This window comes from Gymnogyps californianus, chromosome 1 (genome assembly GCF_018139145.2).
Source record: "Gymnogyps californianus isolate 813 chromosome 1, ASM1813914v2, whole genome shotgun sequence".
Classification (NCBI taxonomy): domain Eukaryota; kingdom Metazoa; phylum Chordata; class Aves; order Accipitriformes; family Cathartidae; genus Gymnogyps; species Gymnogyps californianus.
Window position 1 is genome coordinate 203,724,924 of NC_059471.1, and position 72,089 is coordinate 203,797,012.

General features: G+C 43.3%; 1 protein-coding gene across 1 annotated transcript; it reads right to left on the reverse strand.

Moving 5' to 3' along the window:
- Positions 1-14,156: 14,156 nt before the first annotated feature.
- CDHR3 (cadherin related family member 3) lies at positions 14,157-53,255 on the reverse strand. The gene is made up of 19 exons (XM_050914853.1): positions 53,186-53,255; positions 49,471-49,673; positions 45,150-45,318; positions 42,576-42,661; positions 40,535-40,629; positions 40,325-40,429; positions 36,554-36,702; positions 35,025-35,214; positions 33,213-33,381; positions 31,619-31,718; positions 31,375-31,473; positions 27,652-27,878; positions 25,769-25,940; positions 23,908-24,152; positions 21,128-21,309; positions 19,727-19,740; positions 18,194-18,225; positions 17,223-17,271; positions 14,157-14,401 (listed from the first exon to the last, which is right to left on the reverse strand). Exons 1-19 carry the CDS (start codon positions 53,253-53,255, stop codon positions 14,157-14,159), a joined length of 2,601 nt encoding a protein of 866 aa, XP_050770810.1.
- Positions 53,256-72,089: the final 18,834 nt, after the last annotated feature.

Consider the following 72,089-nt stretch of genomic DNA (forward strand, 5'->3'; position numbering starts at 1 on the left):
GGAAGAGAGGGACAGAGAAGAGTTGGGGAAAGAAAATTACTTTGTTGCTGCACATAGGAGTGGGGGTTTTTTGGCAATTCAAAACTATTGGACCTTCTCTGTTGCTCTCTTCCTAACAGAATTATAGACACCTGAGATAAAAAGCTCTGTGCTATTTCATCATGGTAAGCTATGATAGGATCACTGGTACAAGGTTACGAACATCAATAGTTAGATGTTTTGTTAATTCTATTACTATATTTTATATTTCAAAGCTAGAGCTGAAACAAATTATTACTTGTCATCTGATCAAAGTTAGCACTGCTTTGAGCAAGAGGTTGAACCAAGTTTTTTTCAGAGGTCCCTTCTTTGTAATGTTCTTTTTTCCTAACACCTGATGGGCCATTGTTTGTCTTTGCCCCCCATTTTTTTGTCTTTTAGCCAGAGGCTCCCTGTTCGCATCATTGTGCATGCTTATTTAAAATACGTATTTCATCCTAAAATTTAGAACTTCTATGAATTTTCATATTGCCTAAGAGAAAAAACCCTGCTAATTATAGATTAATCAAGTTTTTCAATCTCATAATTCTTTGGGATTTAAGGTTACACATGATGTGGCTAAAACACTTTTTTTATTAACTTATATTTTTATCAAAACTACGTTACTGTCTATTTAGTGTGTGCTTGTCTACCAACTGAAGCTCCAGTTCTACGACAAACAGACTTTGTCACAAACAGCCCTGTTAGAGTCACTGGGATGGCTTAGTTATAAAATGGTAATTGTGTGTATTTTTGGACACATGGGAGCAGGAATGGATTAGATCAGTATATGCCTCATTGATGGCTAAGGTCTAGCCAACAACTGAAACAGAGTTGGAAAGCTTAGCATGCTATGATTGATTGTTTCAACAAAAACTTAAATTTCGTATGCACTCAGAGACATTCCTGTTTTCCATAGGGCTGAAACTTTCCCTTACACTTTTTGTAGATGAAACAAGTGCATCCCATCCCAAGAGTGCTTTCCTTCAGAAGACAGGGAGACCAAAAATGGCAGGCAGGACTATAGCTGGTAAAATACAGATCAACAGATACTTGGTTATATTTTGTAGAAATTCAAGCTGCATATGTGTGTGTTCTACACAGCTAAATGTTAACAGCATCCTGGCTCTGCAGGCTCAGGTGAGTGTGATGTGTAGTCCACAGCAAGCAAGATTTTAAAAAGGAAAAATAACCACGTCCCCTTCTGGTTCATTAGGATAAGACTTGTTTTCCTTTGCAAGGAGGAGACTGATGCAGAATACTGCTGGCTTTGATGTCTGCTAGAGTCCTGCAGCTGAGATGAAATGGAAAGCATTGTGCAGCAGGAGCAAGCAGCTGCTCTCATTTACCCTGGTCACCCACAAAGGGCTGAGCAGCCTTTGCCTTTGAATTGACATCACATTCATGCTGGCAGCACTGAAATACTCAGTGTCTTATTTACTCATGAGAGCAGGGAAAGAAAGGAAAAAAAAAAAAGACTCTGACTGATTTACCAGCTTTATCTTGACTGCACAAGAACCACCATTGCTATCAGGAGATGCAGTGCACTTGATCCCTCTGTATTGAGGGAACAAAGGGCCTGGAAATCTGCCAGGTCTCTGTAGGTAAGGTATCTTCAGCTGGCAGCAATCTCTCTTGCAGCTGTCAGCAGAGCAAGCTCATGAAAATCCTCTCACACTGCATGAATTCTTCTGGTAGCAGGTTGTAGTTATGCAGCTCTAGCAAGTGAAATGAAGTATGATGCATGGTGTGATACTAGAGAGAGGAATTGTGATCAGAAACCCACGGCAGGAAGAAAGACTGGATGGTGGCAGTGAAGGAAAATGAAGCTGAGGGGTCAGTATGGGATAGCAATAGGGAACTCCATGGTGGAGAATAGAATCCCATCAGCACTAAGGGGTGTTTAAGGAACCAGGTAATTTGTGGTTTAAGGTGCTGTGACCAGTGATCTGAGGGTCAGGCCTGTGTGACAATGCTGAGAAATGTACATACTGTGTGTGCTAACTCCCAGAAGAGTCCCTGCCATGGGAGCTAGCATGGTGTCAGTGGTGGCTGAGAGCTTTGCCACCAACCTGGAGGAAAAGCCATAGGAACTCAAGCCCAAGAGAGATCTGACAATGTCAGATCTCCAGAGGCCAGTGCAGACAGTGCTGAATGGAGTCATTCCAGGATCTGTATTGCTATGGCCATTATCACCCCAGCGAGCAAACCCATCTCAAACATGGGCTGGAGCCAGGACACTGAAATGCCAGCTGACAGGCCAGCAGTATTAGCAGCTTATATTGTACTAGATCTGAGCAGTGTTGTGATGTGCAGTGAATTCATCAGGGCTCTGTCTGCTTGCACACCTTTTATTGCTAGCAGCAGAAGATATAGGTGTGTAGCTCTCACTGAAGGCAAGAAAGAGGATGGGTGCCTTCTTGATGTGAAGAGCTGTAAGACTGTGGGCTCATCACCTGCTTGAGGACACAGGGAAGCTGCAGCCTTTTTATCTTTCCCCATCCCCTAGAACTGAGCAGCCCGTAAAGCTGGGGAACTTGGCCATGCTGTGCTGTACCATGCTGGTTTGGCTGCCTGCAAACTCCTGGGGAGCTGGTAGGGTATCTCACTCTTGGAAGTTGTCTTAAGATAGTCCCTGATGCTTCCACAAATGCCTGACTCTCGAGCAAGTCATGACTGCACATCAGACATTCTGGATCATCCTGGATCATCTACTTTTATTCTTGTGGCAGTATCTAGGATGTCTTCGTTCCTAGCAGGCTTGCTGTATAGCCTAAAGCAAAGTTGTTACAAAGTCAAGAGGCCAGTTTTTGCTGCTTAGTCACCTTTAAATATTAACCTGAATAATGAAATTATTCAAAAGAATGCTACAGAGTAGGAGTGCATCCCCACTCTTAAGTACTAGCGAATGAGGCAGTTTCTTTCAAGGTTAAGATCAAGTCCATGTATGATAGCGACAGCTATTCAGAGTTGTATTTTAGAGCCTGACTCAAATGTGGAATTCCCTTTTCTTCTGGCATGTCAAGTGAATCCAGGTGTGCCATTAATAACACTGCCCTCCTGCAGACACTCAGTATTTAGAGCAGGGAAAAAGAAATGAACACTTCTGACTTGTGTTTTTAGAAGCTTTCCTTATACTTTTCAGTTGCAACTTCCAAAAACTTGTCTGTGCTCAGTAGCACTCTTCTTGTCTGGATATTTCATTCTTCATCTTGAGACAGGAAGACAGTGATGTAGAGCTGGGTTGTGCCATCCTTAAAATTTGTGCTCTTACGGATACAGTCAAAGGTTTTGCCCTTCATTTCAGGGTAAGCACTCTAGGGGCTAGAGAAATCTGTGCTAACCCTGACCGTATTTTTCTTGCATTCTTGCCTTAAGAAAATCTGCCTCAGCCAGATCCTATTCTCCTCTATCCATGTCTTCAATTAAAGTTTCACTGTGGACCCTGCTTGGCTGACACTGGAACTGTCCCCCTTTTTTTTCCTCCTGGACCAAACCCAGAATACTCAGTAAGATTTCAAAGTATCTTTCTAGATATCTAGGTACGTTCACTCTCATTCTGCTACATCAGCGCTCACTGCAAATAGTGGGGGTGTATTTGGGCAGTCGGTTCTCATAATCCATCCCCTGTTCAAAGAACCTGATTGATTGTTGGTGCTGCCAGGAGAGCTGCAGGTACCTGTGCCCTATCAGCAATGGGTGGTTTGTACTTGCTATTACATCCTGCCAATATTTGAGCAGTTCCTCATTTATTCATAAAACACCCTCTGTGTTTTCTTGGCTTGTGGCTTAATGTTAGAGCTGCCAGCTGCATTTTCTTCTTACCTGTCCGTGCAGCAATTTGACTTAATGCAGTCATCGAGGAGGCTATATACTGATCCTTTACTCACAATCTGAGTAAAACCTGGTGTTAGCACAGGCTCTAATCAATTTACCTATTTCATTTCAATTTAATTCAAAGTCTGAAGTAGTTTCTGAAAGGACCACACTCCAGTCCGCAGTTGTGCTTGCTTTCTGTGGCCCAAGATTAGCAGCTATCTGTCCCAAATCCCCTGGGTTATTTCTTGTCTTGTAAAGCAGCAGCAGCAATTTTACCTGCTGCACTCCCCTGCCTTGGGATGGTAATCTATTCACTATTATACATGCAGCTGTTCCCAGCTCCTTTTTCTTTTCCCATTTATACATATCATCCCCTAAATCATCTTCCTCTGGTGACTTCAAATCTAATTCTCCACCACTTTCTGCAGATACAGCAGCTATTTTTAATTTTTGCATCCTGATCTGCTTTTGCAAGCATCTAATTTTAGCTTTACATTTAATATGATCAGGTTCCCTTGGAGCCCTCCTTTGCTCTAAGGCAAATGGCTGCACTGTGCATGTTAATCCTTCTGCTGGATTCTGCCGCTTTCTGCTTCTGTGGCTTTTCCCTTTTTCCGAATTGAAAATATTGTGTTTCGCTATTACCTTTTTGAGCCACTAGACTGTACTCTTTTTCAAGTTTCTTAGTATTTTCTTTTAAAACAGTTTTCAGATCAAAGCAGTTATTTTCTGCTTTTACTCTGGCTTTATCAGCACAAAATGTTTTAGCTGCTCCCTCAACAGTCACAGTAATGCAGGAATTGTATCCTCAAGTTTCACTTCGTAAGCTCTACAATAACTACAGAACATTTATTCTATATCATCCCTGGTCCTATGAGCTGAAATGACACACATCTTCTTCCATGTGAAGGTGCCTGTAGCCTGGAAGTTCTTGGGGTTTTTTTGTTGATTCTCTTGTATTGCTCAGATTTTCAGCTGGTTCAATTGGTATCATTTGGGTGGCATTAGTGGCTTGTTGAGGACACTGCCTGCAGTGATATAAAGCTTGTTGTCCAGCAAAGAAACAAAAGACTGGGCAAACTATAAAGGACAGATGCTAGCTATCTAATGAAAAAACATTTTTTCTGGTACCATGCAACATCCTAGTCTGAACACAGCAAAAGGAGGCTGTGATGCCTTCAGACTACAATTGAACTATTCTTACACAAGGGGTTCATGGAGTATTGCATCTCAGGAGCCTTCCCTCTCTTCAAAGGGGCCAGCATTGTCTTTGGGCTCTTCACTGACATGGTGCGCTTCTAGCGCTCCTGGAACAAGTCATGTTTACACCATGGAAACAGCCTGCAGTTCAGCTGAACATTTCACTTTGAGCTGGCCAGCAAAAAAAAGATCCCTGATCAGAAGCAGAAGAGGAGAGAAAAGGACACAATATGCTAATAACGGGTGCAAAGCAGAAAAACAAAGATACAGTCCTTCAAGCTGCGACAGCTCAGAGCTGAACTCAGGGTTATCAGAGGTTCCCAGTAGTGACTGTGGCACACAAGGCATCTTCACGATGGTGTACAAGCAATGACCCCAGGCACAGCACCAGTAGTACCACTGGAGAGGACTCATGCAGAAATGGGCATGGTACTGGTAGGGTCTCTTCCCAGGAGATCATGAATGCAGGTAGATCAAGCAGTTACAGTTAGAGAAGAAAACAGTATGTGCCAGCAGAGGAGATAAGGGTGATTATTTTTAGCTTTAGTTTCCACAGAGACTGTGCATCAAAAGTAATGAGAAAGGACTGGCAGGCACAGGAGGCTGTGAGGTTTGCACTCAGCTCCACGAAGAGCATCTCGAGGATGAAGCTAGACCAAGAAATGAATTTGAGAAATGCGTTGCTAAAGCAAAAAAGCTAAAGGGCCCGTATTCCAATCTTGTCCTGAGGCCCTGAAAGCCTTAGTCAAGGAAGTAATTTAATTTTGAACTTTACTGATTGTCTGGCTTTACATGTGGCCAATGTGGGCACTTCAGAGCTTTCAACCTTGCTGGAAATAGAGCAGGACTGCTGGAAACTTGGAAGATCTCTGCTTGCTTCTTCAAGAGACCATGAACCTATTCTCCCATGTGCTGGGCAGTTGCTTGTATGGATCTACAGCAAGTGCAATAGGCCTTCAGTCTGGAGTGACAGAGTTTTACCTGCCGTGCATCAGTGCTGGTGCCCCAAAATGGGCAGGACTGTGAAGGATCAGTCCCTTCAGGATTAATCCCTTGGGGTACCATTCAGTTGCAACTGCATGTCGTGACCTACAGCTAGCAAAGCCAAAAGGACAACAAATCTTCCACGCAAGAAGAGCCAGCAGAGTGATTACAGCCAAGTTCTGGCTGGAGGCACCCTGGGGCTGGCTGCTGCTTTATTTTGCTAAGTGGGTAAGTTCACGCTCTTTTAACTCGGGGAAAAAGCTTCTGGTTCAGTGATGGGGCAGGATCTCTTCAGGAGCATGTAAGAACATGGTATTGATTCAGTGCTGGCTGCGCATGAGGAAATCCCTGAGAGCATCCACCTTTGTCCTGACTTACCTGTCACAACAGCACTGAAATATTGGCCTGAAATGTCTGTTACTTTAGTTCTTCGTTGATCATCTGAGCTGGTTCCCTCACGCCAAGCACAACAGTGATGGGGAGAGGGGACAAAAGGGTATAAGGTACTAGCTGCAGCTTTTCTGGTCCTGGAGGGTACACTAAAGCAGGTTAGCTGTCAGCTGTCCCATGGAGACTATCCACCCAGTGCAGACAGCCAGGGAGAGTTACACCAATGCTCTGCTCACTTCCCCCTTCCCTCTCGTCCCCTCCAGCGCCAGTGGGGTAGGTAGGACCTCAAAACACATCCTGGCATCAGGCAAAGCAGTTGGGGAAATTCCTCACTGAGGTTGATACATCACTGAGCTTGATGTGTTGCTGTTGGACATTGTCAGGACTCTGATCTCTCTGGGAAGGCTCAGAATTGCATGCTCAGGCACCTGGGGAGGCTTTTGGGGCGGACCAAGGTGTCCAACTTGTTCAGACACTTTCAGAGCTGGGTAGCAGCTGAATAGGTGAGGCTGCATATCTGGATTTTAGTCCTTGCCTTTTAATCTTTGATAGCAGGTAAATACTGCTGTCTCTCAGTGTAGGGAATAGGAAATACCTTCTGACAGAAGGTCACTGGAAGAAACTGGTATCCACTTTGATCTCATTGAATGCTGTCGCTTTTCTGAGCTTCTGAACTGCTTTTTTTCCCCGGGAATGGTAGGGGTGTCTGATCTTGTAGACACTTCTGCCGCAGGCTGCATACTCTCACGTCTGTAAGGCTGTTCCACAGCAAGTACATTAGTTAGCCCTGGTTGCTGGCAGTTAATGGGGAAAGCTCAGCCTCCTCTATAGATGTTAGTGTGCTTATACTGCTTCCATAAAGTGGGAAGATGTGGTCAGGCTGGATATTGCAGGGCGGAGCATTCAAGAAATTCACTGTGAAAATGGATTGAATATGATTCGTTATTGCTTCGCTGTCCCTGGCCATGCAGAGAAATGTGGAGCATCCTTCCCCACCTGCTAGTTGCCCCTAGTCTGCACGGATATAGAAGAGTAGCTGAGGAAGTACAGGAGCATCCATCCTGTGGCTTACATGAACAGTAAGGAATGGGTTCAATTCAGTGTGGCGAAGGGAAAAGCTCAAAGAAAACAGCAAACAGGGCACTTGATCGTTCCAGAAGTGACCCCGTGTGCTCCACAAAAAAATTAATCCTGTGACGGGATCATCACTCTGTGGATATGTCTGCACTGTTATGGTGCCTTACGACCTGGCTTTCTTTCCTCGTTTTTCTCAAATATACTTGTGCTTTCTGCCTTTTTCCTCTTTCCCGGGCCCCAGCACACGCCGCCGCCTTCCCCCCTCCTCCTGCCCCTGGGCTGGCGGCCCCCGGGGGCCGCGCCGCGCCGCACACCCCGCCGGGTGGGTACGGGTAAGCGTGCCATTTCGCACCCGGGAGAAAAAAAACAACTCTCTCGGCCCGGTTGCCCGCCTCTCCCGCCGGCCGAGCCACTGGGGGTCAGTGTTGGTCCGCTAAAGCTGCGGCAGCGGCGGGGCCCGGCTCCCTGGGACTGCCCTGGGGTAGCGGCCGCGGGGAGGCGGTGGGAGCCCGGAGCTCCGGCTGCTCGCTGGCGAGGGCTGGGGGAGGTGGTCCTGTGCCACCACGGCTCTGCTAGCAGCAATGCGAGCTGGCAGGAGCAAGGCTCAGCCTGGGACACTTAGGCATGCCGCAGTCGTGCTTCCGTAGAGAAACCCCGTGCCTCGGTTTCCCTGTCTAAAATGCAGTGCATCACCTGCCTCCCTCTTGTCAGCTGTGCCCAGAGGCCCTGGTGAGAGTCTTCAGCTGACTAGTCACTGACCAGATGGCAGAGACCCCTTCTTTGCTATTGCTTTTAGTAATTACAGGAGAGGAGAGATGGCTAGAGCAACCTGGGGTCAGGCCAGCAAAGGGGATGCTGATGCTTCTCCTTTCCCCAGGGCCTGTGTGGCCAGACATGCATGTGTTGTCCTGGCAGCCTGCCTGGCCCTTGTCAGATGCCATGCCCGGAGCTCTGCCAAGTGTGTGGATCTGGCAGCTTGCGGGCCCGCCAGCTCCACTGCCTACATGGACGGCCACCAGTCTGCAAACGCTCCTGAGGTTCATTTGCACTGGGATATGCACAGCCCCTCTGGAAACAGTTGGCTGTCACGGCCCACGAGCAGGCAGAGTGCTGTGGGGTGAGCCCGGTGCAGACACCCAGGCAGGGCAGGCTGTGCTGGGCCCAGCGGGGCTAATCCAGGCAGGTCCTGCGCAAACACGGCACTGCTGCTCCTGTCTGCATGGCCCCAGCTAGTATCTGCAGGAAGGAACTGAAAATCAGACACAACTGCATGGCTGGACCAAGCCTTGCCTTGCCCATGTCATTCACCAACTGCTTTTTTCAAGCCCTGAAAGTTAAGCGAGGACCTTGCCTCAAAATCAAATCCCAGGGGGTCTGTTGACCTGCAGCAGCTGGAGTTTGGTACTAGAGAACCGCAGAGAGGTAGCATTGTTGAAGAACATTCAGAGTAAGATCTATTAATCTATTTTGTTTTCAAGTGTGTCTCTCACCCGATAACATGGAGCTTGCTGCAGAAACTCACTGAAGCTTGTATTTGTCGTCTTCAATCTCCTGGCCAGGCTCATGCTTCTCTACTTGGCTGCTTTGAAGCACATCTCATAACATGCTTCCAGATACAGAATGACCGCAAAGGCCCGTCCCAGAAAGCAGCTGCAGACCTTAGAGCGCTAACAAAGCATGGGTGGTGCCCCATCTCCTCCTGGGATCTGAGCAGGCAGCAGCAGAGCTGGGCTGACCTCTGTGCTCAGCTGCCTGCTCATTTTCAGCTTCCTCAGGCACTGGTGCAGCAGCACAGACCTGCCCTCGCCTGAACAACCTGGGCTGAGACTCAGCTGATCTACTTCTGCATGTGTGGTGCGTAGGCATTGATATCTGATCTAGTCAGCCAGGAAGAGCTGCTTTTAGGGTACAGTTCATCTCATCTATTCTAGACAGATGTCTGCTTTGCAATAAGTCACCCCCAAAGTGCCTCTTTCTCCCCAGTGACTACCCAGGGAGCTTGCAGCAACTAGCTCAGACAAGGCATGTGTGGATGAAGCCCAGTGGGCGCCAAGCCTGTGTTCAGCCTTTCAGCTGGAGCCTTGCAAAGGGCCTGTTGTGGCTGGGGATCTCAGACAACTGATCAACTGGGGCATGTGCAATATGCAGTTGTGACTGCTTGCTGTTAAAATGTTATTTCCATTATGGTGTTGCAATCTGGGTGTCGTAAAATAACCTAGCAGCTAGATTCTTTGCTCGGGAGAAGGAGGATTGTTCCCCTTGTCTGACCTGCCTTGTCTGAGGGAGTCCAAGCCCCGTGTCCTGCTCCTAGTGAGCAGTCACGAAGTGGCAGCTTCCTGGGCAGACATTCTCCATCTCTGCAGCTGAAACTATTCTCCTGTGTAGGTCTCTTGGAGACCATGAACAAATACAGTATCAGCACTTCTACATTCCTTGATATAAAGGAAGTTATACGGCCAGAAGCTGAGGCTTCTGATGTTTATTGCAAGTGATATTTATAACACCAACATGAAAGCAGAGCTTTCATGCATTCGAAGTACATTCACTTTGGAGAAAAGCACCAAAAAACTAGTAATATGATTACACATAAATTAGTGGGGGAACTAGATCCAGTCAGGAAAAGTGACCTGTGCTCTTTCGTAATCACTCTTGAAACTGAGAGAGCAATGTTAATCCAAAGGTCTCAAAGCACTTCGGAGATGTGTAATAGGTGAAGACACAGCAATCAAAAGCTGTGGCAGAACTCACACTGATTTTTGTAGACTTTGGATAAAATTAATGCGTGACATGTAACAGGCAGCTGGAGGTCAGGAACTGTTGACCCTAGCCACTCTGCTTGAACCACCAGGCGCCCTTCTTCCTCTTCTAGTCTCAGCTTATTGGTGTCATCACTCTAAAATAAATGGCACCAAAGTTCACACCTTGTAACTATATGCATAGAGACTAACAGAGCTGTTGAAGACCAGAGAGGCTGTTCCCATCATCTAGTCTGACCCTCTACGGTGCACAGCAGCTGTTCTTGACTTCTGAAGTCTTCAATGATGGAAAGACCTCGCTGTCTTAGCTAATTGTTCCAATAATTAAATGCTTTTATTGTCTAGAGCCTGCACTCAATCCTTGCTCTCAGTCCATCTAGTGGCAGTTTTCAACACTGAATCTGTGTTCTCAAAGACACTTCTGAATGAAAAAAGCACAAAAGCTGGTTTAGCAATTAGATGAGGTTTTTAACATTTAAAGCTGTACTGCACAGCGTATTATAATCTGTATTTTATGAAACAATATACATTTCTTTTACATATATTCAAAGTATCTTTTCATATATTGTTCCATACAATATGCAATAAGTGTACATCTAGGTAAGTCTTCTCTGCTTTTGCTCTACCAAAGACAGGCCAAAGAAATGAATGGCTGTGCTTCGGCCCAGTGAGACCTGAATTCATTCTTGATTCCTTCACAGGAAGGAAAGTCAATAGCAGTAGGGGCAGCTGATACGAAAATTGTGCTGCTTTTGCATAAAGCTGGTGATCCAATAAAGCCTTGTTATTCCTTGATTTTGTAAATCCCGAGCAAGGAAAGTAGCTTTGTGCATGGCCAAAATAAGGTCTTATAGTGAAGATCAGGATGAAGAATTAGGTGGATCTGGAGATCAGCACTGCACATATTGAAGCAAGTGTGAGTAAGGAAGGATGTCGCTGTGCTTTATGGTCAGTATACTTGTTTCCCTATGCAGCAAGTTGCATCTGTTAAGAAATATTAGTTGTTCAGCTTTAAATAGAATGAATCACTTACTTAGACTTGTAATGTTGTGTGATTTAGTATGCTGTTCACTTACTTAGCATGAGTAGCTACATTTGCTGAAGCCTTAGGCCGCAAGCTGTTAACTTTCACCTAGATTTGCTGAACTTCTACTGAACTTGTATCTATTCAAGCAAGACAAGGCCTTCAGAGCCAGCACAAACCAGAAGGTAAGGAGGGTACAACTATCAACAGCAGCTGCAACTAGACAAGATAACGGCTTGCCTGGGGACAGTGAAGGAATCCAATAAGGAGTCAGAAGGTGTCAGAAGATCTCAGGCCAGAATCACTATGGGACTACAGGGCGCGTGGAGATCGCATAAAGGGTGGATGCATAGTCTGTAAGGGTATAATTGCCCAGGGATTTCTTTGCTCGGGGTCCCTCCCTGGAGGCACCCAGCTCGAGCTGATCCTGCTGCTGTACCACTCTATTAAATTATTTATTTTTATGAGATTTGATGCCTGAGACTCTGCTTCAGGAAACCTAGGGTTCGAACTGCGGAGCGACTAACACCAGACACCCAGACTGAACTGCGCTTTGTAGCCGTGCTTTATGGTCAGCACACGTGTTTCCCCATGCAGCAAGTTGCATGGGAGTCACAAGATGCCTGATCTTGCCTGAACCTGCCCCCCAAAAGGCTGAGTACACCAGCTAAACTCACCTCAACTGGACGGAGGCATCCTGGGTAGTGTTAGCTCTTAGATCCATGGTGCCTCTTTGTAGAGCTGTCAGTGGTTCAGAGGTTAGAGTATGTGAGCATCACTACGAGGGTAGTTGCTTTTCACCCAGCTGTTGGCCAGCTGTGGGAGACTACGGCACCAGCAGTGTTGGCCATGACAATGTGTTTGCATACATGGATGTTCAGAGCATGCTGTGATACCGTGTTACACTGCTGTTGGGGATTTTTTTCCTGAGAAGGAAGGAAAGAAGTTTGTGCAGTTCAGCAGCAGGAACGGTAGTAAAGAAAGATGAGTTTTCATCCGTCTCTTTCCAGGTCTCCTGGCTGAAAAGATGGCCTGTCTTTGCCTCCCCTTAAAAAAAAGTAATTAGCTCTTAACCACAAAAGTAGAATGAGAGGAATCAAGGAAGCAGAGCGGCTGCCCTAGAGAAATGCCCAGGAAAATAAATACAAAAGCCCGTGCGTCTTCCTGTCGTGAAAACAATGCAGTTAACTTCTTCAAGTAACAAAGATTTAACGTTTGTAGGTGCCAAGCGTGCCTGTGGGTAACTTGGTGTCAGAGCGATAGAAAGATCAGAGTTACAGCAGTACTACCAGATACCGCAGAATTTCTGTGTCACTGGAAAACCACCTGCATATAAATCGAATATATCATATTTAGAGCAAACGAATGCAAACAATGGTGGGTTGGAGCTCTGAACATGTGGCTAGCCCTGTTGGTGCTGAAGGGTCAAACACTACCATAACAACTGCCGCAAACACAGTAAACTGATGACATGCTCAGGGAGTATAAATCACTCTTTCCTATCTCTATCATTGTGGTGTTCATGAGACGCTGGGTTTCTAATTGTGCAATGAAATGGCATTTGACTGAAGACATTTGGTGTTTGTAAGGGAAGTTGTTCCTGAGCCAAACCGCTCCTTTGGAGCACAGCAAAGAGTCGCAGCACCATGACAGGTGGTTTTGAAAGCATAGGATCCTCGGTGAAATTACCCTGAGCCTCTCCATCCGGGTCCTCTGTTGTACGACAAAAACCAATGTATGTGACAGATTGGATAAAATCTTCATTGACTGTCCCTGCTCAACTTAAACTGAGTATTTTCTTTTGCCACCTGGTATCAGTCCCTTGCCACCAAAAAAACTTTTTGTAATCAGGAAAGAAAAGAAGCCAAGACATGGAGTATTAACTCATCATTTATAATTAATTTTCTTCAGATTAAAATAATTTTCTGAAATCTTGTAGGGTTTGCTAGTTTTATATCAGGTTCTCAGACAGCACTTACGTTATACATGCCCATACTCAGAAAAGATTATTTCACCCCATGTGTTTACTGTCATTATTCTTTTGAGTGTGTTCCACTTGATTCTGTAAAACATTAAATACGCCAGAGGAAATACCAAAGGTGAAGATATTGAATGCTGCTAGCGTTACAAAAGATAAATAAGCTGAAAGCATTGACGTGACAGCCTGAGATACCATAACAAGCTGTGGGTTTTCTCCACTCCAAAACTGCTTTCAAGCCATGGTCTTTTCTACAGTAAGATGGGAGGGCGAGGAAAGGCTGAAATAAAATGCTGAATGAAAAGAAAATATTTTTAGCTTTTACCAGCAAACTTTTCAACCCTGATGTGCTTTTCACCCATTCAGCTGCTCAGCAGGGACAGGAGACCCCATTCACTGGTGCGAAAGCACGTCCATGTGTATGCTGCCCTCCCCAAAGGCAGTCAGAGGACGTGGCCATGGCAGTCTAGGGGCGCAGAGCTCTTCCAGAAGGAAACTGCCGGTGGCTGTAGCCCGGGGGTAGTGGGCAGCAGATGCTTCTGTCCGTGACTCTGCTTTTGTTTTCTCTTCTCCCCCTTTCACATCCTCCCCTTCTCTCCCACTCTTACCTGCGCCTGCCAAAAGTAAGTCCGGCTTCATCCTGCCTTTGGGTCCAGTTTACGCAGCAATGGCCACCTTACATTTTGCAGCTGAGATATACAGAGAGAAAATCACATCTGATTTTTTGGCTGTTCAGGGCAGGGGTTGTTTGGGAGGCGCCTTGGAGTTTCATGCACTCTGCTTTAAGGCTGGCTTAAATGGCCATGCAGTGTTCATTTTGGGAGAGGAGGTCAGTATCTGCCTTGGGGGCTGGTGAGGATAACCCAGTGTTCTCAGACTCCTCTTTCTGCTTTTGTAATCTCAGCTCATCCTAGCCTGGTATTTCTGATTGCCTTGCCGAGGGCTTGGCAGCTGGTTTTTTCTCTGCAGTCAGCTCTTTCCTCTTCTCTGAAGGCTCTTTTTTGCTTGGTGCCTCTGCTCTGTCTGTCCCTTGGCCACTATCCTCTGTGGCACTAGATGTTACCTGCACAGCTGGTGCCAGCTGCAGGGGCTCACTGCTCTTCTTCCACCTCCGGGCCCCCGACCATGTATTGAATTCGTACATTTTGCCAGTAACTTGCAAGGGAGAAAAGACAACCAATTAAAATCATTCCTGCTCTAGCAGATTAAGACAAGACAGTTCTCCTCAGGATGGGGTTGAAATGAGAAACATGAAGCACCTGGAAAATCAGCTGAGTTGGGGAGGTAGCCCCGAGAGGGAAAGCCTCATTTCCGCAAGCGAGTGTGGGGATCTTGCTAGGCATCATGGTGGCCGCTCAGGGGAGATGCTATTCTACCAGTATAAAAACTGGCTCTGCAGTTCGGGGAATAGGAATATTCAAAACATTCCTATTCCAAAAAAAAGGGCCTTCTTATCATCCTACACCTCTGTCCAAGTTACAGCTACTGTGGGTTAACATGGGCAGCGTAACAAACACATCCATAGTCCTTAGCTGTTAGGACTAACTCTCCCAAACCTTTTGCCTTTGGCCATGCTCAGCAAGGCCATTGTATATGTCTGTGCCTATTTTTTCAAGTAGAGTTGCCTACCTGAGGTAGCAAAACCTGCTAGGAGCACAATATGCTCATGTCAGGTTGTCTAGGGTGACCCAAGATTTGGAGATCTGGGATCCCCAACAAGTTTTGGCTGTATGCATTGCTTCTCCATTTGCCCAAAATGCCTTCCTCCAGGCTTGCTGTGCACATTGTCATTAATAGAGTGAAATACTCTGTATTTTCTGTTTGTGCAAGTACATGCTTCCCTCATATATATAAAATATTGTTACATTTGGGTTGTTTAGCACACATGGCTACCTTTCCTTGTTAGAAAGATTTTTGTCCCTCTTCAGATTTTATGGGTAATTTCTACTTGTACATTAAAAGCAAGTATCTTCTCCTTCAGTTCATTTACTACCTAGAGATAGGTGGAAAAAGTGCCGTGCGTCCACTGCGATTGCCTCACAGTCTGAATCACTGTCTCTTGCTAAACAGAGAATCAGGAGCTATAGTGGCACTTCTTGTAATTAAACATTATTAATATGAGACAAACAAAGACCATTAAGGCCTGGAAAGAAATGGTGGTTACATGTTACTACGTATTACAGTTTGTATCAGAATTCATGGTTTCTGACACATTAACACATTTTGAGCAACTAAAGATGAAACTGGATCTCTTTACACGTTATTTTTTCTGACTGCTTACAAGGCGGGCATGTTAAAGCAGCTCAGATCAGGAAGCAGCTCCTGACCATCCCTCCTAATCATATTCAACAGATGATGTCCTGGGAATTATTAAATCTCATTTCCAAACTGCCAACACTTGATCTTCTACAGTTTGGGATGAGCCATGGAGGGGAGAGGGGAAGGGGGAGGAGTGGGGAGCACACATTTCTCTGCTGACACCACAAAGCTGTGTTATAGCTTAATGTTTGTGTCAGGCATGACACAAACACTATGGCTCTGGAGGGCAGTTTGGATGGGCTCAGATATCCTTAAGTGTGGTGTGGTCAGGTTTGCTGAGGAAGGGAGCTATCAGCTGTCCTGCAAAAACACCAGGAAGCAGCTCTTGCAGTGGCCTAGAGAACATCCATGTTTAATATATTACAAATGCAGTTACACAGGGAAAAAGCAGGGACTTCGGAGCCCATCCCTCCAGATCTCTTTATAAATAGCAGGTGGGCTTGGACCTGGACCAAACTAGCCTTGAGCAGCCTTGTGGATGGGCTTAATTGCACAGTAGGGTCCCATTTGTTTGCCCAAATTCTACTGATGTCCCCATGCCTAGTGTTTCCCATTAGCTCACGGCATCCGACAGCTCTGAGCCAGCTAATAAGAAACACAAGGTACAGGCACTTGGGTGGAAATTTGGCCAGATGAATCCAAGCCTTGAAACAAGCCTGCCTTCTTCTGGATAATTTTTAGACCTATTGTTTCAGACCTATTTTTGGATCTATTTGTTAAAGACCTATTTTGACTGGCTGTCACATTTTACCAGCCCCCTCTCTCCATGCTGGGGCCCTCAGCCATGAGATACAGGGTTGGGCAACCTAATGCCAGGCCAAGCATCATGGTGTGGGGCTCAGGCAGGGGTTGTGGTTCAGGGGAATGAGGTAAGGTGGATCAACCCTCAGGAAAAAAAACATTTTTCTGTAATGAACCCTGCTGCAGAGCACAGTGGCCGTCACTTGAGGAAGGGGATAAGCACTACACCTCCCAGGTCATCCTGGTTTTCCCAGCTTTCACCTTAATTTCACTTTTCCCAGCTGGTTAATCAGATATGCTCAGAGTTAGCACAGCTGGAGCCTGGTGACACACTCAGTAGCTGATGCCACCACAACTGTATCTAAAAGCAAATGGTCTTACCTTTCCTCCCCAACAAGCAATGCTCGAGCCTTAGATAAATGGCAGCAATGCACTGTTGCTGCAAGGGAGGAGGCTTGTGCAGGAGCGAGTAACTCACCCACCCGCCCTGCATCCAGGGAGAGGTTTAAAAGACTAAGTCAGTACATCTGCAGCTACGTTAATCTGCTGGCCGTTTCCCAGACATGGGAAGGGTGAAACCACGTAGCCATGACAGCACCAGAGCAGGAGGCTTGCAGCAAATTCCTCCTCCCCTCCCACCTTCCTATACCAGGTTCATACATTCAGGTTTCGCAGAGGAGTAGTGAATAATCTGGCCATCGGATGTGTGCTTTCAAGGGCCCTAAGTATATTCTACCATTAGAAATGTTACTAGGGCACTGTCTTGATTTTCACTATCTGTGAAATATAGCTCCCATTCTCCTTGGAAACAGCAAACCTGAAATATGAAAAGCAAATGTCGAACCATATTTAAATCAACTAATCCAGTTTGTTTCCAGCCAAATATTCATATCCACTGTTAATTGCTTTTTATTACCTGGGTCTCTGGCTTCTCCATCAAAGACAGTGTTTAGCTTTGTCATTGTCTGTGAAGAGAGACAAAATGTGAAATGAATCCTGTGAATTAGTTAAGTAAGAAGGAGGAGCAGTGACTGGGAAATGGTGACCTACATGGATGGAGGTGGATTTGTATGACCTGCATATTGCATTCCTGTAGGCTGGATTTAATCAAAACTGCCAACAAAAGCCATTTGTGGTGTAGGGTGTTGCCACTAGATGTTCAAAGGAGAATTAATAAGGTCTGACATGCTAAATGCCTCCATGTGTGTAACCACAAAAAGGTCACCTCCACCCAGAGGAGGCTTGGGAATCCCCTCTCTGAAGAACTTGGGGAGGGACAGTACACTAATGAAAGTGTCTTACAGCCTTTATGCTATTGTGGCTATGAAAAAGGAAGGAGCCCCAAGATCTAGGAGCAAAGAAACATCTATTACAGTGGAAATAACTACGGCATTTTGCTGCAAACAGCTTCTCAAGACCAGACTCTTCACAGCTTGGGTACACTTGTGTACCTTACTGGCACTCAGGCAGGTCAGGGTTAGCTGCACAGGTCAGTGGTGTCTCAGCAGCACAACATTGCCGTCAGTGAAGCTGGAGCACTTGTCATCCTGCCTCTGCAGCTGCAGCGAGTCTCCTTGTCACTCCTCCAGGCACAGCCTCCCTGGCCTCCCACATACAGGGCTGCCACAGAGGCTGGAGAATTTGGCACTTGGAAGCAAAGGGGCCACAGCGCAGGTGAGCACCCCTCACACCGAGTGTTGCCTCCAAATACAGAGGCCAGTCGGGGCACTGAAGTGTTTTGCATTTGAGGGCAATCCTTTTTATCTCGCCTATCATTTTTATATTCTCTTTGGAAAACTGACACCTTTCATAGAAGGGGTCCTAAGATCATATTGCATGATGGGGCTGGGCATAACTGGGTTTTGTTTTGAGGCCGGCAGTACTTACCACAATCACTTCTTTCTTAGGTTTCTTCTTTTCTACAGAAAGGAAAATGCACATTGTAAAGAATCAGATTTTTCTGACAGTGACTATAGACATTAAAGCCAAGATTTCCTCAAACAGACATTCTTGGTCCTCAACTTCTGAGACATCTCAAATGAGCCTTATTTCTTTTCAAAGGCTGATCCCTCATACTATTTGAAAAGCGAACTCCTTCATAGTATTTTGGAGTGAGAATCCACAGTTGCCAATGACTAATCAAAAGTTTAGCCTTGAAAAGTCTTATTCCTTCAGTAATGAATAAATAACAATGGTTTCTTTAACAAATTTCCCTTTCTAAATAATACCAACAGATATAGAAATTCACCTTTGGGGATATTTGAACTACAAATGTAGGTTATTTTTTTTTCCATGAATGTTTGTAGTTGCAAAGCTTGTGCACTCAAACATGCGCTTGGAGACAAAACAGGGAAGTGCTGCAGATCCAGTCAAGTAAAATTCAGATTGAAGAACAGTTTGGTTATGTGTGAATTTACCACATTATTAACTCATCCCACATGCAAACAAATACAGCAGCAGTGCCACAGGCATCTCGACAGCACAGATTTGTGGATGGTACCCAACTAGTTGCTATGATTTCTTCTTGCTCACTCCTTGCCAATTTGTTCAATGGCCTTTCTTTGGAGAACTGTATGCCTGGCCACCAACAGGCTTTACAACCGGGCATGCAATACTCTGAAGTGCTGCAGATGGATATCAACCTGAGCACTGAGGGCAAACCTGTTCTGTTTGGCCTTTGCTGCCCAGCATTTGGGAACCAGTTTTTCAGAAAGCACAAAGCATTCATTTTTTGGAAATCAGCCAATGCTGAAATGTCTCAAATTGGGCAACCAAGAGAACAGCTAATTTTGTGGGGTTTTATTAGTCATGTGTTTTTTTCAAGCTGGGAGATACTGATTGAGGAGAGGGCGTTATAAAAGCAGGGTCTTACTGAGCCATATGAGCCATGCTTGCTAGCAGAAAGATAATGGGACTAAAAGGAACAAGACTGCTTTAAAAAACACTTTTTTTTTAATGTGCAACTTATACCCCTGCTAAGTTATACAAACCCCTTAAAAGCACCAATACTTTAAAATAAATCTTCAGGTACATGAAGTAATGGTGTCAAGGGAGAAAATGAAGGGATCAGAGAACAGGGAATTAGAGTCAAGGGGACTCTTGAAAGTGCTCTACAGGGATGGGATTATTTTTTAACAGATAGCATATGAATTGCATGTGAAAAATACAGTAATTCTTTAGCATCCATGCCAGAATACTAGTCTACTCCGAATTTGGGTTTTACCTAATAGTTAATAGATTTGAAGACCAAAAGGACCATGAAATCGCTTAGGCAGGCCTCCCATAATCAGCCAGGGTTATTTAGTACATGACTTGTACTGGGTCAAATTTATTTGGCTAGAAATGGATTTACAAATTTTACACTGAATCATAAACAAGGTCTTTTTGTGAAGTATTAAAATATAGAAAAGATGTACACACCTGGAGCATTTATCCTGTAATGAAAAAAAGATTAAGAGTGTAGTTAACAAATGTCATACTTTAGCCTACATAAAAATATCATGCTTTGTTCTCTTTCATTTGGCAAGAAGGATGTGTTTCCTTGTGTTCTGGGATTTGCTTGATTTGTTTGGTTTCTGGTTTTGCTTTCACTGAAGGCCTGCATCATTTAATGCTGCTCTCAAACAGGAAAACAGCCCTGAGCATTGCTCTAACACCTCTCCAAGAAGGGATGATATTGAAAAAATAAAGTCTTATTGATGATAGCATGACGGATTTATATAATCTGGAAAAATATTTTTTCAAATATTGTCATCTTGTTCCATCCTTGGAAGAAGGTCAATTTTGGATCTGATGTGCTCAGATAATACCTTTTACAATGTTTGAAAGGTTGTAAATGTTTTTGAAAATATAGAAATTGCTTTTTAATGGGAGAGCCTGGCTCCTGATGAATCACTTGCCCTATTAATAAATAATAACAATAGCCAAGCTATATGCTGCTAGATTCATTTGTCATTTTTATCACAAACTGCTAAATTCCTTGCACACATAATTTGAATTATAATCACTGCCATATATTACGTCTTTACATTTACTATAATTTCTAAATTTAGGTCCAAATCCTGAGAATACTTATAGAAATCCTTTTTTTTTAATCCCAGTCCACTTAAAGAGCTGCTTATCTTTGTTTTGTGAAGTAAAAAGTCAATTTAGAGGCAGTCTGGCTCCAGCCCGCTGAGAAGGCAGCCAGCAGGGATCTCTGCTGCTTCCCACCATGAACCAGAGCCGGTCCCAGGTGCTTCCGTGGCTTTTGCCAAGCACGAGCGCTTAGAGGTACCACGAAGCTTTATGGGCCAGAGCCTTGCAACAGGCTTGGGTAAAACTCCAGGAATCTGCAGGAGTTTTGTCAGAGCAAAGAATTTGGCATGAGCACCAAGGTTTGGAAAGGACTCTGGGATCCATAGCTAAGAGGGAGGAAAATGCATCCAGTAACTACCTAGATGGGAGCTCCCTTGGAGCAGGAGCCAAATAGAAACCAAAAACATTTGTATTTTTGGTCAGCACAGTCAGGCACAGACTATGACTGTGCCTCACGAGCATAGCTGCCTTTAGAGGTCATAATTGTTAATTCCACTATTACCTTCAGCTAATGCTAATGTTAGTAAATCCATGAAAAAAAAAAGCCATGGACATTTTTCCTTGATTTCATATCATTAACACCAAATAGCACTGTAGCCAGTAACAGCATTTACTACAGCGAAGGGCATACCACTATAAAATATTCAAAGCATAGATTTCATTACGGCTGAAAGGCCTGAGTTATCTCTGTCATTGCCAGGTGCTGCTGGGTACTTCCCCAGCGTGACATTTGGGAGGACTCACAGAAACGCGCCGTCTGCTTTGCCTGCCGGAGGGCAGCGGGTGCGGACCCACGTCGCCAGCAGGAACCCCAGGTACCCCAGCAGTCCGAGGAGCAGCAAACTGCCGAGGGTGATGACGAATGGCACGTACCACGCCGATTCAGAGTAGAGGTTTTCCCTTTTTGTCACAACAGTGAAGCCAGGCTTTTAAAACAAGATAGGAAAAGTTCCTCAAGGCTGCATACTTGTAAGGTTACTGACACCAGCGGCACCTTTCATCTGCTCTGGTTGAACTTCTGCACTGAAGCACCTGGCCCAAGCTTGCCCTGGGGCTCTGCAGATGATGGGCAGAGGGAGATAGTGTCTGCTGGAGACAGTGATTCATCCCACGTACCTGCCTGCTGACTGCCAAGGCAGCTCAGATGACTGAGATGGACCACCGAGCTCCTGGGGCAACCAAAGGCAGGTGAAATGGAGCCCACCCACGATGCAAAAAGGAGGTTCCAGATCATGATTCAATGTCTTATATTAAAACAAGCATGCCATGGTGGGGTTTAAAAGCCTCAGGTTGCCTGAGAAGCTGCGAGCGAGCGCACTGTTGGAGGGTGAGCAAGTTCAGGGAATACTGACGTTACTGAGATAATGGTTTCCTGTTACCTAAGGCAAAACTGGAAGTAGGTCACCTTCACTGCAGTGATCATTTGGCCCGCTTCCTAAGAGGAGTTGAACCCCAAGGAACTGAGTTATTGTATAAAAGGTAATGAAACTCGTTTTTTTTTTTACCCTGTGACTTGTTCCAGAAGGGAAAACGACACTTCCTGAGCAGTTGCAATCTCCCACATCTTCCTGAGTGCCAGGAGACATGTCTCTGAGCTGGCACATCACTTGGGAGTAGCAACTCATTCATTAAGGTCCCATCCCTCACACAGATCAGAAATTACTCATTTGCTGTACTTGGGTCATTACCTAGTGTGGTACTATTAGTTTTGATAATCTACTGAAGTTTTTCTGTAAGACATTTGAAATCACATTGTGTATGAAATTTAGTAGGGTGTCTATTTCTTTCCTGTTTAAGGATACTTTTAAAATAACCTATTTAGCCTTGCAAAAAAAGGTACATCCAATCCTTAAAGAAACTCTCAGATAATCTCAAGATCACCACCACCACTCCATCCTCACTGGGCCTGAAGTCACAAGTGACTTTTTGTGACAGGGCTTCTTTTCTACGCTATCAGCCTTCCAGCATCTAATTCATCAAGTTGCTGCACTGAACACATGTAAGGAGTAGTGATGGGAGAAGTTGCTGTAATGGAAGTGCTCTTCTGGAAAATAGACTGAAAGTGGAAGGCTGATATCTCTGGGGAGGCAGATTTAATGCTGTGGTGTGTGGTCTAGACCTTTTGTATTTGTGGTAAAGCACGGGAAAGAAATACAGAATAAGTTTTGTTATTCAGCTTAACTTTTCATTTCCACATCAAGTAGGGAGAGGAGAAGGCTCTGAGAAAACCATTTATTCCTTCCCAACAGAGCATGAGATAATAACAGGGTTATTAATCAGTCTGCAAGTTTGGATTTAAGCATTTTCATAGCAAAGTGTCCAGACTTGCATGTGCTGTTTGCAGGATCCTCTGGTTCTGGCTCAGTTACCAGTAATCCCTAGCAGATCCAGACCATTTTACAGTGAATAGCTCTTTTACCCCTTCACCAGCATATTCATATTTTCATTCCTGCATGCAAGAGAAAAAAGGGTAATGCCATCTGCAGGCAGGCAGAAAATGGCTGGACTATGGATGACGGAGAGATGGTGCAGCAAGGGATGAAGGCAGCGACCGGCACAAGGATGGGGACAGAGTGGTCTGTACCCTCAGGCTGTGCCGCTTCTGCAGGCAGGACAAAAGCAAGCTCTCCTCATGTCCTGCACCAGCCTGATGGAAACCAGCTCCAAAATGAAACTGGTGAGCCAGAGCCTGCCTGGGATGGCTGTGCAGAGGAGTAGACTGTATTGCTGGGACACAGGCCCACAGCTCCACAGGTTGTGCAAGGCTAGATCCCACCCTGGCTGCCGAAAGCTATGCAGGCTTCCCCAGCTCAGCTATGGACCACCATGTGGGCAGGGAGCTCAGGAAAGGCCCATCCCACCCCTCTGGATTTGCTGTCTGAAACCCCCTGAAACCTCAGCAACATGCTGAGGCTGTGCACAACTGCTTCAGTTCCTGACAGGCAGCTTCAAGTTTTACATGACGGTGACCTCAGGGATGGAAAAAAGCCCCTTCCAAGAGATGAGGATTTCTTGTTGGTTTTGTTGCCTATTTCAAATTTGGTAGCCACAGATTAATGCGTCCCACCGCTAAAGAAGCACATAGAAGTGCAAGGCAGCTGGGGGAGTGAATAGCTATGAATAAAAAAAGAGGTAGTGCAAAATGCATGAGGTAATTTTAAGGTTCCAGGCAAAGGTTAACCCCTGCTCTGTCCTTATTAATACAGCTGCCAAAATCTTTAACTTTCGAGTTGCATGGTAATGGCAGCATGCCCGGTCCTCTGGCTACTTGCCCTTTTTGTTTTAGAAACTGAAATACAGAACATATGTTATGACTCTGTACCTGGGACCAATCCTTCATGACACTAAGCACATCAACCACCTTTGGCTTCAATGTAAGAGCATGGGGCTCAGCACTTCCCAGGACTGGACCCACTGTAGGTTTTTGCTTTCCTTTTGCATACATCTACCCTCCTTTCTTCACTCCTATGCAGATTAGTCCATAAAAGAAATGCAGAACTGGACATAAATTTCAGTGAACTTACCGTCGTGGTAATGACAGTAGTTGGGTTTGGGATAACTCTGATGCTTAAAGTCACCATTCCAGTTTTAATTAGGTGTGTAGTTTTGTCCCTGGCAGATAGTAAATTGTCGTCTGTTATATAGACGCGCAGCCTGTAAATCCAGTTTGTATCAAGTCCACTTTCATAGTCAAACCTTGATGCAAGAATCAGCCGAGATGTGTTGGAGCCAGCACTTGGTGAAAAGGTGAAATGATTGTTCGTGTTACCTGCAAAAAACCAACACCAAAACGCCAAAAAATTTACTTTAATCCCACATTAAATTAAATGCGTGGAATAAGCAAAAAGATCATTTTCTGTTGACAACTTGTTATGGATCACTATACACCTGTGCAGTGACATATCATTGACAAGAATGGCTCCTCAATCTTCCTGATACCATATAAAATAATTTAAAACAATACAGTCATAAAAGCATTGAAATATAGAATAAGACCCTCTATGGGGACACAGCGGAGAGGTGGCTGTGGAAACACTTCAGAGCCATAGGGCACACAAGAGGTCACCTGAATGACCTGTGCTTACAGCCTGGAGAGCACCCAGAAGCAGCAGCAGCACCCAGCCGAGTCGAGGACCCTACGCTGTTGCAGGGCTCATTCCACTACTGGAGCGGCCCTGGAGTGGCCCCTAGGCCACATGGACACCACCAGTGTCTTCAGAGGCCCCTTCAGCCCCTCTCCATGGCTTCTCCCTCTGCCCAGAGGCAGAGGCCTTTGAACAGGTCCCCCAGCACAGAGCTAATGACTCGGGGACATTAATTGCCTCCAGGACTGTGTCTGCACTGTGGGGGCAGAGAGGGGAGTTCAGTGATGCTGGCTCCCCAGCCCTCATTTTCTGTCCATATAGCTGGAGATCTGCTAGTGGCCTGGGCTGCACCAAATGTGCTTTGGTTTTGCTCTTGTTGCCCCTTAGAGCTCCAGAGTTGAAGTGGCCTTGAAGGCCATGTCTGTTGTACAACACAAAATGGGTCATGGGCTGCTCTGTGGTTCAGAGGCCAACTGCATGGCACAGCTCACGTCTGTACAGCCAAAATTGGACCTGTGGTCAGAGACTCTGACTTACTAATACAAACACAGCCTTTGTACGGGTTCTTGTGTAAATATCACTGCTGCAGAGCTCCTCTGCAGCGTTAAGGGGCTGCAATAGGACAGAGGTGCTCTCTTTTTACACTCACAGCTTTTTACTGGCACCTGGACAATCCGCTCCCTCCTTCTCAGCAGTCACCTCAGCAACAAAAAAAGGAATTGCCCCAAGAGAGTGTGTTCCCTTCTTTGTGAAGGACAGTGTCATCCTGTACCATTGTAGTTCTCCAAGTGGATGCAGCTGATTACTAGGTTCAAACACACATTCTTAAAATGGGGTTTTAATGCATACAGTATGGACCTAGGACATGCAGGTTTGCTGAGTTGTTTTGAACTGTGTACCAGCATCTAAAGGTGAGGCATGCAGAGTAACAGAATGCACCATCGTTTCTCAAGATTTACTCAGCTGTAATTGGAAGGGAAATTTGACCCTACGCATCATTCCAGTTCATTCTTCTGAAGTCCTTGTCAACTGTGTAATTAATTGCCAATTAATTAACGTGGTAGGCAGTCCAGTCTTGCAAGGGAATGGTTCTAGGCGGTAGCATCAGTGGCCAACTTGTGGAGAGACATCTCTTTTGGTAAACAGCAAAGTAATGATGTGCAGAACTTGTGGATCACAACTAGCTCACCATGAGACATAGTACATAAACTGTGCTAGATTTTTATTTACAAATCAAAGCGAATCTTCAGCATTCACTAATTTTTGCACTGCTCCCAGCTCACACACCGTGACACAGTACCTTCGTTAATGAAGTAACGGAAAGACCTGGGATCAGAATCGCGATCTTGACATTCAATCCTGAAGCCATTAATATTGGTCCCAACAGCTAAGCTGACTGGGATTTGAAATGAAGAGAAATTGGGTGAACAAACTGGTTCTTCATCATTTACTTCCAAAACATTGACAGTTACCTGAAAGAAAAGAGCAATAGCAAGCTGAAGCTCCTCCACTCTGCTGAGCCAGAACATTACTAACTTCAGAAACTGTTTGGCTTTGCCCATTTTGTTCTTTCGATCAACAGCAGTTGAAGAGCAATGAACCTCCCTTCCAATCTAGTTTCTACCAGAAAATATCTGTGATCACTTGACCTTCAATTCTTCTTGTGATCAGCACTCTTCTGGAACAGGTTCCTTAATCTAAACCATCTTCCAAAACTGCAGGGTTTTCAAGCTGATGTGTCTGACTATTTGAATCACCTGAATAGTGTCATAGTTAGAATGAGAAATAATAATAGTACCACATACTCATTAAACTTTCTTTTAAACCTCTCAAATTGCTTCACAGTCATTAGTTAGGCTTGCTGGTGTATTTAATAATAATTCAGAGCATGATCCATGGAAGGAAGGAAGACTCCTTATGCACTGTTCCCAGTAAGAGAGAAACGCTGGTAATGGCCTTCTGCATGGCTGGGAGCACCCTGGGTAGCATCAGATGTGCTTAATGTCAGCTGGGATTAGCTGGCTGAGAGAAAAAGGTTACCCTTCTCAAAGCTCTTTCCTCTAATGTCTGTTGGTCTTTAACAGGCAACAGATAAACTTGTCATCGTTAAAAGCTCCTGATGCTGAATTTTCCTGAATCATCACCTTGAAATATTATAGGTGATAAAGAGATTAAGTACCTCCCACCTAGCATCTCTATGGGTGGTGCTTGGCTGGAATAGAAAGCAGGCCTAGTACCCGTATCCCCCCCATAAATCAAATGTAAGGCAGTCATGAGGGAGAAGGCATGAAAAGAGGTAAAAAGGAGTCTGTATGTGAAGGACACCAGGATTCTTTGAAAGAAGTGACTATACAATACCTTTGTGGATATACCGTCCATATTTTTTCTTCTGAATAAAATAGGCCTGGGCAGCAAACTTGAACACAACCCTACTGTTTAATGTTATCATGGTCCCCAGCATGCTCTTGGCTCCTGCCAGATAGCACCATCGGGGACAAAACTAGATCATGGTCAGGGGAAGGCACGTAAGGGTTCATCTCCAGTAGGCCATATGGACACAGCTGTACTGGGCTGGGCCCTTTGACATTATCCCAAAGGGCTGCCCAAGCCCTGATCCCATCCCCAAGGTATGCAGCACATCCCCTCTGTCTCACCCCAGGAAAATACAACTCTGATGGGCTGCAACACGATTCTTGCATTACTTTGGGCACTTCGCAGTGAAAAAAGTCACATACAAAAACAAAAGTATATTTGAGGGCCAAGGGGCACTACACGGGGACTAAAAAGGACTTGGCACTAGGCATGGCTACAATGAGGTTGCGCTACCTGGCCTCAAGACCCTGTCCTTTTTCTATTTTCCAGTACATATGTAGCCATAAAGGATATCTTAAATTGTCTAGGGCACAGAAAACAATTTCATTACCCAGGTAAAATAAGAAAAAAAGACTGAGAAACAAAAACCACAGAGTTAAAAATACAAAAGTATTACTTTAATCTTTTTTGTAAGAAATAAACAAAGACTGAGTGAACACCACCTCTTTCATCTGACTAATATACGACTCTGTGCAGGGATGGACTTGCCTTTTACAGACCAAAGTGCTTTGCCCAATGTCTTACCATTCTTGCCAGGAAGAAGAGAGAAAAATGTAGATAAAGAAGGAGAAGTAGAGCGGATTTACTCACAGATGCTGTTGCAGTCTTCTCTTGGTCTGAGGCCTGTACTGTGAGAATGTGTTTCTGAGTTGTTTCATAGTCTAATCTAGCTAAAATCTTCACATCTCCTTTGGCTGGGCTGATCCAGAAGATATTTGTGTAATCCCTGGTGCCTCCTCCAGCTACAATGGAATATGTGATGACACTGGGTGGCCAGTCCTTGTCTCTGGCATTCACTCTTCCGATGCTGGATCCAACTGAGAGACAGAAAATCCGTATTTCATTAAGATTTTAAGGAAAAGGAGGTACAGAGTACTTGTTCCAACCAAAACTTGATGAAACTGAACTAAAGATTTGTTTTAGAGTTTGTCACCCCAAAAAAGTAAAGCAAAGGTGTGAGAAATACTAGTTCACCATGCTGTGCTATGGCTCCCCCGTGTATGGGCTTGCCTGCTAGCAATAAATACCAAAATGCGAGGAGTCTGTAGAGAACCACAACAGAAGTGCTCTGGCAGTGAGGGCCACCCCGAGCCCTGCACTGACACGCACGAACTCCTGCCTTCTGGCAGCCTGAGTGCTGGCTTGGTTGGAGGAACAAGGCTTTGGCTGCCTTGAAAAGCAATTGCTGCTGTTTCTTCCGAGGTGTTTGAAAAGCAGTTTGAATTACCTTTGTGCCGAGCATTTATGAAGCAAACTACAAATGGCAGTGCTGTAAACTGTGAGAATGAAGATGGCACTGTGCACACCCATCTCTGCAGACATTGATTCAACGCTAAGTGGATCCACATGACCCGGGGATACACAGGATGAATAGTCCACATGCACAGAGTAAGACAGAAAGAGGATGTAAATGAAGGGTTGGCATTTTTTTTTCTTTCCTGGCCCTGTGAATTCCAGCCCTACTGCAAACTGTTGGCTCCTGTTTGGTACAGCAATAGCAAGCACCCTGTTAATGTCAACTCAGCCCAAAACAAAGGGCAGTCCGAGTCGGAAAAAACGTATTATTTCTCTTGATAGTCTCAGTATCCAGCAAAGTTCTATGGCTGACACAGAGAGCTTTACAGACATATCCATGTCACAGATGGGTTTCAAGTGTTATATTGCTAAGATACACGTCAGTGGTATGAGGAGACACACACAGAATAGGAAATGCTACAAAATTCACCATATCTTGCCCACTGAGAAACAGTGTAGAAAACCAAGCTCCATCCATGCACCATAGAAATAAAAGTTGAGCAAGAACAACAGGCTGCTGAGCCATGCAAGATGCTGGTATGAACACCTGAAGGTCAGGGTCCTCTGATTGCTGAGTGGCTGTCCTGTGCCTCCTCATCCCCCCTCAGCCTTCCTTGCTTCCCTGGCAGTTTGGCTCCTGCAGGAGGTAGGGCTGCCAGGGTTTCTTTGCCAGGCAGACCCCCCTGGGAGCCAGCTCCCCCTTCCCCAGCCTCCTCAGTCTCTCCAGCTCCCTTCCAGGCCACACATCCCCACACCAGCTGCAGCTTTGCCGTACTCAGCAGTGGCCAATGACAGCTTCTCCACAGGGCAGGCAGGAGTGATTTTTGCAGACCTGTGGACCTTAACAGGATCTTCCTAACCAGAGAACGAAGACAACAGAGAGCTGAGGGTGAGGGCTGGAAATTCGGGCTTGCTCCTTTGCCCATGGCAAGGCAGAGGAGGTTGTGGGCAGGATGGTGGGGCTGCTTGAAGCATGCCTTTTCCTCCCCACCATCCCCTGCCTCCTGGCTTAGGCAAATGGACACAGAAGCACCATAGAGCCCACAGGCCTGCTGACCATAGCCACAGCTGCCTTCACCTGTGCTTTAAGCCTGCCCTGGCCATAACAATTTGATTAATTCAAGCAAATACTAGATTATGTGACTGCTAAATCTCCTGAAGTTTCCTGGGCAGCTTCACCATGTCCCACTCAGATGCAGTGACGCAGTTGGACATCCTCCTTGGTGACGTGGCCATTGGGGCAGATTTGTGAGTAACAGCAGCCTGGGGCAGTGTTGGACGTGCTGGAGGACAGGGCTGTCGTTCAGAGGGGCCCAGCAGGCTGGAGCTACAGGCCAACAGGACTCCTGGAGCTCAGCACAGACAAATGCAAAGTCCTGCACCCGAGCCAGAACAAGCCCATGCATCAGTGCAGGCTGAGACTGACTGAGCAGGCAGCAGCTCTGCAGGAAGGGACCCCAGACCCTGGTGGACAAGTTATACATGAGCCCCCAGGGCACCCTTGGGGGAATGGAGACCCCATGCTGAGCTGTGTTAACAAGTGTGTTAGCAGCACATGGTGGGAAGTGACTGATCCACTCTGCTCAGCACTCATAAAGCTACCTGTGACCAGTTTTGGGGGCCCAGGTACAAGAGAGATGCTAAAAAAATGGAGAAAGGCTGGGGAGGGTTGAGCAGAGGACCCAGCTGGTGGGGCTGGGTTTGTTCAGGCTGGAGAAGGGAAGGCGAAGGGGGGATTTAATTGCTGTCCTCCACTACCTAAAGGGCCATGATACAGAAGACCAGACTTCTCAGAACGGGACAGTGAAAGGACAATAGAGAACAGACACAAGCTGCAACGCAGAAAATTCCAGCTGGGTACAAGGTAAAATTATCTGGAACGAAGGTTGCTCACCTGGAACAGGGGCTCAGAGAGGCTGTGGAGTCTCCATCCTTGGAGATTTTCAAAACGTGACTGGATGAGGCCCCAAGCAACCTGATCTAGCTTTGAAACTAGCCTCACTTTGAGCATGAGTTGGACTTGAGACCCTCAGAGGTCCCTTACACCTTCAATTTTTCTGTGACCCTAGGAAGTTCAGAATGAGGGTCAAGATTTATCCAGCATATATCTAACGTACCTCTCAATTTTTTCTCAGCCAAGAGAATAAAGCCAGTAAGTGAGGTCCTGGGGCAGAAGGCCTGTGTTTGGTACATCAGGTCATATGAGGGAGAGGCTGAAGCTAGGGAAGATGCCATTCCCATGCCGACTCCTCTGCGCACCAAGCAGCACAGCACAGAGCTGACTGGCGGTCACACCCGGCACACAAGGATTACCAAGGAGGCAAGATGCTGTGGCACTGCTCTGCAAACATACGAGATGCAGGACTCACCAGGGGACAGGAAGGGTGCTGAGATGGGAGACAAGCATGTGAACAGTTTCAACAAATTCAGTTTTAAGGCCACGTTTGCAGCCGCTGGTCCTGGGCTATTGCAGGAATGGGAATGACCCTGGCTCTGGGAACGAGGAACTGCTCTGACTGCCGTCTGGCTGAGCGCAGCCTCCTCATCCATGCACTCCCATCCCACCCCATCTTCAGGGCATCTGCTGCACCCAGGGAGAGCTGGGTCTAAGGCACAATGGGGTGTCCATCCTGCACCATGCCTGGGCCAAGGGAGTCCTCACTCGACTGTGTCAGTCTATAACAGTTTCTTTGCACCGTCGCAGTCCCTCGAAAAGGCTAATTTAGCAAGAGCAGAAAGACGGTCTAAAACAAGACATCTGAGTTCAGTTCCTGGCTCTGTCACAGATTTCTTGTGCAATTGCTGAATTTGTCTGTGTCTCAGCTTCCATCTGTACAATTGGAGTTGTTGCCAGTTTTGTCTATTTAAGGGTGGTAGGTGGTTGTATGGTGAGGCCCTGGCTGAACTGGAACTTTGAGCCATTCTCCTCCTTCAAATATATGAAAATCCATTTAGAGCAAAAAGGTACTTATCAACATAACTACATGATTTCTATCATGTAGGTGCTACTTACTGTACCTTTAGTAATTTCTGGAACATTAAATTCATATGATAAATTACTGAAGACTGGAAAAAATTCATTCACTGGCTTTATCCTGATGTAAATGTAGATGATATCTGGAAATATAACAGAACATTAAATCATAGTTAAGTATGGCTGTGAAATTTTCTCATGCATATATTCAAAATACATATGGTATTCCTCTCTCCATGCTGTTACAGCACAGGAAAATATCAAAAGAAGTGTAAAAGGGATACTTGCTTGAGTAGTTAGGACAGGCAATATCTTGCACCCTGACAGTCAAAGAATAGACTTCAACTCTTAGATTCGCTGGGTTTTCTAAATCAATACTTTCAGTCATCTAAATTAAAAAGAAACACAATTGTATTTATAATTCCTTACATAAAGTCACAATACACATGATGGCAATTACTTTTTTCAGCGTTCTGTAAGCGTGGTCTCCCCCTTGGCTATATAGAATTGCTCTGTAGGAGTAATATAGGCTATTAATCAATTACAGGATTGAATTCCAGGCTTTTTCTACATGTTCACGCTCTGGTGTCTCTTGGAAATTCAGAACTCTTTCCTTCTGCCAACAAAATTTCTTCCCCTTAAGTGCAGGAAGTTTTATCATTTGGATCATAAGGTCTTGGCCTTTTACCTAGTTAATTCAAAGCTCATGTAATGAGCTGGCTATTTACTCTGCCTTTTGTTGGCTCAAAAGAATCTGCTATTGCTAAATAGTAATAGTTACTCCTTGAGCTCACGCCTGCAGACATGTATTAAAGGTATTAGGTTCAGCCACAAGTGTTTATCCAGGAACCAAGTTGTTACTAAATGGTGGCTCATGCAGATTTAAATCCTAATCTCCTGAACTCTCTATCTTTCTGTAGGAGCCTCACAAACTTTGGGGCAGCAGGACTAAAGTACAGGCATCCACTGTTGATCGTCTACAGTGAAACTCCTGGAGGAACAGGATGCTTCAGATAGCCTCTTACATTATACATACATGGTGATCAAAGGGCTTCCTGTGCAGCAATGAAAATGCTTTTTGTGTTGGCAGATGAAGCAGCTAAGCGCAGCGCTCATTGACATGTATACCTCAGATCAAAAATTAAAGTAAGCCATACAAAATCATTTTACTGCTCCTGTAGCACTCTTGTCTTTTAGACAGAATGCCTATTTTTTGCTATGTTTCCCTTTTTCTGTAGTTGTCCATGGTTCTTTTTAAAGCAATGAAACAACCACCATTGCACACGTCCAGCAACTGGTGGGGGTTCTGGCCAATGCAAATATGCTAGCAGCTATCAGCATAAGGAACCCATATTTTGACATGCAAAATCACACAAGTGCAAATCCCACCACACTTCTGTGAAAATTTACCACTCAAAGTGGTTTTACAGTTCTGACCAACGAAGCTAGGAAGTAGTTACTGAGTGTGGGATTTCTCAAGTATTTCAATTCTTCATGCTGAATAGCAAGGATCTTCCACAGTCTGTCATGAATAAATGGGTATGAAATGGCATGAAATTTCTCTGTTTATCCATATCAAAGTTGGTGCTTCACACTCCCTAAAAAAGGATTTTTTTTTCAATCATATCTAGCACATTTATTTAAAACTGGAGAAAACAGTTCTCTGTTCACCAAATTCTGTAGAATCCATAGAAAGCATCCTATGAAAGGGAAGGTAGTTCACATCCAGTCAAAACAGTCATTCTCCACGTCATACACACTGTGACATGAATTACAGTAATTCTTTTTTTCTTGTACAGACAATGAATTCAAAGAACTTATAATATTTCATAAGTTGACTTCTGAAATGGGACAATCTAACATAAAGCCACAAACAACTGACCACAAGTCTTCCAGACACAGTGGACTCCAGAGCGAAGTTATTGCTTCCAAAACCAGATAATCCAGTGAAATTAAATCGATTGTTTGATGGATCAACATCAATATCTTTACAGTAATTTCTAAGATCAAGAAGAAATGTCCCAGCAGTCATATTTTCATTTGCCTCTTTCCTGTTTAAAACAAACATGTTTCCCATCAGAGCAACTTATATTTCTCCTCTTGAACTCTCCATATATTACATACCAAAACATTGACTTCCATTTATTTTCTAAGTGAAATCCTAGATCTAAATAGGCAACAGTTGATGAAGCAACTCAGAATCTGATCCATACACTGTGGTGAACAAGAGCCCTGTACAATGGGCAGGACATAAACTTTTAGCCAGATCCAAACCATAAACCTGGAACTCGGCTAAACTTCAGAGGCTGTCATGAGATCTTAATGTTCAAGATCAGTTCAATTAATAATTAATATTTTAAAACATCTTTACAACACTCATTTCTTCAGTATGTTATAATGTTCTCCTGATGAGAAGCTCGTTGTTTTCTCCTTAACTAATAGCTGGACCATTCTGGTGCTTTGTGAAACTAGCATTTCTGGTGCTGCTGTTGATAGTGAGGGTCCCTGTGATGCACATGATGGAATTGGGGGCAGAGGGTGTCGATTTAATTTTTTTTAATCAAGAGAATTAAATACAAAAAAATGAAGAACCAACTGAAATACCATTAAGCCCTGATTTTGTTCCCTTGTGCAATCCCTATAAGACTAGTCCTTTATTTGATCGCATTTTTTTCCCTGAAGATTTTTGCCTCCTTCAGATCAAAATTTAAGCTCACTAGATAACAAAGAGATTGTTGTGTTATTGTCATGGATGTTGTAACTAAGCAGCACTCTGAAGAATTGGATTCTTTTCCTGCCAGTATGTAAAAGTGTGTGATTTAAATGCAAGACTTTTCTACTAGATAGTGAGCAAGCAATTTAAACTGATACCCACTAACTGGGAATTCCTTATTGCATAGGTTCTTGGCCTGAGATGCTGGATTTTTATCTGCAGGACCATCAAACTACCATAAGTGCACCTGAAGAACTGCACTATGCAGTGCGGCGTACCCTGAAAGATCAGAGCCCAGGCACATCAAACACTTCAGATGGACAATTTTGACTTCAGTCTTACTATGACACACTTCATCTGTAAAATGGAGTTAATGTTATGTCCTCATCTGCAAATATAAACTACCTGATCATCACAAAAGTCTCAGAGCATTGATAGCCATAGCAAAGTCCATGACTAAGTTACTATGCACAGAGGACACCTATAACAAGAGGTGATCTGGGCTCTGAAGACCTTACAAATTGCATTAGACAAAAACCATGCAGGTCACCAGAGAGAGATTTAGAAGAGAAGGTCAGGAAGTTTAAAACTCCAGAACTGACTGGCAAGCTTTCTCTGGTGAATGATTCCCCACAGTTTAGCATAAAATAAGAAAGGAGGAGCTTGGATCTGTATAGGTCAGAAAAGTAACTCTATAACACATAGCTCTGATATCCTAAGGGTTTAGGTGTCTGAAAGAAAGATAAATAAATTATCTGACTATACACAGATATTTTTAGTCCAAATTTCCACTTTGAACATGTCAGGAAATTGAGTTCCATGCCCTAAGACACTTAGAGTGAACACTAACCTTTAAAGGCTAATGGTAAATGTCCATTTGAACCTCTGGCTGTAGGTCTGGGGACCCTAACTGATGTGCCCTAGACTGCACACTGGTCTGCGGCAACCAGGCAGCACTAAGGCAATGAGGAGCCTCAATACCTGAAGGTAGAAGGATTGCATTCTGGTGGGTTGTCATTGATATCGTCAATAATGATTGTGATCTGCATTTCGCTGGCGTGACCGCTGCTGGGACTGTCCTCCACTCGGACTATCAATGAGACGTTAGGATGGAGCCGCAGTGGAAGGGCATCTCGGTCGATTCTCCCAGTCACCTGCAGCACTCCAGTTGCTGGGCAGAAAGCAGCCAGAAGTTAGATGTTCACCATGGGGGGAAGTAACGAACACTTGTGGCGTACATGCAAGAGGACAGGGTAGCTCAGCAGACAGGTAGCAGAATAAAAAGTCTTCTATTCTGTGCAAATCATGGCTGGTTTAGTTATTTTTTTAAAATTATAGAAAATGGCTCTGAAAGTTCTGCGTAAGACCTTAATGGATAGATACCCATTGCTCAAAAATATGCCATAGGTGGCCTCGGCAGAGGGCTTGGAAAGCAGTTAGATTTCCCTTACACTCTCAAAGAGCTAGTGCAAGTCAGAGTTGAGTGCACTCACAGAGCATCAAGGACAATGAGCTGCTAATACCTGTCCTGTCCTTGCTCTCTAGCTAGTAAGACCGCTTCACTTTCTACTGTTATCGTTCAAGCATCCTTCAGCACCTATAAATCTACTCACACATCAACAGAGCTGCTCTTAGCTGTGACAGATTGCGCCAAGTGCTCTGGCCAGCCATTTACTTAAATTCTTTTTTCACTTCTGTTAGCCTCTGTTCAAAAAGAGAAGGTTTTTATGGCACAGCACAACACTATTCCCAGAGCACAAAGGAGGTAAAGGAACACTGTATATATCCTCTGCCTTTTGGAGTGTAATTGAGGGGGAGGGTGGCAATACATGGCCAAAGTGCATAGGGAATCCAAAGCATTTAAGGATCATCCTGATACCCCACAGCACTGTGTTGTGTGGCACCTCTTACAGCTGTGATAAGCAGTTCTAAAGCAATAGCAGTCAAGGAGCAAAGCAGTCACTGAATGCCAGCCCTGGAGCAAAAACCTCAGGGCACTGGTGTATGCACCCCAGAGAGCACAAGGAGATAGGACCAGCATGAGAGGACTCTTTTGGATGGCCTTGCCTGAGGACGGTCATGAATCGAGCAATGAAGCTGAGGTGCAGATTTGCTGTGCACCTCAATGCTAGAGCAGATTTCAGGCAGGAGAGAGGACATCATGGTCTAACTATGTGCAGCTGTTTCAAGAGCCCCAGAAGGGTCACTGCTGTCCTCAGAGATTAAAAAGGCAGCAGCTAATCTTACTTCCACCCAAGGGACCGCCACCCTCCAGCTGTAAGTCAGTATTTGCCAAGAAGTCACCTTTGGTCTACTTTCTTCAAGATATCTTACTGAATCTTGGTCAGCTGACCAAAGAATTTGACCCTAATAACATACTGAGCATTTCTTATTTCTAGGGGTAGCCACAGAATAAAGTAAGTCAATTTAAAACTAAGGCAAAAACATTTTCTCCAAAGTAGTCCCTCTCTTTTTTTGGGTGTCAGAAGGCACATTTTTGTTTGTCTTACATGGATTTATGGAGAAATATCTGTCAGAAGACTGGATGCTGTAGAAAAGCCTGCTGGAAGAGTCTTCATCATCAGGATCTTTAGCTGTTATATTGGCAACAATGGTGCCCGGGCTTTGCTCCTCTGGAATCCTGTAGATTCTTTGTTTTCTACAAGATAAAACAAAATTCAGCAAAGCTCACATCTGTGTTTGCAAGGGCAGCTGATCACAGACTTAGCTGAGCAGCCAATTGCAGCAGCAGAGCCATGGCCACGCTGGGCTCAGAGATGGCTATTTGCATGTCAGGGTAAATATCCCAGTCACTGGTTCTGCCAGCTGGATATGTAGCAATAGCTGAACTGGTATGTGGTCATAAAGCATGACATAGCCACACAAATAAGTGTCCTTCCCCTGAAACTTTTTCACAGTAAAAACAATTTGACTTTTACAGAATCGTGGAAGCTGAAGATGGAAGGGGCTGGGGCCCTACAGAGCCACCAGCTTGTAAAGCCACTTGCTTTAATTCCTTCATTTTGCAAGAGAAAAACAAAAATAGAAGCAGTAATGTAATTAATTATCTTTTGGAATTAATGCTGGAGGCTTTTGGGGGACAACAGTATTACTAAAAAGCTGAGTTGCCCCTGCAGTAGGTGGAGGCAGGGAGGAGCGCTCCTGCGGGTGCCCAACAGATGAACGTGCTCCAAACTCCCAGCAACATCTGTCTGTCTGATTCATCGTACACAGAGAAAATGGTTCTTTACTGCTGCTGTTTGGTATGCCAGTGCTCCCAAATTTCTCATGAATTAAGTGAGTTTTATAGCTCAGATATAGTCTGGCAGGCAATTGTGCAGGATTGCTTATAATGGTTGCAGTTGCGTGTTCACATATGGGTACTCAGGTATGCAATTATGCTACTTGAACCACATGCAAAAGCAGACGTGGGCAAGCACACAAAAATTGTGCAAGGAATTTATGAAGGCTGATTTATACTACTGAAACACACACAAACATCTCCTGCTTCTAGAAATCAAAGGGAGTTGAAGGTGCTCAAGAGTTCAGAAAAGCGTTAGGAGTATGTTTCCAGAATGAATCCTTTTTGCACGTTTTAAACTTCCTATGACATCACTTAGCTAATTGACTAGTCTATAGTTCCCAGTATAGGAAAGCATGAGCCCTTCGTTGTCCTCTGAAAACCAACATCATGGGGCACTTAGCAATTGGAGCAGAGAATTGCAGAGACAGAAGATCTCATGCCTCCAGGTCTCCACTTGCAATTTTAAAAATGGTTAAGAAGAAACAGTGTCTTCAACTGTTTTGTCAGCTCATATGAAAACAGGAAAGCATACAGGAGAGAAATCACATAGGGTTTTCCCAGAAAAAACACCTAACTTACAGCCAGCAGTAAACAAGGAGTTTGTGAAGGCTGCGGAATCAGTGTATTTATTAAGTTTCTATCTCACTCTTGACATTGGATCTCTTCCTTCCTTGTTCTCCTGTTGCTTCCAGAGTCACTCAGAAACAAAACAAATAGCAACAGATCTCCTTCACTGCTACCAAAAATGCCACCCCAAAATGCCTCTCTGATCACTGGGGAATACGGGAGGGACAGCTCTAACCGCTTTTGGCTCAAAGTAGGGAACTCCCTATGCCCACAGGGACCACAACTCTGACCTCTCTGTGGACAGCAAACTCACCACAACTCCACCTTCACAGCCCTATCAGCCCTCCTGCACCCTGCACGGGCCATTGTCCTGTCCCCACCAGATCTCTCTGGAAGAAGCGGGACGTTATCGAGCACATCCCCATAGCACTGAGTACGAGTACAGCTGGGGAGGAGTTGGGGGCCACTTCCTACGCAGCTATGTCTAGGCTGTGTCCTGTTGTCCATCTGTCTGCCACCTGCCAATGGCTTTTTACAGGATGGTTAAAGCAGACCTTTTAGACACTGCAATGTAATTGCGAAGGAAGCATATGTTTGTTTTCTTGTCTTCTCCTTTGTTTTCCTGACTCCACAAGTTTTCCATTGATTTTGACAGCCAGAATTTCAAAAGGCTGAATGCCAATGTAGTGTTGTGAACACCAAAAACAGATGTGCTTGCATATACTATGGGAACAATTAAAAAGACCCTTTGAAACTCTGTTCTTGACAGCTTTGATTGGGAGAAAATAAAGAAGGTTTGCTAACTCGTCAAGTTTCCCCAGCTCCCATCCCAGCACTAATTATTATCGTGTCAGAAAGGACGTAGCCCTAGCATGCAGCTCAGATTTTAGCAGGGGAGAGGCCATACATGTGCACGCTGAGGACAGATCATGAAGTGTAATTTAATCTAAAGTTCTTTACAAACTGAGCTGCTCTTTTTGGTCTGTAGTGTCAATCTAAAAGGGAGAAGATTCAAACAAATACCCGGCCTTATTTGTGCCATATGAGAACTGAGTCTTAGACCTTAGGTGTTATGGATGCTCAAGGTACTGCAGCTTTCACTAATTCAAACAATAGATAAATATTTAACAGAGCTCCTTTAGCATTCCAGACGTAAGGATAAATAAACAGAAATGGCAACATTTGGAGGAAATAATCAGTCTAGAACACAATGTGCAAACGTTGGCACTGGGAAGAGGATTCCTCCTGCTTGTAGCAGTACAGGAACGCTCAGAGAGCTGCTAACCTTATTGATTATTGCAGACATGAGGTTCAAGTATTAAATAAGTAGCAACAACAACAAAAAAAATCCATGTCTGTTTCTAACATTTCATTCTTCTGTTTCTTCAGATTCTCCACCCCTTTACCCAGCAAGGTCCAGATCCTTGGCCTCAGCCCAGGAGCCGTGCATTGCTCTGGCTCCACAAAACACCCAGAAGATTGCTCCGAACAAGTGGCTGGAAACCTCTTGGCATGGCCCAGGTGCTACACTGTCTTCTTTGCATAGATGGCAGAAGAGCAGCCATCATAAATATTCTCAGCGGGGACCTTGTACAGCCTCAGGATCAGGAGACATAAAGAGAGTGTCTTGAATCCAATCAATGTCTCATGCAAGTGACAAAGATAAATCAACAACAGAATCAGATCGACTGTAATAATTGTAAAGCTCCTGCTTCAGAAACAATCGTCCGTTGTGCTTTCCACCACAAAACAGCCTGCTGGTGGCACATGTATATTCTTTCCTATTTTTCCAAATTTTCAGCAATGTTCCTGATTCCAACTAAAACTCCACTAGTCTTCAAAAGCTATTTCTGACTTGTGTGTTATGACACAATTTCCTGCTTATGACACAGTAAGAGATGACAATGTTTCAAAGATCATGGGGATTGTTTAGAAGTCTGGGAAGAAACAGAAGACAGATCAAAAGTGAGACCATTTTATGTCTAGACATTTCTGCATGAATAAACATCATTATGGTGAAATGCACGTCTGTATGAGGGGTAAATTCTATATGATTGTATTCACACAGGGTAAAATTCATCTCCTTGTCTGAACTTGTCCAAAGGTCTTTGCATAGCTTTAACCTCTCTAAATGCTAACAAGTACAACAAGCTTGTTTGGCTGTTCTTAGCATGAAGGTAGAGCCTGGAAAACTTGAAACTATTAAGAATATAAATAAGAATAAAAGAGGGAAATGAGGGCAAAGCTTTCCAGTAAAAGAACAGGAATCATAACAAAATTATAATACTGTTTTCAGTAGTATTTTGTTGTTATATTTACTTGCCCTTATGTTACACCCTCCCATTGGTGCCAAAGCAGTAAAGCTGGGAAAACATCTACATTTTGAGTACAACAGAAGTTTTTCACTCACATGGTAAAGTAAGGTCTTTCATCATTGATGTTAATTATATTTATATTCACTGTTTTAGTTGAGTTGAGTCCATCAGGATCTGTCACTGTTATATTTAAAAAGTAACTGTTAAATAAGAAAAAAAAACAAGAATTGTTCTGTGGCTATGCAGGAAAACATTTCTCTGCCTACTGTAAGCTAACAGACCACGTGAATAAAATACATTCTCACCAATGTGGATCTTTCTCAAAATCAAATTCTTTTGTGGAAAAAATGGCTCCGCTTTCCAAGACCAAGAATGGCACTGATGCAGGGAGCAGTGAATACTGAAATGAAGAGAGCAAGGAATTAGTCTTCATATCTTTAAACATCCCTCCATTCATTCCTTGCCTTGTACAACGGGCCAAGTTATAGCACAGCATTTGCCTCAAACTTGGCGTAATGAAACATGCTGACACAGATGCCAGCACAAGCCCTGATCATCTGAGCTGAAGCAGCTCAAATTTGGTCGTACGTGCTTTGCTTGCCAGCCAGTGGGAAGTCACAGACACTGAACTACATTAAAGCCCACACTATTCTCTACCTCTGTGAACTCCAGGTCTGCAAGGAGAATTTAACATAGAGGCCAGCCAGCAGAGCCACAGCACCATAGCCAAAAATCGGCTTTGTGGTGGCAGCACAGTACGTGCACAAAGGAGGAGAGAGAGAAGAAGGGGTGAGGCTGGATTGGGGGGACATAAGAGCTGTGGAGGAGGAAATGAAGTTTAGGGGTCCAGGTGATGGGAGAGGGCAAGGAGGGGAGAGTAGACTTTCACGGAGCACATGAGGGTGTGAGGCTGAAGGGTGTTCACAACAGCCCAGTGTTAATGCGGCTGCTCAGCAGCTGCATGTAGGAGCGGCTGCTTTGTGCATTGCACAACACAAATGGGTACCACACCAGTGCACAGGTGTGGGAAGGAGCTGAGCACCCCAACACCACACACAGTAGGGAGAAAGGCAGCACCCTGCTCCCTGTGGCCACGAGGTAGCTACTACATACCCACCACGTCCTCCCTGCTATCTTCCACATTCCAAGTCATCACCAATAAGCCCTCAAGGACATTTCCTGTGCTAGTGCAGGTGCTAATAATACCCATAAAGTCTGAAGTATGCAACATCAGAGGGTCATGCACCATACAAGTAATCTGCAAAATCCACTGAGCAGGTCTGTCCAGGGGATGCAACTGCTCTAGTGTTACCTTTTGGAAAAAAAACAGGAGGTACAGAGAGCTGAGTGAAACAACTTGCCTCCTGCAATGACAGATTTAATTGAAATTGCTTTAAAAAAAGCAGCTAGGTGATCACAATTCTTTTAACAATTTTCTGCCAGTTGACCTTTCTACATTCCCTCTCTGGATTATTATTTTACCTGTTGCCCAGCATTTCTATATTTGCAGCTTCTTATTATGCCTGAGATTCGTCAGGGGTTAGAAGGCGTGTGGAACTCACTGCCATTGCTTCCAGAAACAAAGCAGAGCTAAATCCCCAGGCCTCTGCTTCCCTCCTCACCAGCTCGGGTTTGGTGGTTTGACTGGGCAAAGCCTCAGGACGGACTTCAAGCTAACTGCTCTCTTGAATAATGCTACACATTGAAGTAGCATCTTCAGGTTCAGTTCTTGAACGTGATGTCTTTTATAAAGCCAAAGCAAATAAAGCAAAGCTACAACACAATTCTTAGGTACGTGCAGTTACTTTTCCCCTGTCTGCAAACAAACTTAGCACTTTCCAGAAATTTTTGCTGATACGAAGAGTATTTTCAGATCAGCTAACACGTTTTCTTAACTGAAGGTCACAGTTTGCTCTGGGATTGTCAAAAAGTTGAGATTCAGTTGCCTTGAAAGTGATTTCCTTACTGTCTCATTTAAAAGAATTTACATTGTGATAGAGAAGGTTAAAAACTGTATTTATTTTTAGTCACTCTCATCTACAAGAAACGTTTTGCAAGCCATTTAAAAAAAAGAAAGACAATTTCTACTGTATCTCTGATTAACTATATCAAACTCTGCCTTCAATATCCCTTAATTTTGGAGGGCTGAGAACTCAAAGTACAATTTGTGACCAAAAATTGAGGCTGGGTTTTCTTAGTTTATTATTGAAAAGGCTTCTTTCTTCCTGACTAAACCTTTCCCTCTGTTCCTGATAAGGAAGGAAGTTGTTGAAAGATGCTGGCAATTAGCATTTCAGATACAGTGGATTATATCATCTCTGGTTTTTTTTCTTTAATACAACTTACTTTGAGTTCAGCATTTTCAGGATCAGCTGCATCAACTTGGTAAATGCATTCCGGAGGTGTTCTTTCCAAGACATAGATCGTTACAGCTGCACGGATATAAGTGTACTCAGTGTTAATTGGGTAAGAATAAAGGACACAGCAGCAAACATACCGATACACTGAAGCTGTGCAGACTTATTACTGCCTGCTGCATCTTCTCACTTCACAAGTGTAATTCCAAAATGATCACAAAGAGCACAAATACTCGAAAGACAAAAAGAAACCAATTGCATATCTGTAATCAGGCAACTATCACTAAGAGTTGCAATACGAACTGTGCCTTCGGGAGAAAGACTGATCTTTACATATGGCCTATCTTGAGCTGCTCACAGGGTATGGAGTAAAATGATGCAGTTGGGCTACACCTGTGTCTTTCTTTACTATGCAGATGGGGAGAGCATAGCCCTGTGCCTGGTCCTCATCGCCATCCCCTCCCTGTCCACCCCCCATCCCCTGCCAGGAGAGCCCAGAGCCTTTCCTCTTCATTTCTGCATTTCCTTTACACCTGCGAGGTAAATAAATAGTGGATGGTCTGTGCTGACTTAAATTTTTGCCTTATTAAGGGTGCTAATTCAGTGCAAGGTGTATTTCTTTCCATGCCAGGAATTCTCACAGCTGGGCTATCCCATACTGGGTCACTGGCAACAGGCTTATTTCTACTTGGGTAGAGCGATTAAAAGAACAACGGATCTTTAGATCACATCATTTGCTTTATGCCCTTTTGTGCCTGCTGGACCTGCTGTTTCTGGACTATTAATTTCCACTGTGACCCCTGCTGACTGCTGCTTCTCATCAGAGCAGTGGGAATCCCAGAGCAGCGTAATGAGTTGTTCCCAGAGGACAATAATATGAATATAAAGTTTAATGAGAGGGAGATGCTTTTTCATAACCAGCGAATGTGCAATTAGTGTCTAATTGTAGCTGGTACTGTTAACTAAAACCACACAGTTAGACAGATCAGACATCTGTGCTCACCAATTTATGGCAGCTCTAGCTGAGAGTTAAGCTGATGCACTTATTTGTAACAAGCTCCCACGTAGAGTGTGTTTCATGCTGTGCTGATCCCCTGAAGTGTCACATTTAATTATTATTAGATTCCAGCAGCACCCATGATATGCCAGACACCAGCTATACTGAGAAGATGACACAGCCTCTTCCCTAGGGGAAGCTAATTTGCTTTACAAACTAAGTCTTGTATGGAAGCAGGAACGTCAATGTGCTTAGGAGGCATTAGTGAAGCAGACTGAATTTGAGTGGGCCTGGTCTGACAGCGACAAGCCCTGCCCTCTGCAGCAGGCAGAAGTCAAGGCTGCAGCCATGCTGCACTGCTGACCACTCCAAGGGCTGCGAGTTGCAGCCTACATGGTACTGCTGCTAGTCCTGGTCAGGCGTGGTTCAGCAGCCAGCTCCGAATACCTACCACGAATGGATCACAGTTTGATGTTTTCAGATTTTAAAAAAATTGAATATTGAATTATTGAATGCTCTTCTGTACAGTGATGTTAGAACATCAAGACTTCAAACAGGCTCTCAGTACCTCATGAAATAAGAAGAGCATATTTTTACTCACTACCTGAACTGTTCTGTCCGTGTGGGAACACATAATAAATACATCACTATACTCTGTCGCCTCATGGTACGGTTTTTCCAGGTCCATCTCATTAGTAAATGAACAAGATAAGATTGCTCAGAGAGTAAGACAATTATTTCCTATCCTTTTTATTGATGGCATTGTCACTCGTATTAGGTACTGCATGGCATGCAAAGCCTGCACTGATGACAGCTGTGGTCCAGACACTCCAGCCTCATTCCTAAGGCTGCTGCACACTCCTCCCCATTGCACCTTTGCCTGTGGTCTGAAAGTAAACTTGGTTAACACCATCTGCTCCATGCAGGAGACAGAACTCTTTGCCTCTTTCCATTTGTACCACCATGGATCACAATCTCTGAGATCTCACTCTTCAAACTGATTTTCCACTTATTTTCTCATGTGCAGGTGCAAATGCAATATACAGGTGTAAAACATTGGCAGAGCAATGTTTTTTATCGTTTTCCCTCAGAAATTCTTGCACGTACACAATATACACTTATTTAAATTTATCTTGCTTCTCCAAATCAGTCCAGTTTTCAACAAACTACTGAAACATGTACCCATACTCAATGATTATATCCCCACCAAACTTTAAGTTTCTAATACATATCTCTAGGTAGATATTCATCTCATCAAAAAAAGAGCATATATTTATTAATATAAAAAACCTTTTTTTCTTTTAATTCTTCAGGTGCTTCAAAATGGTTAAATCATTTTTGGTCAAAGCTTCAAGAAAACTAAAAGGGCATTTTCAGAGATGAAGCATACCAAATATTTGTGTAAAATAAAGCTCTGATAAAAACAGCGTCCTGTTCCTCCCTTGTTTTCCTAAAGGAAAACGCTTAGACCACTTTAGCTACAGGCATTGTATGCAGCTATAGGTTTTTTTAACCTGATGTCATCTTTTCAAGTATTGTTTTTTTCAAATACCACCATTATCTTACTTTGAATTGCCATATTTCCTCGAAATACAGGACGTTCATTTTTATCTGTTACTCGGACAGTCAGTGTGCTAAGGTCAGTTCTCCCAGTTGTATCTTCAACGAAAATCTGTAAATCAAAGCTCTTTGGCATAGTTTCATAATCTAGGACAGGGTTTCCAGTGGTAACAACCTGAAAAGAAAAAAATACTATTAGCACATGATGTAAGAGATAGAAGTTATAGTCTATACGAATGAATACATGTAAAGGGACACTTCCCATCAGTAAGCAGTGAGTATTTTAGATCATCTTCTACTTGCTGGCACATTTTTTGTCAGTGGCAGAAATGTGAGAAAAACAGAGTGGAAAGACCAAAATTTTGTGGCTTCATGGAGCAACTCAAGGACCTCTTGTGCGAGGGACAGTTTGAGGAGGAGAAAGCCTGGAAGGAGCTGTCCTGCCTCAGAGGCAATGCTTTGCCTTCGAGGTCAGGACTACATCTTGCAGGTACTTGTCTGTGCCACGTCTTCACCTTTCCACACCAAGCTGCAGGAGCAGTCGAGGTGTGACAAGACTGAAAACTGGGAGGAAGCCCTGCAGGACACAAGGGCAGCGTCACTATTTCTGTGAGTCAGGAGCACGAGGGGGAAGATCTTTTACTTGCAATAAGGAGTCGGGGGGCAGGAGACCGTATAGTCTAGCAGGTACCAGCCCCTTCCTTGTATAAGCTGTGTCTGGGAGAAGACTTGCAGGAAACCACAGGAAGAAGGGAGCTGCACGAGCACACTATATGAGAGAGAGACCAGAACTGTTTGGTGAAAATGTTGAACTAATTAAAAAAATAACATAGGCCTTAAGTTTTGCAAGATTGATAAGTCAAAAATTTGCTTTGGGTTGTTTTTTTTTTAAAGGCTTTCAGTTCTGCCTATTGCCTCTTAACACGGAATACGTACAAGCACAAGACTGACATTCCATGAAAAAACATTAAATACATTCATTTTGGACTTTGGACAAGTCCAGAGCAAGAGCAGGATGCTGAAAGTTGTATGCATCAATCTTCAGTGCTGAAACTAATAAAGAAACAGGAACTTTCCTTTCTTGGACAAGAAAGGAAAAAGTGACTGTTAAATTTGCTGTGTAGCTAAAAAATTGTGAAGCTTCAGCACAGTAGCAGGGTGCTGTGGAACTGGAGGAGAAGAGTTGGGGCTCACAAGTATGTGTGACAAGGACCGTGTCAGTGTATTCAAAATACTGCAGAATGGAGGAGCCTGGAGAGGATGCAGAAGGAGAACGATGAAATAAATTCTTGATTTTAGATGAGATGCCGTGGCCAGAGGACGAATACAAAAGTGATGTCACCACAATCAGAAGACAGAAGCCAAAGCAGAGCCAATTAACAAAGACAGTTGGAGGAGACTGAACAGGAGCACAAATGTTTTATGCTTTCTGGTATGTAAACTAGCTGCTCTCTGGAACCTTGTGGATCTTTTTGTTACAATACTGCAGGAGAAAACAACTGTGTCCTGGATGGTCTCCTTCTTTCCTATATTGTACAAACAGAAGTTTCCCATAAAAGTGATGCTAACTCAGAAAAAACATTCTACAAAAGCTTGTAACACCAGTGGGAAGGTTGCTCTCCAAAATGAATGTTTGCTGGAGATCTAAATACAGTAAACAGATGCAATGAATTCAAAATGAGAAACTGTCCAATTTTAAGCAGAAATTATGTGCTCTGGGGATTACCCCTCCAGTTCACAGCCAAAAATTTTCACTGGTGGTGTAATTACAGCCAGACTGCCTAAATACACATCTTCCACCCTCCTTTATAGAGACCTTGCAAGTGAAGATGTGAACCTAGATGGTCTCTTTCTAGGTTGCTTTTGAGAACAGCTTGCCACTGGCGTAGGCTGTGAGCCACAGTTCACCTCTCCTCCAGGTAGGAGCAATGCTTACTGATAAAGGCAGCACTGTACACACTTGAAGCAGCTGCAGACTTCGTGAAAGGGGGTCTAGAGTCACCCCATGACTGTCTACCCCTCATTCCACCTGAGAATTTCACTGCTCCCTGCTCCCCCCTTCACTCCCAGGATGCAGAGGGAGCATCACTAACAGCATCAAGGTAGTTTCAGGCAACAGTATGTTTTCATGCATTCAACACATCTTCTGCCCATGGGATTCTTCAAACAAGAGTAAGGCGAGGAGGAACGGGCAGGGCTCAGATCTCAGAAACTGTGACTTTCTCAGAAATCTCAAACCATATCAAGAAATGTGATATTGCCTTGGCTTGCTGCAACAGGAGTAAATGTGCTTCATAAATACAGAAGAGCTTGTGCTAACAGGTACTTAGCTAATCTGCAAACCCCATAATTCATACATGAAATACTGCCTTTTTCTATATCTTAGCGAAGATTTAATGGCAGTAGGTAGAGCTGAGGTATCTTATTTTGGATCACATCACTTTTGCAAAATATTGTACAGATCTGCTACAACACAGCATAAATAATTAAAAGTAGCAATGCTCATCAAATACATGAACTAAGAACACTCGTGTATTTACCCTTGCCTTATGAGTTGTAATTAGCACTCAACTGCTAATTTGCAGAATTTTTATGGAGCTTTCTTTATGATTTTCTCATGACTGATATTCACTGGCCCAACCTCTTTGTTCCAGTCCCTCAAGTGAGTTAGGAAACCCTGAAAACAGCTAGAGTTCAAGCAAGACATACAAAGGCTCACAGGCCATTCTGGTAATGGGGCTGTGGTATGAAATGAATATAAACTGGCACTTTGGGAGAAGCAGTCTCCAGCCTACACCTTTCTTGGCCATTCATTTTCATCCTTCTGTCACACTCTGCACTGTGCTAGAACAAGAATTTCTCCATCATCCCTGCCATGAAAAAAAGTCAAGAAGAGACTTTTTATCTATTTGCAGGGTTATTTTTCCTCCAGATGATTAATTTTTCAGTCCCACTCAAGAAGCAGCAACATAAAATGCTCATGCTGCACAGCATAGAGATGGCATGGAACAGGAGCGAGCAGGTATAAAAAAGGGCTATATTTTGCAGCAGAAGGGATAGCTTTAATTCAAAATGCCAAAATACAGCCTAGGAAGGGAGTCCCACATCATGAATTCTCTGTCAGCAAAGCCATCTTAAGGGACGTATCATTTCCTTCTGCCTGTTACATCTGTACAGCTGACCCAGTTCAGGTGTTTGTGCAGCCACATCCTATGCTTCACAGGTGAAAGAGGGCTTTTTTGAGAGTTTCTTTGACCATTTCACTGATCTGGCTGCGGAGCAGCTAAAGAACCAGCAGAGCTGGCACAACTGAGCTTTGTACTCTGCTGGGAGGTGGGAGCATGGGAACAGCAGCAGCTCCCCACAGGCAGGTCAAATCAATGAGCCGCAACCGCCGGGGCTCACAGTCTTACTTTCCCCAGATTTTCTCCCAGAAACACCAGCAAAGAGAATGAGAAAAAAGCCCTTATATCAGTTCTGTGAAAACCGGAACTTCCTTGGAAACACCCAGAAAACTGTATTCAAATTAACTTTTTAAGACTCCACTCAGTGCCTATCCGTATCTCTTAAAAGACACTCTTCAGTGTCACTGTTCAGCCTCAGACATACAGGCGAGTTACAGTGGGATGACAAGTTATCATGCGTCTGAACACTCATTGCCAGTGACAAATGTGAGCTAATACTTGCTAATTTATCCAGCAATGAAAATTAGCCTAAAATAATAGAAATTGCTTTGCATTTGCCATAGGACAAGAGCACGCAATAGATGATAGAAATAGATCACAGATGTGTGGAAGTGTGATAACTTCTTACCTTAAGATAACTTCCTCGTGTGTCACAGCTTTCGTTCAGAATTAAATATGACTTTGATCTGATTCAACTTATTTTAGTTTGGAAGTGAGTCAAATTCATTTTAATTCTAGGTGAGAGTGGCCAAACAGAAGCTGCATGTGGTTTAACTAAGCCACTTTAAATTCACAGTGACTTCGTATAAATTAAGTTGAAAAACTATGGACAAATCCTCAAAACAGAAGCAGGTCCTATATGTCCTTCTTCACCTCTTATTTTCCCAAAAATCACATTTTTTCTAATACAGAATAAATGGAATTATCGTGATAGGTGCTTTTTGCTTAGATGCAATTAAAAATTATAATCACTATTGCTATTCATTTGTCATATCTATTACAGCATGTCCAAATACTACCACAGTCTGCATTTGCAACTCTTTTCTGATTAAAACATGAGACACTGCACTGTCAGTGCTCAGTAATCCAGGAAACATCAGCCTGCATGACTGAACATTGCTCAAGCTAAATGTAAAACTCACCCTGTATTCGAGATCTCCTTTTGATTCAATAACAAAAGCCTCTGTAAGTGGATTTGAATTTACTATGGTAGGAAGCATTGCAACACCTTCAGAAGACAATGGAGAAACAGTTACATTAAAGGTATAAACTGAAACACCAGCTGCTGCATTTTCTTCGACAGTGCTTGTTGCAGGTAAGCCCTTAAGCAACTGGGTTCTTCTTCCTGCAAGATGAAAATGAATCTAAAATTACTTCTGGGAATCTTAGGCTAGCAGGAGCACACAGCTTGTGCCAAGAGTTGCCATTAATGAGCACAAAATGGCCTGATTCTCTTTTTGCTTATGAATGGTGGCATTGCATGGTAGTAAAACCAGTGCTAATGGCAAAAGAATCAATCTTTTCTCTAATTCAGTACTATACTGTTGTCATCTAGAGTGGCTGTTGTTAAAGTAGTATTGTTACTGCATCGTTTGCCTTCATATATGCCTTTATATAGAAGCAAAGAAACCGAACATGCTTCTATTACTTCATTTCACCCCCTGTGCTAATTGCTGCCTCTGTGCACTAATCACATCAAAAAGCACCTTGAATCACACAGACCTGGATGTTAAAGAAGCAATCTTATTTGTGAATTACACCGTCTGCAGCGCCTATTTCCTCCATTTTCCCCCTTCTTATTCTTTCTAGGATAGGTATGTGCACACCTGGCTCGTGACTAGAGTGAGTCAGCAACAACTTTGGGGGTTGTGCTGTTGTGTCTTCTGCTTTGAGCATGGAAGAGCATCCTCCAGTCCTTGGAGGAGATGCGGGCCCACAAAAGCACCCTATGGTTCAAAACTGCCTGGAAGCAGCACAGACTGCTGTGGCATCCAACAGCTTTGCATGAGATCCTTGCCTCTCAGTCAGACCTCTGGACTCTCCAAACCAAAATCTTTGCTTGCTCTGTCACTTAGCTTCTGGGTTTTGTTATTTTAACAAAGGCCTGTTGTGCTTTATCTCATGAAGAGTGTCTAGAAAACATAAATCAGTACAGCTTCTAGGGCATGTCCTGAAACGACATCTTACTAACCTCACATCCCTAAACTGGCAATGTACCTCAACAAGAGACTATGGCAGGGCTGACTGTTGCTTGGGGGGGGCTTCGCTGGCTTGTCCAAAACACTTGCCAAGAAAGCTGGCTGTGTTCAGTCAAACTTCCTACGCACTGCGCGCCAAGACAGAGGCAGATACTGCTCACTCAAGGGCCTGACCAGGCTGTTCATACACCAGCAATTACTGTAGCAAAAGCTTCATGAAGTCTTTATTTTTGCTGGGCAGCTGCAAGGTGAAAAGCTGCTATGGGAACTAATCTGAGGCCATTAGGGCTGCAGCATGTTTCCGCCTGGATGATCAGGCTCAGCCTGGAGCTTGGGAACGTAAAGCCAAGGGGAAATCTGCTGCTTTGCAACACCTCTGCGGTGTGGGACAGAACCATCTCCCTTTGCCCCTTCTCATGTGGCTGGGGAATGATGGCCCACATCAGCTATCAAAGAGGCACTCTAATTGCCATTCCTCCAACAGCAGAAGGCTTTTTAATCTGGAGGGGGAGAATTCAGCTCCAATGCTTTCCAATGACATTAGAAGAAGCCTTAGTGACTTTTTCCCCAAACTATCAAAAAATCTTGTTTCCCTACAACCCTAGAAAAATTTTGGAACATTTTAGGGATAGGCCACATATGGCCTTTGTGTGATAGACATTGCTCCTATTACTGGCCTTTCAAGTAACTGTTCCCCATAGGATCAGAGAAGACTTAGGATTCCAGTGCCTTTGCTACGTGAGAAGCAAAACTAATAGCAGTAGATGAGTCCACAAGACAAAGCATGGAATCCCATGGTCTCCCTTCTTCCTGCATCCCAACCCAGGAGGCACTTGTCCTTGCAGTGTTACCTGGAGCACTTCTTAGAGCAGCATGACTCCATCAGACACCTCCAGTTCTTCCTCTTGCAGCCTGCAAGACTCACTGCATTGTGGGGAGGAGAAGGAAGGAGCACAGGGGGTGTTGTTTGTGTAACCAGCCATACAAGGCTGTGGTGGGAGAGTTTGCCTCTGGGAAAACCTCTTCTGAGCACATGGAGGTTCCCATGCTCCCACGCTCCAGATACAGCAGGTCCATGGATCACTGATCTGGCTGGGATTACTCTGGCATTTATGGAAAAAAAGGCCTTGGAGATGCTCTGCAGGTGGGTGAGGTACAGGCTGGGATGCGGGAGACGGTGAGGTGGAAACTGCCTGTAAGAGTTAATCTGAACAGGTCACACTGACACTCCGTTAGGACTGAGATCAGCTGAGCTGTTACCGATTTATGTCAGTGGAAGCAGGACCCAGTGAAGGACTGAGTTTTTATTAATGTTCTTATAGATTCTAGAAAACATCATCAACAAAAATCACCCATGCAAATGAGACTGGGCTGAGAGGGGCTTCTGGGGATACATTTCCATAAGTGGAGCTGAACTTTGAATATAATCTCCTGTGGACAGTACCTGATGAATCCAGTTTCCTCAGCAAGCCACAGTTCATTAATGGAAACCATTCATAAAATCAATGAAATCATTCATAACAGTTAGAAATGTAGAACGAAGAGAGTTGCTATTTTTTATATTATCTCTAAAGATTTCATTGGCTGTTTATTCAGGATTTGTCTTTCTAAATCACAAGTTCTTACTTCTTGCTCTTTATTTTTATCTGAAATTTCTGGTACTGCATCTAAATGGCTTCTTCTCCCAATTGATTTTACAAAAGCCCTCCTTCCATATTCACAAGTCCTTGCTTACCTCCTTACTTCAGAGAACAAAACATGCCTGAAGCAATTTAATACATTATTTATCAGAATTACCAACCCCAAACATTAACAAATGCTGAGTCCAAGACAAAGCAATCATGAGACTGGCTTTGAGAAGTATATGTATATTTAAGTCTTATTTATCTGTGATTTGTTAGTCTTTACAGTGTACTTGAGTCACACCTTCAAGCTTTTCTTTCTTCACAACCATGCAGGTTAGAAAAACGCTATTTTTCAAGGCAACCTGAGATTCACATGTAGAGTCCTGATCACAGTTTTGGGGACATCAGGAAAACCACCAAATACTGACAGGTTCCTGAGAGCTGGCAGAACTCTTTCAGCTCCTTGAGAGCAAAGTGACTCTACCCGAGCAGCTAGCTTACTACAAGCAACACCAAGTGCTCCATGAGCCACACAGACTGCAGTTTGAAGATCTACTTTAAATTGCTAACATGCACATATTCATATTGGCAAATCTTACACTGGGCAAAGATAGTGATATTACCCTACTAATATCCTCCACAAGTGTTTTCCTGTTTGATCCTGTTTGGTTGCTTGTTTTACTCATCAAAGAGAAATGTTATCAATATTTGAAAAGAGAATGCTGGAGTATTAATACTAGATATTGTTTCTTGGAGAGCTGGCCTCCTTTCCCACTCCAACACTGTCACACTGAGCAATGGCTATTGCACTCGAAGTGCCTCATCCAGCAAAGTGTCTTAGCAAGGAGTCATATTCTCTCCTTCATTATACTGATGTAACCACAGAGCTCAATCTATTTGAGTAGGAAAATAATTGTTACTTGATTTTTTCCATCCGTGTCTGATCCCTAAATATGTATTATAAAGCTCCCAAGAGAAAGTATAACAGCCAACAGTGTTCTAATTTTAGCAGCATAATGAAATCATGTTCTTACCAGATACTACTCCCAGCAAAATGAGGAGAAGGAGCATGCTCTTCATCATCTTTACAACCCTGTCCTTCATGTTTCCAGGATGGAAACTGAAGGAAGGTCATGGTATGTTTTCCCTAGCTTACATCAGCTCCACCTAAATTCTTCCTCTTTGTCACGTTGTGGAGTGAGAAACAAAACAAAGGACTCGTGTCTCTAAGGGAGTTTCTAAACACCATGAGCTTGTTTACTTGTCAGAGAACTGCTCCTTGCTGACACTCCATCCACAGACCTGGGCCACACTTGAGAAAACAATCATTAATAGTCCTTTCACTGCAATCATCTTATTTATTGAAGCATTAGGAAAAGAATCTAGTATGTTCTAAATCCAGAAATACCATGCTGCTTTCATTGCTCTGGCAAATGAGATGCTCTCTTCACACACCAGACTCAAATACTCATGCTTTTTTACTTAAACCAAGAACCTGAAGTTTTCTCATTTCTCTGGCTATCAGAGTATTACTCAGACCACACACACTGCACACCTGGAGGTGAGATTGCAGCATATGTACACGATCAAGTTAGCTTTGCTGTAGCTGTCTCAGGAACAGCATGGACCACTCTGCAAAGTGCACTGGCTCCCTTAGATTAGGCATTTAGCTAGCTAGCCCACAATATACCCATGCAATTTTTTTTTTTTTTTTTTTTTTTTTTTTATCTAAGGGCAGTCCTAGTGTTTTTTCATGGAGCATAGTATAGAGGTGACACTAATACTGGAACTGGATGCAATATAGGTGCATCAGCATCAACTCATACAATAATTCAGGTTGGAAGGGACCTCTGGAGGTCATCTAGTCAAACATCCTGCTCAAAGCAGGCTTCATTAGATCAGGTTGCTCGGGGATTCGTCTAGTTGATTCTCGAACACCTCCACACAAACTTAACAGCTCTGCTAAGAGGTAGAATTTAGAGATTCAGGTTTAACACAGCTCTGGAGCAACCACACTGATTTGTGAGCTAAGCTAGCATCTCTAGATGGTTCTGCATGACACTCTGTGGCTGTCCCAGTGAAAGCTGACAGTAGTTCAGAAAGCTCTGTCCCGTGTTCCTGTGTTTTGTGTAGTATGAGCATGTTAACTGAATATGCTGAACATGAACAGCTAGTTTAATGCTGGGGCAGGCATTGCCTATGCTTGCTGTATGCGCACCTTAAACTATCGTACATATGTGCCCTGGAGGATTCTGCTGATATAATGAAACTGGAAAAGATGCACCAGTAAAACCTACTGATTGGAACTGAGCCATACCTACCTATCTGATACTGGTTTGGGGAACGATAAGAAACATTCATTTGATGGTTGATCTGCATCTATTTTAAAGTGCTTCTAGGGCCTTGCCAAACCCAGATGCAGCCTGGGTTTAAAGTGAATGTGGCCACACCATATCATCTGAGAGCACACACTACATCAACCTGTAGTACTGAGGAAGCTAATCTTCCATTGCCCCAGGAAATGTGTGCCTAGACTTTATGTTAGTCTATGGAATGGAAATATATGGAAAATCTCACCCTCAAATGACCTAGTTATGCTGATAAGATATGAATGTAAATTTATTTATATTGGCAAAAAGTCTAGCCTGTCCCTTTACCTACTAGATCATTGCCCATCCCTTCATATGCATTTCTTGGGTCCACAAAGAAGCTTTTGATCTGACTGGACATCTCACAAAGATGAGGTCTGTACGCACAGGCATGAACCAGGCTGGTACAATAAGCTTGTGATCTTTTACTAATTATCAGAACACTGTAAACTGCTGCTAGCTTTATTCCTTCCTTTTAGTTGCAATGTATAATCTATCCCATTATACTGCTGTTTCTTTTAATCTTGAAAGAACTATAGAAACATCTGGGCTAAGTTTTAAAGTAGCCAGTCTTTCAGATACTTGTTTAAATTTGTTTAATATCTAGCTTGAGTGATAGGACTGTTTCCATCCTATGCTCTGAATAGCCAAGCCTTCTCCAGAACTCAGAGGTCACAAATTTTGTCCTTTATTTTCTTTCTCTTACTTCGTAGGCTGGGTTTTTTGGGGGGGTGGTTTTGGTGTGGTTTTTTTCTTTTTCCTGTAAATACATTTTCCAACTTCTTTGTTTTGTCCTTCCTTCATCTGAGAACCTATACAGATCTACTTTCAGCAAGAGTTCAGCATCCATATACATAAATCAGACTTTCCTATGCACCATAGAGGGATATGGGAGACATGGATGGCAAAAGCATCCAGAATACACATGTGCTTGAAATGCCAGCCTTTCCCCAGCTTCACCTGGAAGTGCAATAGGTAATTGTTTCAGGTGCTATGTGAATACCCATGGAGTAGTTAATTTCTGTTTTCTCTCTAAATACGTCTCCAGGGCTTTCAAGTAGTCCCTGTTAAGCCTCATGGTTCAAGCATGTTGTGAGAAGAGACCATAGAGGTGACCAGGGAGATAGAGGGAGAGCCAAGTGTAGCACACAGCGAGGGAGGAGCGTGTGGAGGGCAGCTCATATGGGTGAAGTCAGTATGAGCGGAAAGGACTCTAGCTCCTTCTTCCTTCAGTCACTGCCAGTATCTCTCAGTACCTCCCTTAGATCCCTCTTTTCTTATATTCTTCTGCTGAGTGGATTTCTGTGGTTCTCTGATTCATCCTACCAGGTTGTGAGGAATAAAGTGAAAAAGCAGCCAGAGTTAAAAGAGAGCCCCGAACAAGTTGAAAATTAAGTAGAAATAAGTATATGCATATCATCAAATACAGAGCTGGTTAGGAACAGATGCGTTGTTAGTTAGGAAAAGGCGAGCAAGGCAGAAGTTCCCTGGCAAGGCTGGCAACAGTACCTCTGCCACTGCAGGAAGGTCAGGAATGAGATTCCTGGGAATATAAAGCAGCTAGATGAAGAGAGGTCAAGGCAGTGCAAGCAAGAATACAACTAGGGAGTTTGCAGACAAAATGAAGGGAAGAAAAATTAATTGGAGCAAATGAAAAGGTCAAGGAACAAACTGGGGTTTTAATCATTCCTTGGTTTTCAAGATGATTTGAAATCTGAGCATTTTAGAGCAGTGCAGAAAAAATGCACTTCGAAAAAATGTGTTCTGGATTATCAGGTAAGGTGGAGAATGTGAGGAAGCTGCTACATCTTTCAAGAAATTAAAGAATCCTGGTTCCAGGGGAAAGACCAACAGATTGGAGTGCGAGAGACTGCACTGGTCTTAGCTTGGGATGCAGAGAGAAAGAACATGGGAAGTGAGGGATATTGCATGCGACAGAGCAGAACTTGATGTGCGAAATTTCAGTTGCCTGTCCTCAGGAAAGTGAGGGATTTTAACAGAGGCCAACTTCCGAGAAGTAGTCTACTTGCATAACAAAATGTGCAGGTTCAGGACATTAATCTTTTTTCTATGAGTTTAATTCTCAATTGACTTCCAGTCTGTCAACAGGAAATAAATGTTCTCTCACTTTTCAAACGCATCAGAGGTTCAAGACATAATTTTCCCATTAATGGCTATTTCAGCCAGAGTAGTGGCTCTCTTCTGCTTAGCCAACTCACAGGAAAGGAGACATTTTGCTCTTACTGTGGTAATTACTCACCAAAAATTGAGCAGCCTAAGGTGAATTTTCACACACCTGATCCAACCTCAGTTCAAGAGTATTTATTATTGTTATTTTATGAATTAAATTACCTAGACTGTCAGGTTTTATTTTCATCTCCTTTCTCTTTAAACAGTACAGCTTCTCCATCCACCGCCTTGGTAACCTTTCCTAAAATATTAAAACAGTACCTTAGCATCCTACACCAAAAACTTCTGCACCATTTCATTTGATTTCTCAGCTAAAAGCTTCCTCTGTACTATTTGTGAGTGACAAGAGCAAACTAAAAGTCATGAGTACTACCCAGGCTACCTTAATCTCACCTAAAACGATCCCAGCTTAGCAAGGTCAGTAACCCATGCAATTATGCAAAAAAGTCCCAGACAGATATCTGGGCCACCTGTTTTCTAGCATTGACTTGTAGACACATAAACCCACTAGTCACCTCCTCGATAATTAACTTGAGGTGTCTGTTAATAAGAAGTGATTCCATCATACCAAGAGCTTTTTTGGGGATCCAGGTTTAAGTAAAGAACAGCCTAAAATCTGGGTGATTATACACAGAAGCCCGAAAACACTGCTGTTGTCAGTGCTGAAAGCAAGTTCTCCCATTGCTCCAGCAGTTATACACCCGAGGGATGAAAGCATTTGCCAGAGAGGAAGGAATCCCGGGAATCTGTCTTTTGCCACAAAGAATTTGAGCACTTATTTTAGGAGGACTGGGAGTATGCAAGGCATTAAGATAGGGGAGATATTGTTCTGATCCTTCCCATTCCCTCCGCTCCATCTTGACAAATGTGGACTGAGGCAGACAGATGATTACAAGGACATAAGTTCAAGAAAGCTCCAGATGTACTTGAATCCTCCCTACAAAGAGGTCAAGTGACTTCTTCAAGGCCACACAGAAAGTCCAGAAAAGCCAAAGTCCTTGGTCCCACTCTCAATCTCAATCACGATGACTGTAAGACACCATGACTGTAAAAAGCACATTGTTGCCAAATGTTTTTCTCTTTAAGAAGTTCTTGTGCTGCTTAAAAATATTACATTTTCTTCTGCGTTAACACAACATGGAAGTCAGTGAAACACAAGCTTCAATATTCATTCACCTGAGCAAAAGTAGATCTCATCAGCAACTACTTTGTGTTTTCTGGTTCAAGATGAAAAACGTGTGGTGGTGTAGAACATTCAATACCTGTGAGAAATTATGTCACTTGTCCACACCAGTCATCTATGTCGCTTGAATTTTAATCATGTGATTTGTCTTCCAAAAAAAGTTCTAGTGCAAGTAAAGACTCAGTGAAAAATGTGTCAAGGCCAATGAAGTCTTCTTTCTGAGTTTACTGGATATTGGATCAGGGCCTGAACCCATGTGGCAATACTTTGTACCTCATGATACAGTATTTACTGCATATTACAAGTTTGTCTGTTATTGTAATTGCTTGGCCACCTTGGTAAATATATAAACAGCTGATTGGTAAATATATAAACAGGGATGTGAAGTAGCAAATGATTCAAATGCAACAAGAAAGAATGCTCTGGGCAAATATGGGTACAGAAACTCTGAGGTTTCTATGTACACAGCGTGATGCACTCAGTCAAGTATTTTAATGTATCACCAGGAATTACTTAAACAGGCCTTTGCATCATGGAACAAACTATATCTTACCTATTTTATCAGCAAAAGGGATTTGATTATATTCTGCAAAAGCAACCTTGCATTTTAGCACAAATAAAATATTTTCTGTTGGCTTGGGGAAAAAAAACCCAAGAGAGTATGCAATTAACAGAAAAGAGCATGGCTGGGCAGAGGTTGAGGGCTCTGGTGGTGGAGTTTCACTTGGAGGTGGACAGTTTTTTACACCTAAGTTCCTCTGTCCTTTAAACAGGAGGAGTGAGAATAATTCACTACTTCCTAACAGTGTGAAATTTTGTTTGTTTATGGTTTCAAGAACTTTGAGATCTTCAACTGGGCTCTGTAGCTCTCCAGGGGAGCAGAAGAGGGGGGTGTGATGAGAGAAGGGCATGTAGCCCTGGATACACTCCAGTTTTGCTTGGGCTGCCAAGGCTGTGGTGAGGACTGACCTATGCCAGGGCCCTGAGGTGCCATGATGTATTACAGCCATCTTTGTTCACTTCCAGCCCCTCAATGGCTGTTTCCCCAGAGACACTGGTCAGAAGTAGCTCTGTATTCTCCTATGGGCTTCTTTAATTTTTTAATCAGATGTAGCACAAAACAATAGCAAATCTCTACCTCAGCTGCTTGCTTTATACTCGATTCTGCTTTTCCCTGATCCTCATCCTTTTCTGTCTCATTGCTCCAGGGCTCCAGTGGGCTTTGCCTCAAGCCCCAAAGGGCTTGAATTGACTCATTTCTTCTCGGCAGATTGCAGCCCAGTGACAGCCCATAGCTGGGAGAGGACATTCTCCTCCAGGTATTGGGATGGCAAAGCCAGTGAGGAAAAGATAAGTACTGCATATACCTCCTAGCATAGGCTTCCCCTGGGGAAAATGTGGCTTCTGCCCTCCTCTGAGGCTGTACATGGCATCTAGAAAACACGTGTAAGGGAGTAAGGAGGGATGTGTCACTCTCTTCCCCATTTGTTTCACAGTATAAGCTCCAGTCTGGCTGTTGGACTGAACTGTCTGAAAGAGGACAATACTCTTTTATGCGGGACCGTAAATAACTGCAAGATGACTGCTCAGGGCTCTTGTGCTTCTGGTGTTCCTGTGAGCTTCTGTCCCCATCAAATGACTGCCCATCAGCTGACTGATGGTAACCGCAGCATGCATAGAGTCTCAGTCTTACCATTACCATGGATCAGATGGCGTGCAGCAGCCTGATACTGCCTGAGGATTTGGTGTATTGTTTTCGTTTCTGCTCCATTCTCACACTTAGCAATACTCAATGCGGTAGTATCACAATTTACTCAGCTACGTGAGGACATGAGGACAGAGACTTGTGAGGCAGAGGATTGAAGCTGGGGCTGTGAAGTATGAGACAGTGAAGGGACATGGTGGACAAAAAGTTGGATCTCTGCCGGAAAGTTGAGGAGTGGAAGAAAGAAAAAGATGGGGGATGTGAAGCTAGGGTCCTGATCTGAGGACATGGAGATGTGCAATAAGAGCATGAGGGAGGCAGTGGATGTGGTTTTGGGATCTTCACCCTAAGAAGCATGTGGCAGAACAGCTGTGGCAGCACGGATGTAGGTTTATAAGTTGGAAAAAAGGTTATGTAGTGGGGTGAATGGGAAGTGGCAGGCATTGGCTTGAAGAGGAGGATTGGGTGGTCCTATGACAGTAAGGGAACAGAAAAAAATAACTTTTCCACAATAATTTCAGTTTCTACCTCAATATCTTGCCTGGGACGTACATCGTCTAAAGCCATCCTTGGAATCTTTCTACATTTGGGTAGCACTACTATTTCATCTAGGCTATTGGAAAATAATTATAATAATCCTGGTCTCACAAAGATAAATGACAAGCCTGATTTTGAAAGGAGCAATTTCAATAGACCTGGGCCTGAATAAAGTGGTCTGAAGGCAAACAAAATCTTAGTCACGTAAAGGAGACAGATGCAATATTTGTCGCTGGCTCTGTTCCTTGCTGCCTGTAAGCTCTGTGACTAGAGAAAGCCTTTAGAAATATCACACAGGGATAGGGCCAAATTCATCTGGATACAAACACAGAATCACTTTTTTACAGTTGCTGAGTTTAGATTATGCTTATTTTATCTGAGAGCAAACATGAGTGAAAAAAAATAAGCCACTTCTTACAAGTGACATGAGGCAACATTATATCTGAGTAATGACTTGACTGAGTCTGCCACCACATTAATACGTAAAAGGCAGCAGGAAAGCAGTGCAATACTCCGGATGTAGATACTTCTTGCCTGTGGATCTGAACATCAACATCATGGAGCAGCCTAAGACCACAAGAGCTTTCTTAACGGAACAGAAGACCCCACACAGTAAGCATACTGTCCAACAAATGTTTTGACAGAGAACTGTGAAGCTGTAAAGGTAGGTGGGTGAATGCACGGAGAGAAAAAAAACCTCTGCAGCACAGATTGACCTCAGTCACATAAAACCTGGATGTTCTAATATGAGCTACGTGGGTGATAACAAGGAAACAAGGTCAGAATATGTCCATTTGCTGTGTATGGCTCCCCTGACCATAGCTGGAGCTGAGGGAATATTGCCATCTAGTGCCACACAGAAATCCAGCTGTCTAAACAGAAAAGAGCCATTTAATTCATGTAGGCAATGGTTACAAAGCGTACTAAAAAACAGGGACATTATGTGCCAGGGACATCATTTTGGTTAGTGTCTTTGCCAAGTTTGTTATTGAAAATACAAACTTGGTACATTTTCTCCTTTAAAAAAATGACTGTGTTGTGGGAACTGAGTCATAACGCTTTGGAGGAGAGACCCTGTTCACAGTTGTTCAGAGGTTGTGAAAAAAGTGCAAAAGTACTCACATAGTGCTTTAGCAAGTAGCAGTCAGAATGATGGGATGCTGTTGAGGATGGGATTTATCTTACCTATCTTGAAATAACTAAAACATAGACCTGCATGTGTTAATGTTATACAGTCACCCTAGGCTTCTTTTGGAAACAAAGAAGCACTACTAGGTCCCAACTGGTGTGACCAACTTTAGCTGTCGCCTTTAGGATGGGAAGCGCTGTACTTTTGAAACATCTGTTTCTCCGCAGTGACAATAAAGGGGGTTTTGGATGGCTAGCTCTGATGTTCAGACCCCTCCAACCCCTAGTGCCTGTCTCTCTGTACCATTTCTTTACCACGTACGCAATAATGTTGATGACCTGTTGGTGAAAAAATAAATACCACTTTCAGACTCCTAAAACCCATGATCTCAGTTGTTTGATTCTCATTCAGGTCAGGGGACACATGTACTCACACAAGAGTTCCCACTGACCACAGTGGAAACAAGCGCTGGCCTATACCATATTGCATTGGCTGATAGGCAGGCACACTGGACCATAACATATTTTATATTCACCTCTGTGTGCAACAGCATTATGAACTTCCTCCCATTGTCATGCCAGAAAGAGCCCTTAGGGGTGACAGAGCAGTTCAGTTCCCCTCAGCCAAGACCCTGCTGAGCCAGAGATGAGGTTTTTTTTAATCAGTGCATATGTTTGAGATACTTTTAATGAGGCCATCAACTCACTTATCTATGCTACCAAATACGTGCCAGATTATAACAATTTTCAGTCATTGCCCATCTGGAGCAGATTCAAACCAGTGGTTGATTTTCAAAAGCAATTTCAAAATCAAAATCAATTAAGCAATCAAATCTTCCAGCTGCAAACAATGTCTAGATTTTCAAGCCAACAACGTAATGTTTATATATGTTGACTTAAAATTACTTAAATATCCCACCAGTACCTCTGAGTTAATTACTATGTTATTGCTTGTGGTTGTGACTTTCCCACTATTTCTACCCACTAACCATGTAAAAAAAAGGATTAAATCACAGAGGGAATCAGAGTCAATAATGTAAAAGAATATTATTTTTCAGCCTGAGAAGGGTTAGAATATTTGAGACACTCACCACTCCATTTTCTTTTAAATAGCATGAATCCCAATTAAGCTGCTAAATTCCTTTTCTTATATTTTAAAAAATTCATTCTTTCACATCATCAAATATAAATCCTTACAGGGGATTTTTTCCTTTTCTACGCTGATTATAAATATGCTGCAAAAAATGTGTATCACAAGTTCCCCCAAATGAGGAATTATTTAGGTAATAAAATGTCTCACAATAATAGTAGTGTATAAAGTTACTGATGCCAAACTCTGCCAGGATTTTTTAGGGGTATTTTCTTTGCTTTAGAGGGAGGTTCACTTAGCAAAGTCCTTACATGTGGTATTAGAAAAGAAGTAGAATATGTGCACTGTCCTGAGTGTCCATAAATAATGTTGAATTAAAATTCCATCTAAAAAGGAACCTGAAAAGCAAGGATGGCAGATTTATAAACACATTTTAAAGCACCTATAAATGTGACTTTCTAAAACCCTCACTCTTATCATCTCAGTTCCCCATAACTAAGATTAGCTAAAAAAATCTAAGCTAATAGCTTCCAGAAATAAATACCAAGAAGCTCGCAGCAAATTCTGGAATTCCCCCGTACCTCTTCATCCATGGGGACGCAGACTGACCTTTCAGATGCAACATAAACCCAGCTGATTTCCTCAGGCTTTTGCCTGAGATGAAGGCTAGCTCAGACAGTTTGGGTGTTCTAGGCAGGCAGGAAAGGATTACTAACATTAGTTCAGTATCTTAATTGCCGTACTTAAAGACTGCATACTTGCCTAGAGCTGGATCCAGCACAGAGAGAAAGCTCTCACTGACTTCACTGGGATCTGGATCAGCCGTTTAAGTTTGAAGGAGCTGGGGAAGTGGCAGGAAGGATAGACATTTTACCTGCTGGTACAAACTGTCATGGCTGTACTGACATTTGCATCAGCCAAACCTTCACCCCAGGACATGCACAGCTTTATGACCCTATGATATAAAATAAATTCACAAATTGTTTTCCTGTGCTAAGGGGCAGCAGTGAGATGACACGCCAAATCTCTTTAAGAATCAAAAGGTGGACACCCCAAAATGTTCACACACCCAGCAGTCCAGTTGGATGGCCAGTCTTACTGCAAAGAAAGGTAATGTCCATACATGTTTAACAACAGCACCTAGGTATCTTTTGTTTCAGTTGACACTAATGGCAGACAGTGGGTTTTAGCCATTTTGCTTTACTGATATTTGCAAACCTCTGAGACTGTTTCCTTGTATAAACCATTTTTCTGGACATGGGCATTTTTCTTGACTAAACCAGCCTAAGCTGTACAGTCCACTCAGCTGTTTCATCTCAGCCTGGGCTACGCGAGGCTAATGCGCCCGCACAACTGCTGGTGTTGCCGCACAGGGAACTGGATCCATGAATTGATGCTGGATAAGAACTGAGTGGATGACACGGCCAGGAACAAATGGCCAGGAAATAGGGGGTCTGGGCAAGAAAGTGCCTGTGGAACCACAGCCTAAAACACTCCCTTCATTTGTGTCCAGAGGATGTGGAATAATGCTGGTCCAGGTTGCGGGATACACCATAAATGGGTTTTACAGACCCTGAAACCTCAAATGTTGTTGCTGTTTTGTGAATACAGAAATTTAGCCTTGCTTCTGCTTAAAAAAAAAAAAAAGTGCTAAACATTATACTATTAGCTTTTCCTGTTGAATTAAATGCTCTGTGAAGTATCAGAGGGGCAGTCACCATGTCCCAGCTAAATGGTTTGTTTGTAGCAAATTACTTTCTATTCTTAAGCAAAAAGAATTTAATCAAGCATCAAGAACAAAGTACATCTTGACAGATTAGCAGGGTTGCTGCTGTTAAAACAAATTTGTTGCCAGATTTGTTTACAAAACTTATCTTTCAGGGATGGGTGAACTTCCTGGAATTTGCCAATCTTTTGAATAAATATTGTGGAGGATTTGTAAAATGAGAATTAATTAAACTTTTCTTCTGAGTGTAAACCAGGCATTTTGCTCAGTGTAAAAAATTGCTTGCAAGCAAAGGGAAGTCTTTTTTGGGAGGGTGGAAAGGCAAGGAAATCTGAGCACTCCCTTTCCTTTTCCAAACAAAATTTGGGATATAATAACTATGACTAACATAGGAATTGTAGTTTATACATTAGATTTGATATATCCCTTTTTAACTTTCTTCACAGTTCTGAACTGAGCTCAATACGTTTGACTTCAGCTTTCAAATCCCTCAGAGGTTTATTTTTCTACAAGTCTTTTTGATTTGGCTGCTTCTGTACAATACATGGCAGATGTGTTCATTTCTGGATGTGGGACTTTTTGATACTGACTCCTATATATGACTTGTGTTGCTCTAACGAAGGCCTTTGAGTGTTAGTTTGGATGGATGGTATCACCATCTCAGACAAAGAGATAAGCTTATTGTCATCATCCATTCATTCTGCTGGTATATCTGAAAGGACCAGATAATGAAATGCTCATCCTAGCCAGGGAGAAAACAAGGATAAGTATTTGCATTCCACCTTTTCCCTCACTGCAAGTTGTTTTTTTGTGGGATTTGGGGAGGGGGGTGTTATTTTTTTAAGTGGTCATGAGGAAAATATTCTTCATTTATGAAACAGCAAACAGCAAACCTTCTGCTCTTTCATGTATAAAGTCAAGAAACAGTCACTAAAGATCCCATCTATTACAATGATTTTGCTGTGGCTCCATTGGAGAGGAAATCCAAAGATGGTAACTCTAATAAAGAGACAAACAATCCTCTCATTTAGACTAAGATTTTTTATATTTTTTTTGGTCAAATGCCACTAACCGGAGAAATTAGTCCTTCCACTGCTACCATTTGGAAAATATTGTTTCTGACAAAGCCAGTGGCAGAAGTCAGTCCGGCAACGGACAGTCTGCCAATGGCAGCAACAACTTGATGGACACCAACATCACTGTCCAGGTGAATTAAGCACACGGGCTGTCGGTAGGTCCTACAGATAAGTTACAAAAGAGTTCACAGACTTCACAGAAGACACAGGATTTTAAAAGCATGTAGCATTCAGGCAAACAGTCTTTCTTTGATTCTTTACGTGTCAAATCAGGAGGATTGATTCTTCACAGTTCCCTTTCCCTAAAATATTTCCAGCTTTTGAAATTATCATGACTGGTCTTAAAGGTTTGATCAGTCAGAGCTACCACACGCTGCTGCTGTCCTAATAAAATTAAACTCCACTGGGTCCACCCTTCCAAAGCCTTGCTGGGTGCATTTAAGCAGTGTTTCCCATGGTCATATGTATGAAGCTGCATGTTGGCAGGATGGATAAGCATCTCCATTTTAAAGACAGCCTCAAGCTTTTGCTTAAAGAGGCTAACACTGCCACTAACAACTGGGAAATCCTGGCAGATAGTCCACATGAATATCTCTTTCTATATTTGCACAATGTCAAGCACACTATCAGCACTGAATAAATAATAATCATAGAAACCTGGAATCAGCCAGGAAATAGCTGTGAATGAGACATTCATATTTTAAAACTTGAAACGGCAAAATTATCTTGTTATGATTCTGGGCAAACTGTTCTTCTGCTTTTTCCCCGTTGTTTTCTTTTCCTAAAGAAGAAGAAATGCTAACGCTGCTGCTGAAGGTACCAAAAAAAAAGAGTTTACTTGCTCCTGTATTACAGAATTACACATCTGAAGTGTCCTGCCTGCTTAATACATAAAATCCCTTCAAGGAGCAAAATGAAGAACAGTCCTGATTTTAAATCCAAAGAATCCATTTCTAATTGGGGGGGGGGAATTAGAAATGGAATACAAATGCATTATATGGGAGAAAGAGGGAGAGAAGACAATCTCGCTCTTGATAATGTCTGGACAAAGTCAACTTTTTTCTAAATATGATTGAAACTCCATGTTAAAAGGGATTTATACGAGTCATAAATCTTTAAAACAATGAGCAAAATTCATGGGGAATTCAGTCTCCAGCTCTATAGAAATAATAATAAAGGGCGACTCCCTTTGGTAAAACAAGTTGAATTTGGTAACTTATTTAATTCAGACTCTTGACAAACATTCAGGGTTGCTCTTTCTTCACAAAAGAATCAATTATGTCTCCTTCTCTGTTGAGGTGTAGGGCTCCTAGAGTATACTAAGGGTATTTCAAGACTGTATTTTTATGGTTACAGATGAGAAGAAACAGATTCTTAATGTACTTTAAAATCGGCTTTTATAATTGCTGCCAGGGATACACGTACAAACATTTTTTTCATTTATTGGTCATCTTTAACAGAAATACAAAAAGATCAGAGGAATGCCTCAGTATAATCAAATCGCAATTAAGTTAGTCCAGAAGCATTTGTCAAAAAGATATAATGGCAAGGACTATAAAGGAAAAGAATAAACTGAAAACACAGAATGCCAAAAAATCACCATCTGCTGAGATGATGGAGTATCATGCTCAAAGCTGTTAAGGTGTTACTAGAGCTGTTGTATGTTACAACATTAAACAGTTAATTGCAGTTCATGGGTTTTAAGTAAAAGGACTGGGGACTGCTTTTTACCATAGCAACCACAAAAAAGAAATCTCTTAAAGCATATATGCAATATGCACCAACAAAAAAGCAAAGAAAATAAATATATTTGGAATTCAGCATTTAAACTAGAATTATTTGGAGAAATTCCTCTTTTCAAATTTACATTCAGAGTATCCTGGAGAGAATAAGACATTCATTCCAAAATTACCAAAAGTCTTTTCTGAGGGACAAGAAGATGTATTAGATTCTGTATCTTACCTCACTAACAACTGTTAAGATGACTCCTGCTGCTTAGGTAAACAGAGTATGGAAGTGAATGGATAGAAAAGAAAGGAAAACTTCTATCATCTCACTGATGTGTGGCCACTTGTGCTGCAGGCAGGGTATGGGTATAAATGAATTGGTCAAGATCACACGTGTACTATTGTTTACCTTGTCGTGGTTTAACCCCAGCCAGCAACGAAGCACCACGCAGCCACTTCCCCCTCCCCCCTCCCAGTGGGGTGAGGAGGAGGAAAGGAAAAAAAAGTAAAACTCGTGGGTTGAGATAAGAACAGTTTAATAACTAAAGTAAAATATAAGACTAACAATAGTAATAATGAAATATAATAATAATAGTAGTAATGAAAAGGAATATAACAAAAAAAGGAAGGGGGGGGGAAGAAAAAAAAACCAGTGATGCACAATGCAATTGCTCACCACCCGCTGACTGATGCCCTGTTAGTTCCTGAGCCGCGATCCATGCTTCCCGGCCAACTCCCCCCTGTTTATATACTGGGCATGACGTTCCATGGTATGGAATACCCCTTTGGCTAGTTCAGGTCAGCTGCCCCGGCTCTGCTCCCTCCCAGCTTCTTGCACACCTGCTTGCTGGCAGAGCACGGGAAACTGAAAAGTCCTTGGCTTAAGATAAGCGCTACTTAGCAACAACTAAAACATCAGCGTGTTATCAACATCATTCTCACACTAAATCCAAAACCCAGCACTGTACCAGCTACTAAGAAGAGAGTTAACTCTGTCCCAGCTGAAACTAGGACAACCTTTTGCCACCAACCATTTCTGTTGTGTGCTGAGGTGAGCCTATTTGTGGTCTTTTAGCATGAGAAGCAAGTTACGGTCACAACATTTCTGATTGTTTAATCTCAGGACAGGTCAACTTTGAGAGGAGGACAGGAGAAAAGGAAAGTAAAATGACAATGACATCATCATCATTCCTTAAATATTAACACATGACATTTTGATACCAATGGAACTTCTTATCCATGTTCCCTTTTGAAATAAAATGCTGATGAGTTCAACCATCTTTCCAGACGTGGTTCCGTTTTGATGGAATAGTTATTTTGATGTATGATTCTTCTGAAGCCTTTGCAAAGGCTACATAGCTGTAGGGGCAGCAGATTAGAGAGGCAGCCCAGCAAACTACCTGGAGCAGTGATCTAAAAGGTGAGATAGGAAGGTGAAGAGCAAGAAGGAGCGAGAAAGAGGGAGGTCCTGGTGATTGCTGTACCCAGAGGATACACTGAGGGCAGGAGACAAAAGGAAGGATTGTACTTCACCAGCCCTGAACTAACGGTTTGAATAAGGAAATGTTTTTTTAAAACATCTATTGTAACTGCTAAAAACAATTATGTTTGTGGTATCTGCCGACTCTCGTAATTACCTGCTGTTGTTTTAAAAGTGTGTATGGGAAATTTTGCAAAATTAGGTCTAGGACCAATAATCCCATGGCTGACACAGCATGCGCTTAGACTCTTACCCCACAAATGTAGTGTGAGAACTGAACAGAACAGTTGGCTACATTAAGATTCAGATTGACAAAGACAGACTGAGGGGGTTTTGTCAGCTGATGTAAAAATTTCCATAGGCAAAAATATTAAACCCTGAATAAATGGAGGATTTCACCCACATATGACCACTTTCAGGACCTAGAGATGCCCTTTGAGTTTTCCCTCTACAAATCCAGAAGACACACGTTCGTGGCTCTGTGCACCCGTAAGCTCTCCAAACAAGACCATTTCTAACCCTCCAATGTAGACTCATCTCTCTATTTCAAGGAATTCATACTGTATTGCTATTAAATGTTGTGTTTATCAAGGGACTGTTGTTAGGTCTTTTCACCACCATAACTCACTCTGTTTACATACGGCCTCTAATTTCATATTTCTATTTGTTTATAACAGCATGACCCAAGTTTTGCTCCATCGGTTAAGAACAACTTTAGAAATATTTAAAAGTGCCCAACTCTACTGTGACATGAACACATAATTCAATAAAAGGCCACTGCTTATGCTACTAATAGATTTGACTGAGTTGTACCAATTGTGGTAATTATGATGATGCATGAGGGCACAGAAAGAAAGGCTCCACTGTTTTTGTAAACAGAAGAGTAGACACCTCTTGCCATTGACAGTCAAATATGCTTAGACTCAGCCCACTATACATAAAGCATTCTGATTTTGGTAGCTTTCCTATATCACAGGCTACAATTGTAATAGTGTTTTGAAGTCACTAGTAGCTGCAATGCCAAGAGAAAAATAATGTTCTTAGCACAGAAGGAAAAACAGGCATTGTATTATCAGATTATTATAGAGTCCTTGAATGTAAATATGAATGCGAGTAAAAATTTAAGAGCTCAGATTTAGTATATGCAGAGTAAGACTCCAATTCCACACAAGGAGGAAGAGGAGTTTGTGTTTAGCAATTGGTTTGAATTTAAGTATTTTTAATTGATCTATTATTATTGTTATTATTATATATTACTCAGCAGAATTAAACACAGACACAGGGAATCCACAGATGCCTGCTGTCTCTTAAAGGAAAAGTATTTATTTGTCAATTAAAAGATTTGAAAAACAACAGCCAGTTCTGGCTATAATCTTGCATCAAACGGGTATCTGAAGTTGAACTACGAAATACTCAAATGCTAATTTTATAATGATTTTTAGTTAATATTTTTTTTCTAAACCAGTATTGTTCACTTTTCATCGGTCTTGTAACTTTTGCATATACCAGATGTCACATGCTGAGTATCTACAAAACGAGACTTGATTCAACACACAGAGCTGCATCACTGGAGGTTATTAGCCAGTTAAAATGTTTGATGGCCATAGATGTACAAAGATTTTCTTAATCTGAACCTGCAAAGTTGCAGTCTTAGCTCCTAAGTGTTTCAGAAGTGTGCACCCTTCATAGGCAACATGGGATATTTATAATAATGTCTCAACCTTTATTTTGTCTTCTTGACTAGCTATGTTCTTCCATTTAAGCCCAGAGTATCATTAGTACTGTGTGCTTATACTTTGTCTGCTTGAAGGAAATAGTGCCTTAGGAACACTCGTCAAACCATAGGTTTCCAATAAATAGACTATCAAAGGACAACATATTTATATCATTAAGAGGAGGATTTAATTCAAAAATTCATTAGATCTGTGACACTGTAACTGAGGTTCATCCACATCTGGTCTCTGCAACCATATTGCCTTTGTAAAAGGTCCGGTGAAGAGTTTGATGACAGAAGTGTAGGGTGGCCTGAGACATTTTGAAGGACGATGGTATCAAAATGTCTGTGAAACAACCTCTCATTGCATGTAAGCCAATGCTTAAATATCAAACATATTTTTTACTTCAGTTGCCTTTAGTTGTCAGGCACGTCACTCACTATACCCAAATTCCTGCTAAGGCCTTTGAGATCCATTTGGACTGAGTACAGGATTTGCAGTGCTTATCAGAAGGTATTATCTTTGACTCTTCCAGGTTGGGATGGGAATCTTATCAGAACAAAGCTCCTCGCAAAGTTAGCCCATCGATGCGAGGAGCTACAAGAGACTTCCCTGTGCAATAGATGAGACACAATTGATTTCTGGCACTCCGCTTCCAGCCTCAGCCAGAAATACAAGACGAACAGGCTTGCTTTCTTCTGTGATTTCAACATGTCTGCTTCCTGTATGGGCTGGAAATAGGACATACCATAACAACTGACAAAACATTTCAGAACCTCAAGCAAGGTGTGATTGGAGCCGCCTTCTGGAAGCAGCAAGGGCTTGGGGAGCCATGCGAGCAGCCTGGGCCCTCTCTGCTATCGACTGATTTAGGGCCCAAACGTAACCTCCACCAAAGGCATTGCAGCTTGACCCTCACTCAAACCTCTTGCCTGGGTGGCCCCAAACTTTCAGAGCTGGGCTGAAGTAAACTCGAGTGTCTCCCAAACGCCAATGGACAGTCTGTCCAGGCTGAAATCTTTATTTTGCTGTTCTGGCAGCCCTTGGGGTGTCTCCCCTCAGCCCACTCACGCACGCTGCCTGGCCCTGCCAGGGATGAGTCCCCATTTACAGTGGGGATCAGCGAGCTGCTGGGAGAGGGCGACAGCCTGCGTGCCAGCACTTGTGCAAAATGGCGGGAGGGGAGGCAGGTCCCTATGCTGAGGGAAAGGGGCCTCCAGCCAGGGCCAGGGCAAGGCTGGGAAGGAGTGCTGGCTTCCCTGGGAGAGGCAGACAAGAGCTGGCTGCTAAAAGGAGGGGAGAAGGAAAGGGGGCTTCCCCCAAGCAGGTGAGGAAGCACTTAGAGAGGAGAAGAGGGCAACTCCAAATAGCTTTGTGAGGAGAGAGGCAGCTTGCTGGTGGGAGGTGGAGAGATGATTCGGGGCTGGGAGAGATGTATGGGAGAGACCTGTCCTCCACTGAGGGAGGCAGTGGAGAGGAGAGGCTCCTAACTGCAAAGCAGGGGATAAAAAGCAAGGCAGGGCATATTAAAAGACATGGTAGTGTTTGGTGAGGCACCTGGGCCCAAGTGGGAGGGCAGTGAGCGAGAGGCTCGGAGTGAAAAACAGGCCCCAAGATGGTGCTTCAGCAGAGTGACCTGGTGGGAGATGAAAACCCACCCAGCAGTGTTAGGGTAAAAGTGACAGAAAGAGGGAACAAAATTCAGAAAAGGGAAGTGTTTGGGAGATGGAAGGATACAAACAGGAGAAATATAGCATCTACGTTGAGAAGGAACAGCAGAAAATTGATTATGATGCAGTAACGGAGACACAGTAAGTTGCTGTTGTGTGCTGCCAACACACGCAAACGTGGCTGGTGAATGGAAAGTTATATACATTATTCAGCAGGGCAAACTTAATTTTTAATGAAAGTATATTTCTATGCCTACCTCATGAGAAATGTGTGAAAATCTTTGGGGACCCATGTTTTGTGGTTTTCGTTACTCACACTGGCACTGTGAGAGAGCAAAGCTT

Coding starts and splice junctions, on each gene's coding strand:
- CDHR3 (XM_050914853.1), bottom strand. CDS start 53,255: ATGAAGGACAGGGTTGTAAAGATGATGAAGAGCATGCTCCTTCTCCTC. Junction 36,703..40,324: donor GAAAGACCTTACTTTACCAT/GTGAGTGAAAAA, acceptor TTTATCTTGTAG/AAAACAAAGAATCTACAGGA. Junction 25,941..27,651: donor AGAAGACTGCAACAGCATCT/GTGAGTAAATCC, acceptor CTTTTCTTTCAG/GTAACTGTCAATGTTTTGGA.